At 40.4% G+C, this 70,063-nt stretch overlaps 2 protein-coding genes and 1 long non-coding RNA gene across 4 annotated transcripts; 2 read left to right on the top strand and 1 right to left on the bottom strand.

Annotated features, from left to right (window-relative positions):
- The first annotated feature begins 9,828 nt into the window (after positions 1-9,828).
- Positions 9,829-14,575, top strand: LOC108410363 (HLA class II histocompatibility antigen, DR alpha chain). Its single transcript, XM_017681387.2, has 5 exons — positions 9,829-9,995; positions 12,074-12,319; positions 12,747-13,028; positions 13,337-13,502; positions 14,191-14,575. The coding sequence occupies exons 1-4, from the start codon at positions 9,914-9,916 to the stop codon at positions 13,489-13,491; spliced, it is 765 nt and encodes a 254-aa protein (XP_017536876.2). The 5' UTR covers positions 9,829-9,913; the 3' UTR covers positions 13,492-13,502; positions 14,191-14,575.
- A 9,573-nt stretch (positions 14,576-24,148) lies between these two features.
- On the bottom strand, positions 24,149-34,986 carry LOC108410362 (DLA class II histocompatibility antigen, DR-1 beta chain-like). The gene is made up of 6 exons (XM_017681386.3): positions 34,806-34,986; positions 29,912-30,181; positions 26,171-26,452; positions 25,380-25,490; positions 24,886-24,909; positions 24,149-24,575 (listed from the first exon to the last, which is right to left on the bottom strand). Exons 1-6 carry the CDS (start codon positions 34,903-34,905, stop codon positions 24,562-24,564), a joined length of 801 nt encoding a protein of 266 aa, XP_017536875.3. The 5' UTR covers positions 34,906-34,986; the 3' UTR covers positions 24,149-24,561.
- On the top strand, positions 30,133-47,227 carry LOC140846913 (uncharacterized). Of its 2 annotated transcripts, XR_012126422.1 has the most exons (3): positions 30,133-30,271; positions 43,279-43,418; positions 46,012-47,227. It is a non-coding gene; the product is annotated as an uncharacterized lncRNA (long non-coding RNA). The 2 variants fall into 2 exon arrangements; XR_012126421.1 differs by lacking the exon at positions 30,133-30,271 and having other exon boundaries at positions 41,366-43,418.
- The last annotated feature ends 22,836 nt before the right edge of the window (positions 47,228-70,063 follow it).

Raw genomic sequence — 70,063 nt, 5'->3', positions numbered from 1 at the left:
GAATTGACTAGAGAGCCCAGGAATAAACCCACATGTATATGGTCAATTAATATATGATAAAGGAACCTAAATACATAATGGGGAAAAGAGGTTCTTCAATGAATAGTGTTGGGAAAACTGGACAACTACATGTAAGAGAATGAAAGTGGATTACTATCTAACTCCATACACAAAAGTAAACTTGACTGATTAAAGACCTAAAATGAAACCATAAAACTCTTAGAAGAAAACATAGGCATAAATGTCCTGAACATAAGCATGAGCAAATTTTTTCTGGACAAATCTTCTCAGGCAAAACAAAAGCAAAATAAACAAAGTGGGATTATATCAAGCTAAAAAACTTCTGTACAGCAAATAACACCATCAACAAAACAAAAAGGCAATGTACAGCATGGGAGAATATTTTTGTAAATGATTTATCCAATATAGTGTTAACATCCAAAATATATTAAAAAACTCATAAGACAACACCAAAAAAACCCAACAACCTGATTATAAACTGGGCAGAGGACCTAAACAGACATTTTTCTGAAGAAGAAATACAGATGGCCAAGAGGCACATGAAAAGGTGCTCCACATCACTAATCGTCAGGGAAATGCAAATCAAAACCACAATGAGATATCACCTTATACAAGTTAGAATGGCCACTATCCAAAAGAAAAGGAACAACAGGTGTTGGTGAGGATGTGGAGAAAAATGAACCCTCCTGTACTGTTGGTGGGAATGTAAATTGCTGCAGCCACTGTGGAAAACAGAATAGATGTTCCTGAAAAACTAAAAATAGAAATATCATACAATTCAGTAACTCCTCTTCTAGGAATTCACCCAAAGAAAACAAAATCTCTGATTCAAAAAGATATATGGACCCTTATGTTTATTGCTACATTATTTACAATAGCCAAGATATGGAAGCAACCAACATGTCTGTCAATAGCTGAATGGATGAAGAAGGTATGGTACATAAACATAATGGAATATTATTTAGCCATGGAAATGAAAGCAATCCTGCTGTTTGTGACAACATGGATGGAACAAGATGGTATTAGACTAAGTGAAATAAGCCAGGTAGAGAAAGACAAATACCATATGATTTCACTTATATGTGGAATATAAAAACAAAACAAAACAAAATGAACAAAACAGCAGTAGACTCATAGACACTGAGATGTGACTGGTGGTTACTATGGGGGAGGGCTTGGCGTGGGTGGGTGAAATAGGTGAAGTGGATAAAGAGGGAGAAAATCTCAATCATAATATAAATTAGTCACAGAGATGAAAGTACAGATAGAGAATATAGTCAATAGTCCTGCAACATCTTTCTATGTTGATAGATATTAATTACACTAGTTGGTGTGAGCATTTAATAATGTGTATAACTGTTGAATCACTATGTTTTATACATGAAACCAATATAATACTGAACATCAACCATACTTTGATTAAAAAATTAATTTAAAAACGGCAATTTCAGACAGCATAGTCGCAGAGAAACAAGTGCTGTGAATGCTCAGGTTGCTCAGAGTACAGAGAGAGGTCATAGGATTTCTTCATTCCAAAGGTACACTGACAGCAGCAGGAGTGACTTTATACAAAAAAACTTGTAAGAGGGTATAAAGACTAGAAATACTGCCTTAATGACACTCAGACATTGATTTTAAGAACTGACATGTTTTATTAATTTTTTTGTTTTACTAGTATTTTTTCAATTAAGGTATCATTATACAATCTTATGAAGGTTTCACATGAGCAACATTGTGGTTACTAAGTTCACCCATATTATCAAGTCCCCTCATCCCATTGCAGTCACTGTCTATCAGCGTAGTAAGATGATATAGAGTCACTACTTGTCTTCTCTGTGCTGTACTGCCTTCCTCGTGCCCCACCTACACTTTGTGTGCTAATCACAATGCCCCTCAATCCCCTTCTCCCTCCATCTCCACCCGCCTTCCCCCTTTCCCTTTGGTAACTGCTAGTCCATTCTTGGGTTCTGTGAGTCTGCTGCTGTTCTCTTCCTTCAGTTTTGATTTGTTGTTATATTCCACATATGAGTGAAATCATTTAGTACTTGGCTTTCTCCACTTGGCTGTTTCACTGAACATAATACCCTCTAGCTCCATCCATGTTGTTGCAAATGGTAGGGTTTGTTTTCTTCTTATGGCTGAATAATATTCCATTATGTATATGTACCACATCTTCTTTATCCATTCATCTAACTGATGGACACTTAGGTTGCTTCCATTTCTTGGCTATTGTAAGTAGTGCTGTGATAAACATAGGGGTGCATATGTCTTTTTGAATCTGTGATCTTGTTTTCTTTGGGTAAATTCCTAGGAGTGGAATTTCTGGGTTAAATGATATTTTTATTTTTAGTTTTTGAGGAATCTCCATATTGCTATGATGACATAGAAACTGACATGGACTCTTTGATGAGGCAGTTAATAGATTTTGGAATAGCCCTAAAATAAGTGAGGTATTTCCATTCTAGAATATGGGAGTAACATCAACATTTCTGAGGCCTCTTCTATATCTGCTTAAAAACAAAACAAAACCTATAAGCTGTTTAAAATCAGTCTTTTCCTTCCCCATTTAGTGAAGTTTTCTAATTGCTCTCTCCCCACTGTGTATATCTGCCCCTCATCTTGTCTCATGTTCCTCCCGGTTTAATGGCAAGTTAAGGACTTTTCTCCCTACATGTGTCTAAGAGGTTTGCTTGTCTGTCTACAGTATCCACTGTCAGGCCATTTTAATTCTCTGGTGACAGGCTATGGATGCGAAAAGTAGGAGCCTGTGGAGATCCCCAGTGTGACCTGACTAGGTCCGTCAGCTGTCCAGGGGGTGGTCTGTGCCCACACTCAGTGCCATCCCTGGGTGCCTCGGGAGAGTTCATGAGTCATCACTGCTGGATCTGAGGTCTGCCTGGAAAGGGAGCTGTAAACTCTTCTTTTCTGAAGAAACAGTAAAGTTTCCATGACAACAAATCTGCATTTGTATGGTTGAATTCTACTTACAGTTTTTTTTTAAACTCATTCTGTGTGAATTGTAATCTCCACAATATTTTCCATGTAATATTTAGTCACAGGTAATGAATGGCAGAGACGGATGCTGTAGGAAGAGCAGGTCATGGACTGGGATTCCTTTGCTCTTTTATTAAAGAGATCACTGTTCTCTAGGGAGTATATTCACTTTTTAGAGGAAGTTTTTCCTAATTTAAGCCTTGTGCTTCCCACTTCTTCTTATACTGAAATGATGTCTGATTCCATCTTCTCAGCATTATATTCATTGATTGTTTTCTGCCCATCCCCTCCATGCCCCTTGCCTTCTGGAATGCTCACCTGGACAGACCCTTAGTGAAAAAAATGAAGCAGGGATAGAAAGAATGTATAGAATGAAAGAAGGAAGAGGAGGAGATAAAGGAGGAAGAATAGAGAGAATGGGGGAAAAGTAAGAGTGAAGAGGAGGAAGACAGGGGGTGGGGAATAAAATAAAATAATTTTACATTTAATGATTTCCAAAAAGTTCTTGTAATAGTGCTTATTTTCTAACACAGTATAAAATTACTGCCAGTTGATCTGTGAGCTGGACCTGGGCAGTCAGAGGCTCCTCCCCCTCCCCTGTCCTTGGAATGTGGGTTCTGCCTGCCTTCCCTTCTCCCAGAGCTGCCCCAAGGACATAACTTTGAGATGGTGATGTGGTATTTAGACCATCTGGACAGTACACATGACTGAACCCAGTTAAGTCTTTTATAACATTGTCCACTGAATGTGGGGATCTACTCATCTTGCCACTGCCCAAGACAAGCCTTGTAAGTAAATTCCCTTACTTATTAAACCTACTATCTACCAGTTCAGAGTGGCCTGCTTCTTTCTTTGGTCTCTCCCTGCCCTCTGCGTATGCGCCAGTTTCAGATCACACCTGGAGAGCTCCAGAGGAGCTTGCCAACCAACGCTGAGGGCGGGTGACACCCGTCACCATGACATCTGGCGGGACAAGGTGGGCCACCCCTTCCAGCAGGTGGAATATGTCAGTGACCCAAGTGTAGTTAATATCTGTCTTAAGAAGGCCTTGGTAGCTGTGCCAAGCTTGTGGAGTAGCTTTTGTGACACAAAATACAATGGGAAACTGGGTGTGTAGGGTCACAGGCTCAGGATCCTTTTTTAAACACCACTTCATTTTTCAAATTATTTTAAAGAAGTGCATCCCATATTTTGTGTGCTTATCAAAAAAACATGGGTGATACTAGTATTAAAAGACTTTAAATATTTTTAAACTGTAAACCATTTAAGCACCCTAATTAGATCAAACACACCTGGGAATTTTTGAGTATGCTCATGAGAAACTAGTTAAATCATCCTGAATTAAGATTCTCGACCTTTCACAAACCCATCAAAATCATTAGGAAGAAGTAAATACTATTGACCACAAGAGGGAAACCTAGTCTCACTTTTATGAAGTGTTAGAAAAAACTGGGAAAGATGTTTCCTGAGAACCTTTGGAAGATTCACCTATAAGCACAGTGTACACGACAAAATGACTACGACCCCTTCTCCCATCCCTCTCAAAACTTCCTTTGCAGATGGAGTTTTTAGCATTTTGAACGGACTTCTTCTTGACCTCCACATATTAGGGACATGATTTAAAATACCATCATTCCCACTTTCTAAGTAGGACCTTGACCTAAAGACAAGATTTCTTTAAAACCCAGGTTTCTCAGAACATAGTGTAAATGCAGTTTTTATCTGGTGAATATAATGGTATGATTATAATAGTGTAATATGATACCTAAAATTAGTAGTATTTTTAATTGGTGGAGGGGAGGGTACTAAAAAAGAGACTTTCAATAAAAACAATACAAATCCTCTGGCCTATTTCTCACCTTTCTTTTTACTTTAAAAGTTTTAAAGTTCAAAAGTTACCTCAAAAATCCAAAAAAGGTTAGGTTATTCTTTATCATTACTTTGGTTTTTCTAAAACATTTTTTCCAGCATTGATCACTCTTGTATTATTCTAAGGGTTAAAATGATCTGCTCCTGAGATGCCATTTACCCACTCACATCCTCCCCTATTCTATTGTGTTACTTGGCAAATTTCCCCTTTGCACTTTCTGCTAGACTTATGCTGTGCTCCAGGCAGTCAAAAGCCTCCTTCTCATCATGACTTCTACTTTTTGTATGAAAATTTATTTCATTCTTTCACAACATTCAGACTTGAAGCTTTAACTGCTTAAGTACATTTTTGATCATTTTCTACCACTTTCCTCATCCTAATCCAGTCTGCCAGCAGCCCTAGTGATTCATTCTTCACATTTCTTAACTTCTCATCTTTATATTTCTTGTCCTCTTAATTTCTCTACATCCAGTTGCATGTTTAGAACCCAGGTCCTTGGCTAAGATTGATGAGCAAGTACCTTAAATAAGCCATCTTCAAGTTTTAGTTTCTTACCTCAGTTATACCCCTTAGAACAAGTAAGTACAGAAGAGGCTGTTACACAGACTTTCTAACAAGAAATGAGCAGAAATCACACTCAGTGGATAAACATTTCCAAATAGTGCTCATTCACCCAGGGAAATGGTGGCGGGAATGGCTGCACTGTTGTCTTAAATAGTTCTTGTAACTCTAGCTCCTTGAATCTCTGACTCAGGAAAGCCCTTATAGAAAGTCTGCTATTTTCATCTGAAAGGATAATCATCAATGTTAAGCCATTTTATGTGGCACATGTCCAGGAATAGATGTCTTTCAATAACTTAAAAGTACACTAACACTGTAACATGAATAATTCGATGGAGCAAAGAACTGTGATGCCTTGAATTCTGATTTTACTCCTGGAACAAGGAGCAGGAAACTTAAAAGACATTGAAAGAAACTCAGACTTATTCCTTAAACTAGCAACTCCTCTGTGTAGTGCTTAATCCAAGAGCAATCATGTTATATGCCTACTCCTCTCTATTACTCGGGAAGAAAACTGAACTAAGAACACCAGTTTACACTGGTAGTCTATGTTCATTTCTTTCCGTGCATTTTAACTATGTCTGTGTAACTAATGACAGTGACTGTGACTGTGACTTTGATTTCTTCATATAGCACTATTTGTTTAATGTATATTTTCTTTCCTCAGTTTCACCTAACAAGCCATAAATACAGGTATCTATGGACTTGCGAGACTATTCCTTACCTCTTTTGCGGAATTTGAAAATGAGAAAAACATGTTTCTGTTATTCTCTTCCCACTGACCAAATGGTGGTCAGAGAGCATTAAGAGGGAGCACGTTCACAATACCCCTGGATAGACCCGCTCATTATTATGAATTCTATCCTCCTCTCCCAAAGCATATGGGAAAGGGACTAACTTACCTGCTTGGCACTTAATGAAATTATTTTCTATAGTTTTTTCCAAGAGTTTGTCTCATCTGCCATGAAGTTGGCTGCTGACAACAATGGAATTTGTTCCTGACCTCACCCAGGAAACCTAGGGGGCAGGGTAGATGCACAAGCTGCCGCGGAGCCTGGAAAGGGTGGACTTGTTGGGAATGGGCTGCACTCCCAGAGTTTGGGCATAGGGGCATTTCAGAGTTTCCTACACACCAGACATAGTTTATGAGGGAATCTGAAGAGTTTACTGAAGCTAACAAAAGAGAAGATCTTTGCTTTGAACATCATCCAGGCCCAGAGAGCACACATATTTTCTTTCCACTGGACATTTCCTGCCTTTTCTCCTTCACCCTCTCTGAGCCCAGCCAGCTAGAATGGGAGGAGGAAGGAGAACCACTCATTCCTGTCTGCAAACATTTCCAGTAAAGGACAGAAAAAGATTTATTTTGAATCAAACTGGGACGTTTGATTATTATGTATTAATAATCTAATTGTTGATTTAAGATATGTTTGTTCAATTAAAGGAATTACAGGATGGTCTGTTAATAAAAGTTGAGGAAATAATTCATGTGGTATGCTACAATTTCCACACAAAGATGGAGGAATGGCTCCTCTATGAGAATCTGGGTGTGTGCATATATTTTTTCCCCATTTTTTTAAAAGCTATTCAAGTAAAGAAGGGTGATTTCACAACGCTGTGACCTGTGTGAAAAAGAGCTCAGGCCTTTAAAACATCAAATTTCAGGTACAGGAAGAGAAAAAGAATCAAATTCTCAATCTGTCATCATCCCAGGTTAGAGATGAGTCCAAATACCATGGACTCTTTATTCACACAGGACGTGTTAGGAAGGTCCATTAACCCACCAGCCTAGCACAGTTCTTGATGTCACTGTTGGCAGTTTTCACTCTGATAGAGATTTATTTCAGCAAACTTGCTTCTGCCCTTTCTCAGGATGGAGAAGAGAAAAGTTACAAGCAAGGAAAATTTTTTATATGGGGGTTTGGGAAGGAAATGCCTAGATCAGTATCCCCTCAGCATCCCTGGTAGGAAGTCCTCAGGAGGAGAAACTCCGTGAGGACTCTGAGAGCTCGAGGGGAAAGGGGCGGGGGGTGGGGGGGAAGCAGGAAGGGGCTGGAGGTTCTCAGATCTCAAAGCACACAAACATGAAGTAATGAGGTCCCAGACTTGACCTGGGTCCAATGTGAGTTGTCTCATTTTGCAGCCCTGACCTATTACTCCAAATTAATATTTTCCTGGTTCTAGGTTTGATAATGTGCAGACAACCAGACTAAATTATGATGGAGATAGACAATATAGATATAGATATATAAAGACATAAATATATTTGCAATTAGTAATTTAAAAAAATTTTCCATTGCCTTCTATTTTCTGTATCATAGGGATAAAAGAAAGAGTATTACATTTCCCAGGCTCCCTTTGCCCCAGGTTTCTAATGTGGCCTACACAGTGAGAGTCGGATGATAAGGTTTGGGAGGCGGCGGGTAGGTCAGCTCCATCTCGCGCAGTGGATGCTGGGCTTCCATGGGCAGGACTCTTGGCAGCAGCCTTGTGATCCTGAGACGGTCCTTGCCTTGGGGCTCCAGACCAGCTGTGATGCCAGCAGTGGCTCCTCCAGGTTCCTGACTTTAAAGTTAAGGGTCTGCACTGACTGTGCTCCTCCAGACTCCCTGATACTTTTAAGGTAACTCTCTTACACCTTACAGGGATATGTAACGGAGAAGAGTTGTAATGAACAATTCTGTTCAGTGTCTACAGAGATTTCTAATTCCTGACTGAACCCTGACCATCACACTAGTGGGCTCATCACCATTTAAGGTCACCAGGAAGACCTCCTTCAGGTGCCCTCAGAAAGTCCCTCAAATACACAAGAAGCTAAAGTTCAGGAAGAGAACAGGGCCCATGAGTTGGGTGCAGTTAGGAACTTCTCTCCTATCACAGAGGAGGGGAACTGAAAGTCTTCTCTAAAGTCTCCCAAATGTGGTGATCTCATGGACAAAACCAATCAGTGTGTCAGAACTAAACAATATCATAGGTTGCTGAGCAACACCTCGGGTTGAAGGTGCCATTATGACATGTAAAATAATTTTCTGTAAAGTGTGTCTGAATTACCATAGGTGTATTGATCATCTTGTAAGAATGAGGCATTATGGTAGCCAGCAAAGGGCAGACATAGAAAAATTACAGCTGTTTTTGCCTCTGAAAGAGGAAATAAGCCTAAGTCATAGAATCAGACTCTCAGCAGAGACTGATAATTAGAATTCTCATCCAGCCCATTCTCTTGCCTCCAGGAAATGTATTCCTTAACAATTTGGGGGCAGAACCATGCCGTGGATCTCCAGAAAGTGATCTAGAAGTCAGGCTCAGAGGATGTTCAAAGCCCTTAAGGTATTTGCCATTAAACATTTGTGACAACAGCTTCAGGGTAAGATTAAGACCCAAGCACAGCAGTGTGGACAATCCACCCTGGTGTACACGTAAGGCCTGCACCATCTGACAGGCTGCCTCACTACCAGGTTCTCTTCATTGGATGTGTTGTCATTCCTGCCCTTTCTATGTGTGGCTTAATTTTCCTTCCATTTACACCATATTCAGAAACATGAGGGTCAGAGTGTCTTAACTTTCAGTACTTCCAAGAGCGAACATCAAAATAAATTCTTTGAATCAGAACTTCAGCAATCTAATGCGATGAGGAGGACTTTCAAATTCATGCCCCGAGGGAAGTAATGGGAAAGGCCTCCTGCAGGTTAATATGTCTAGAGTTCTCAGTAAAATAAGCTCTGCCCCATTTACTCCACCCTGTTTATTGACCTGAGCCCTCAAATGAGGTGCATTCCCAACAGGCTGCTCCAGTCTCTGTTCATAATCAAGATAGTGGGCATTAGGAGAAAGTTCCCCTGTTACAGGCCACTGTTTCCAGTAACCGCATCCATGTTCCAAGGTGTAGCTTTCCATTTCTACAGCTTTGCGTTGTTTCTCCCCCAGTGTCCTCTGAATACTGGACAGTGCCAGGAATCCCAGGCTTCTGCCCTGGAACGTCCTGTGGGAGGCAGTCTCCACAGTCTGACCGCTCACCTTCTCTTCAGGAGCTTTGCTGTCCCTTAAATGAGCTCCCCGGCTGCAGCAGGACAGAGGTGCTGTCTGTCATTGGCTCTCACTTTGGGATGTTTCCTTCAATTCTATTCTCCCTCATGTGCTTCAGGTTTATTCCTTAATAGAATTTGGAAGAGTCTGTGAGTGAATGCCTAACATTCTCAAAAGTGGGATTTTAGTTCTTGTTTTTGTTTCGTTGTGTGTTTGTTTAAGAACTTCATTATGTAGTGAATGAAATACTTTTCCCGGACTCTATACAAGAGTCCTTTCCTTAGCAACAGATGTGTCATCTCAATATATTTTTCTGACTGGCTGTAGCTCAACTGATTTGCCTTGTAATGTCAGACTCTATCACACATCAAATTCTCTTTTGTTCTTCTCTGTTCTGCCCCACTCTTAAGCTGTACTGCCCTCCATCAAGTACCCAAGAAGAAAATGGCTTTAAGTGGAGTGCCCGTGATAGGATTTTTCATCACAGCCATCCTGACAAGCCTTCCGGAATCACGGGCTGTCAAAGGTAAGTGCTGAGAGAATCAAAACTAGGCGCGAGAGGCAGGGAGAGCACTGGAGAAATGAAGGGTGGGCACTCACAAGACAGCCTTTGGAGTGAAAAAAATGTGTGACAGGCATCCTGTGGATCTAAATCTGAAAGTATAATGAATTGTAGATTGGAGCAGTTCTGCCCTTACCACAAACTGAAGTCAGTCACATTTACTTTAGAGGAGTATAACCGAGTTCTGTACTGGTCAATACTATTGACTTTGAGTAAGTCAAACTTGAGGGGAAATATTTTCTGACAGAGATTAACCAGTTATCTGTCTGGGCTTTAATATGTTTTTCTGGGAAACTAGTAAAATTACAAATTGGAAACCTCATAATTTTGTGGGGATTAAATGAGAAAAAATATGCAAATTCTTGACACCTGTTCCTAGCTGAATACATGGAAGTTGTTTTTTGTAAATCAGCATATTTTGAGGACAGACATTATATAGAAGATCAGTAGAAAAGAAAGTCACCAAAACACTCCAACAATCTACCTGAGGGCGAGGGAATGGCTGGTATCCTGATAATGAATTGCCTTTAATTTACTGCCCTGCCTCTTGGAACAATGATAGTCCCCCCTACAGTGGGTTTTACAATGACCTTTGATCACTGTTACTTAGTAATATTCCCAAAAGAGTAGAAAATGAGGAAGGAAGTAGACTCTCTACCATGTCCACAGAAAATATTATGCTGTTGTGAAGATATATTGTGGAAAAAATATTCTTCATCCAGAGTGACACCCACAGGGGGTGGCAGGTAGACTGGAAATAAGTAATAAGCCAGTTCCAAGACCCACGATGGCCATTGTAGGTTTCTATTGCCCTGGAAGAGGGGCTGTGGGACGATAAAGACCTTGGGATGGAAAGGGCCAGAGAGAATATTTTCATGTGTCTGTGTGTGTATGTGTATGTGTGCATAGCTGCAAATGCTATACAGACCACCAGGTTTATTAATATATAGTCGGACTTTAAAATCCCCCTCTCATCTACACACAACACAGAGGCTGCATATTCTCCAACCGTAGCTTATTTCAAGTTGGTTATTCCCTTGGGATATGTTATTCTCAGCATCAAAGATGACAGAATACGTCCTCTAATGACAATCTCAATTTAAGGAGCATTAAGATACAACGGTGTATTTTTGTGGTCGATACAGATACAATTCTTCTCACAGATGTGTCCACAGTAACAGGTGTAGGTCCAGGGTATAGGGTGCTCTGCAACACTACAAGATCTTCATCTTAATTTCCTGGATACCTCAGCTCCCAGTCATATTTTCCTTGGTCTGGTTTTTAAATATAATTTTCTGATCCTAAAGTACTTGTTATAGACTATATAATATACTAAAAATCACTCAACACATCTCATTTAATCTTAAAAACAAACCCATGGTATAAGAAAAACCATAGCAGAATTACAATTGGAAAACAACACATACATAGGTAGATTAACCTACTTGAGATCACTAGGTAAGTAAGTACCTAAATGTACTTTGGTAATCTTTTCATAATATATACATGTATCAAATCCTTATGTTGTACATGTAGAACTAATCCAGTCTTATATGTCAGTTATATCTCAATTGGAAAAAAAAGAGAATTCAAGATTTAATTTGATTCCAGAACTCAGAAACCAGCCACCTCTCTTCTTGGAGTGACGAGGCTCTGAGATGCCCAGGGATTCTGGCTGCAGTGTCTTTGATGGCTGGGTAAAGAGACTGCGAGAACATTTCTTCTGTAGTAGCTGCTGCTGGGTTTCTAAAGAGGGAATCACTTCTCAGCTAGTGACGTGGAGTTGAACAACAGCTTCACAAAACTTCATTTGCTTCAATCTGTCCTCTAATGATGCCCCTTTATTTTTTCCCTCCAAGCTCTGTTCAAGACGAATGTCCTACACCCAGGCCTCTTCTCGCCTCTTCCCTCTGCCCCCCACCACTCCGTCCCACTCGCCGGTCCCTTCCCACCACTCCTGTCCCCACATGTGTCCCCCACCCTAGCTCCCTCCTCCTCTCCCTCCCCTGGTTCCCACCCTAACTCCTTTCCTGCCTTTTCAGAGGATCATGTGATCACCCAGGCTGAGTTCTACATGACCCCTGACCCATCAGGCGAGTTTATGTTTGACTTTGATGGCGATGAAATTTTCCACGTGGATATGGAAAAGAAGGAGACTGTCTGGCGTCTTAAAGAATTTGGACAATTTGCCAGCTTTGAGGCTCAGGGTGCACTGGCCAATAGAGCTGTCGCCAAAGCCAACCTGGAAGTCATGATTAAGCGCTCCAACCACACCCCAAACACCAATGGTACCTCTCTCTCTGTTACACTACTAACGTGGGAATCGTTGCTTTAAGCAGATGTTTCAGCTCTTTGGGTTATAGTATTGTAATGGACTTTCCCTCCCAGGGGCTTATCCTTGCATGAGCAAGGCTCCAATTGGTGTGGGTCCAAGTACTTCATGAGTTTGTTCTTTCCTTGATGTCTCATGTCTTGTCTCTGCCATCCACAGTCACTCACAAAGTCATTGCCCTAAATCTGTGCTTGGGGAGCCAGGAATGTGGTTCTTGCGTCTTACACCTCAGTACTGGTTCCAGGTCACAGGCGAGGGTATCAGAGATGGGTATCTGAGATGGGGCATAGATTCTTGGGGCACGATTTCAAATGCTTTTTCGGCTTTGGTGGGAGGGGCTGCTAGCCTGAGCAGGGAAGCTGATTTCTGTTGCATGTCCCCAGTACCTCCAGAGGTGACTGTGCTCCCAAACAGCCCTGTGGAGCTGGGAGAGCCCAACGTCCTTATCTGCTTTGTGGACAAGTTCTCCCCACCAGTGATCAATGTCACGTGGCTTCAAAATGGAAATCCTGTCACCACCGGAGTGTCTGAGACAGTCTTCCTGCCCAGGAAGGACTACCTTTTCCGCAAGTTCCACTATCTCCCCTTCCTGCCCTCAACTGAGGATGTCTATGACTGCAAGGTGGAGCACTGGGGTTTGGACGAGCCTCTTCTCAAGCACTGGGGTATGGACCACCCTTTGATCTCTTTTCTTTCATACTTTCCTCCTGTGATGCACATGTCTGGTCCTTAGGGACCTGAAGCCCTCTAACTGTTTTGTTTCATAATAAATGCTATAGTTCCTATTTCTTGTTGTCTCCCGTAAATCAGCTTCTCCCACTTTGTGATCTGTCATTCCCTTAATACATCATTCTGTTTTCCTCTTATTTAATTGACTAATGGCTCTTCTTTTGACTGAGTACCCTACATGTGGTCCAAATTGCTGCTCCCTACCACATTCATTACTTCTGTGCTCTGTTTAATTTTTCCCCAGAGTTTGAGGCACCAACCCCCTTCCCAGAGACTACAGAGAATGTGGTGTGTGCCCTTGGCCTGGTTGTGGGTCTGGTGGGCATCATCACTGGTACCATCTTCATCATCAAGGGTGTGCGCAAGGGCAATACTGCTGAACGGCCAGGGCCTCTGTAAGGCACCTGGAGGTAGGTTCTTGCTTAGATGAAGATATATGCAGTTTTCCAAGGGTACGAAAGAGAGTGGGAAAAGGACATAGATGCCTTTATGAAAAAAGGATAGGAAAAGTAATGGCTCCTGGTTTATTCTTGCTGGGACACAATCAGACATTAGCATCATACAGCATGCCAAATTCAAGATCCTTCATCCCTTCCCATACATGTGCATCTAAACCACACCTTCAGTCCTGGAAGTTACCTCCAACCCAAGACCATTGTTTTACATTAGAATACTGGGTCCAGTGATCTAGAAGTCAGCTTCAAGACTTGGGCACTTCCTAGCTTATATTTTCAAAGGCAGGCATCGGTTCAGAAGGATCTCCAGAGCTTGTCTCTTTTGGGGTTAGGGCAGATTCATTGCCTGAAATGGAAATCTCTTGGAGGCCAATGCCTGGTTTTGCTTGTCCAATCTGAAAAGTGGCATCAGAACTTTGGAGAGAAGGTAAAACGTGGTCTGCTCATTCATACTCACTCGGAGAGTGAGTTATAGCTGTGCATGTTGGAAAGGTTGTATTTCCTACACAGAAGTCAGATGATTAGAAGACTTTTCCAGGGTCAAAGGATTGAGGGAGAGGAGGAAGGAATCTGAAGGAAAAGCTCAAAATATTCATCTTAAAACTCTTTGGTAACTGTGTGTGCTGTGTGTGTCCTACTACAGGTAATGGACTCTCTTGGCAAGAAGATCAGTGAAGAAATTTCTGCTTTAACAGCTTTATAAAACTGGCAATACTCCGATTGTTTACCTCAGTGAAGAGAACCATTCTCAGCATTTTCCAGGCATTTTGCTATGCTTTGAGTAGTGATGCCTTCCCCATCTTTCACATCTAGTTATTCCTTGTATATTTCCCCTTGTTGTATCTGTCTCTCTTCCATTTCCCACAATCATTTTATTATCACCAAGTAATGGCTCTGGAATAGACCCAATAGGATTCTTCCTCCCCTATGGAGCCTCTATGGAGGCTTCTATATAATTTACTGCTTGTGGTTTCTTCAAACTGTGATTGCAGTTTTTCTGAATACAATAAACTGTTTCATGGATGTTACATGGAGTTTTAGTGTTTAAGCAAGTTCTTTATGGGGGCTGGAGCATATATGTGTTCCCTCCATCCTGAAATGTCTGAAAGTTGAATGTATCTTAAATGCTCTATAATTCATCAGAAATACCCAGGTTCATTAAGGTCTGGCCTCATTCAGAGCATTGACATGCAATGCAGTTGCTCTGGTCCAGTCCGTATCTGGAAAACTCTAGAGTATGGTTTGTTTATTTGGAGATCTCTACTGAGCAGTGGGTTCAAAATGGGTTCTTAAGCCTCCAAGTCAATGAGATCTCTGGGTCTTCAGTAGAGTGCATCCTGAAACCTAGGGTTTGTCCCCTGATAGTGGGTAACACGATAATGGGTGGTAGATGGGGATAAAGTGAGGGTCATAATAGAGGATGATCCATATACATTACAGGAATTACATTTTAGCATCACCTATTATAGACTTAATGAGGAATGAGACTGGACACTGAGAATTAGCATTACTCATTTGATTAGACATATCTTCAAATCTTTGTTTTGTTAACATGAGAATAGTCTTATTCATGGGACCATTTTAGACTTGGAGATATGTCTCTGGTGGAAAAACTGAGTTAAGTGTGGAAGGAGGGGAAATATATCAATAAAATGGGAGAAAAGAATGTTAGAGACACATTGAACTATTGCCTTTTTGTCAGTGAAACAATGACTTGCTACTTGTTTCTAAAATGATTACCAGAGGGATCATGGGAAGATGGCGGCGTGAGTAGTTCAGAGGAAATCTCCTCCCCAAAACATATATATTTATGAAAATACAACAAATACAACTATTCCTAAAAGAGACACCAGTAGATGCAGTACAACAGCCAGGATACATCTACATCTGTGAGAACTCAACATCACATGAAGGGGGTAAGATTCAAGCCGCGGCCAGGCAGGACCCGAACGCTCCCCCACCCCAGAACCCAGCAGGAAGAAAGGAGTAGAATGGGGAGGGAGTGAAAGCCCAGGACTGCTAAACAACGAGCTCTAGAAATCCACACCTGGAACGCAGACAGAAGGTGCACGGGGTGCTGGATATTAGAGAAACAGAAAAGCAAAACCTGTGGGCATGTCCCCGCAACCGGCACCCCTGAGACAAAAGAAAAGCGAGTGCTTTCTGAAAGTCTTAAAGATACAGGGACCTCACAGCCTGGACAAAGTCGTCCCAGCACACTTGGCCCGCAGCTGGGAATCCCAGGGAACCTTAGGCGCCCTAAACCTTGGGGAGGCAGTGCAGCTCTGAAGCCCCTCACGGCACTAAGCAGCCTGCCAGTCGTTCCTCCAACTGGTGCGGAACCCGACACACCGGCACAGTAGTGGGAGAGTGGCAGTGCATGCTGGGGGCGGCGGCACCGGAAGGGACCAGGAGCAGATCACATGCACCAATGGCACCAGAGTGGACCAGGAGAGGCTTGTGCGAGCCCGCAGCAGTGACGACCGAACAGCCCAGGTGCGGTTCATGTGCACTGGCAGCAGTGGAGCCAGAGGAGCCTGGTAGAGTCCCGCATGGGAGAGGCCTGTGTGCACCTGCAGTGGAGCCAGAGGGAGCAGGCGCGCTCCCAGAAGCCGACCGGAATCCCAGCCCAATGCACAGCCGCCCTGGCCAGACCCAAAGGCCGCTGCTGGCACACAGCTGCCTGGCAGGAGTGCCGCTATCACAGAAGAGTGCACCTGGCATGCCTGCCACTCCTCGAAGGGCTCCATGCTGCTCAGATGGAGACCCTGCCCACAGCAGCTTAGGGGACTAACCGGGGGCTGCTCCAGGAGTGCAGGTAACTGACACAGGCAGTGGAGAAGGGCAGGGCATCCAGCAAGCAGAAAAGGACTCTCTTCCCTCAGCTGACACACCTGCAACCTGCCTACAGCCACCGCTATCACCATGAAAAGGCAAAAAATTTTAGTCCAGTCCAAGATAGTTCAGAAAGCACCTGAGAGAGGATCTGCAGAGACAGACCTAACCAGTCTCCCTGAAAAAGAATTCAAAATAAAAATCATAAACATGCTGACAGAGCTGCAGAGAAATATGCAAGAGCTAAGGGATGATGTCTGGAGGGAGATTACAGATGTCCAGAGGGAGATTACAGAAGTGAAACAAACTCTGGAAGGATTTATAAGCAGAATGGATAAGATGCAAGAGGCCATTGATGGAATAGGAACCAGAGAACAGGAATGCATAGAAGCTGACGCAGAGAGAGATAAAAGGATCTCCAGGAATGAAACAATATTAAGAGAACTGTGTGACCAATTCAAAAGGAACAATATCCACATCATAGGGGTACCAGAGGAAGAAGAGAGAGAAAAAGGGATAGAAAGTGTCTTTGAAGAAATAATTGCTGAGAACTTCCCCAAACTGGGGGAGGAAATAGTTGCTCAGACTATGGAGGCACACAGAACTTCCGAGAGACAGGACCCAAAGAGAACAACACCAAGACACATAATAATTAAAATGGCAAAGATCAAGGACAAGAACAGAGTATTAAAGGCAGCCAGAGAGAGAAAAAAGGTCACCTACAAAGGAAAACCCATCAGGCTATCATCAGACTTCTTAACAGAAACCTTACAGGCCAGAAGAGAATGGCATTATATATTCAATGCAATGAAACAGAAGGGCCTTGAACAAGGATACAGTATCCAGCAGGATTATTATTTAAATATGAAGGAGGGATTAAACAATTCCCACACAAGCAAAAGTTGAGGGAATTTGCCTCCCACAAACCACCTCTATAGGGTATCTTAGAGGGACTGCTCTAGATGGGAGCACTCCTAAAAAAAGCACAGAACAAAACACCCAACATATGAAGAATGGAGGAGGAGGAATAAGAAGGGAGAGAAATAATCATCAGACTGCATTTATAATAGCTCAATAAGAAGGTTAAGTTAGACAGTAAAGTAGTAAACAAGCTAACCTTGAACCTTTGGTAACCACGAATCTAAAGCCTGCAATGGCAATAAATACATATCTTTCAATAATCACCCTAAATGTAGATGGACTGAATGCACCAATCAAAAGACACAGAGTAATAGAATGGATAAAAAACCAAGACCCATCTATATGCTGCTTACAGGAGACTCACCTCAAACCCAAAGACATGCACAGATTAAAAGTCAAGAGATGGAAAAGATATTTCATGCAAACAACAGAGAGGAAAAAGCAGGTGTTGCAATACTAGTATCAGACAAAATAGACTTCAAAATAAAGAAAGTAACAAGAGATAAAGAAGGACATTACATAATGATAAAGGGCTCAGTCCAACAAGAGGATATAACCATTATAATTATATATGCACCCAATACAGGAGCACCAATATATGTGAAACAAATACCAACAGAAATAAAGGAGGAAATAGAATGCAATTCATTCATTTTAGGAGACTTTAACACACCACTCACTCCGAAGGACAGATCCACCAGACAGAAAATAAGTAAGGACACAGAGGCACTGAACAACACACTAGAACAGATGGACCTAATAGACATCTATAGAACTCTACATTAAAAAATAACAGTATACACATTCTTCTCAAGTGCACATGGAACATTCTCCAGAATAGACCACATACTAGGCCACAAAAAAAGCCTCAGTAAATTCCAAAAGATTGAAGTCGTACCAACCAACTTTTCAGACCAAAAAAGTATAAAACTAGAAATAAATTGTACAAAGAAAGCAAAAAGGCTCACAAACACATGGAGGCTTAACAACATGCTCCTAAATAACCAAGGGATCAATGACCAAATTAAAATGGAGATCCAGCAATATATGGAAATAAATGACAACAACACAAAGCCCCAACTTCTGTGGGACACAGTGAAAGCAGCCTTAAGAGGAAAGTATATAGCAATCCAGGCATATTTAAAGAAGGAAGAACAATCCCAAATGAATAGTTTAATGTCAGAATTATCAAAATTGGAAAAAGAAGAACAAAAGAGGCCTAAGGTCAGCAGATGGAGGAACATAATAAAGATCAGAGAAGAAATAAATAAAATTGAGAAGAATAAAACAATAGAAAAAATCAATGAAACCAAGAGCTGGTTCTTGGAGAAAATAAACAAAATAGATAAGCCTCTAGCCAGACTTATTAAGAAAAAAATAGAGTCAACACACATCAACAGAATCAGAAACGAGAAAGGAAAAATCACGACGGACCCCACAGAAATGCAAAGAATTATTAGAGAATAGTATGAAAACCTATATGGTAACAAGCTGGAAAACCTAGGAAAAATGGACAACTTCCTAGAAAAATACAACCTTCCAAGACTGACCCAGAAAGAAACAGAAAATCTAAACAGACCAATTACCAGCAACAAAATTGAAGCAGTAATAAAAAAACTACCTAAGAACAAAACCCCCGGGCCAGACGGATTTACCGTGGAGTTTTATCAGACATACAGAGAAGACATAATACCCATTCTCCTTAAAGTTTTCCAAAAAATAGGAGAGTAGGGAATACTCCCAAACCCATTCTATGAAGCCAACATCACCCTAATACCAAAACCAGGCAAAGACTCCACCAAAAAAGAAAACTACAGGCCAATATCCCTGATGAATGTAGATGCAAAAATACTCAACAAAATATTAGCAAACCGAATTCAAAACTACATCAAGAGGATCATACACCATGACCAAGTGGGATTCATCCCTGGGATGCAAGGATGGTACAACATTCAAAAATCCATCAACATCATCCACCACATCAACAAAAAGGACAAAAACCACATGATCATCTCCATAGATGCTGAAAAAGCATTTGACAAAATTCAACATCCATTCATGATAAAAACTCTCAACAAAATGGGCATACAGGGCAAGTACCTCAACATAATAAAGGCCATATATGATAAACCCACAGCTAACATCATACTGAACAGCAAGATGCTGAAAGCTTTTCCTCTGAGATTGGGAACAAGACAGGGATGCCCACTCTCCCCACTGTTGTTCAACATAGTACTGGAGGTCCTAGCCATGGCAATCAGACAAAACAAAGAAATACAAGGAATCCAGATTGGTAAAGAAGTCAAACTGTCACTATTTGCAGATGACATGATATTGTACATAAAAAACCCTAAAGACTCCAGTCCAGAACTACTAGAACTAATATCAGAATTTAGCAAAGTTGCAGGATACAAAATTAACACACTAACAATGAACTAATAGAAAGAGAAATCAGGAAAACATAAGAATCAAAAGAATAAAATACCTAGGAATAAACCTAACCATGGAAGTGAAAGACCTATACCCTGAAAACTACAAGGCACTCTTAAGAGAAATTAAAGAGGACAATAATAAATGGAAACTCATCCTATGCTCCTGGCTAGGAAGAATTAATATCGTCAAAATGGCCATCCTGCCCAAAGCAATATACAGATTCAATGCAATCCCTCTCAAATTACCAACAGCATTCTTCAATGAACTGAAACAAATAGTTCAAAAATTCATATGGAACCACCAAAGACCCTGAATAGTGAAAGCAATCCTGAGAAGGAAGAATAAAGTGTGGGGGATCTTGCTCCCCAACTTCAAGCTCTACTACAAAGCCACAGTAATCAAGACAATTTGGTACTGGCACAAGAACAGAACCACAGACCAGTGGAACAGAATAGAGACTCCAGACATTAACCCAAACATATACAGCCAATTAATATACGATGAAGGAGCCATGGACATACAATGGGGGAATGACAGTCTCTTCAACAGATGGTGCTGGTAAAACTGGACAGTCACATGCAAGAGAATGAACCTGGATCACTGTCTAACCCCATACACAAAAGTAAATTTGAAATGGATCAAAGACCTGAATGTAAGTCATGAAACCATAAAACTCTTAGAAAAGAAAAAGGTGAAAATCTCATGGACATAAACATTAGCGACTTCTTCATGAACATATCTCCGCAGGCAAGGGAAACAAAAGCAAAAATGAACAAGTGGGATTATATCAAGCTGAAAAGCTTCTGTACAGCAAAGGACACCATCAATAAAACAAAAGGGTATCCTACAGTATGGGAGAATATATTCATAAATGACAAATCTGATAAAGGATTGACATCCAAAATATATAAAGAGCTCACACACCTCAACAAACAAAAAGCAAAGAATCCAATTAAAAAATGGACAGAGGAGCTGAATAGACAGTTCTCTAAAGAAGAAATTCAGATGGCCAACAGGCACATGAAAGGATGCTCCACATCTCTTGTCATCAGAGAAATGCAAATTAAAACCACAATGAGATATCACCTCACACCAGTAAGGATTGCCATCATCGAAAAGACAAACAACAACAAATGTTGGCGAGGTTGTGGAGAAAGGGGAACCCTCCTACACTGCTGGTGGGAATGTAAATTAGTTCAACCATTGTGGAAAGCAGTATGGAGGTTCCTCAAAAAGCTCATAATAGAAATACCATTTGACCCAGGAATTCCACTTCTAGGAATTTACCCTAAGAATGCAGCCCTCCAGTTTGAAAAAGACAGATGCACCCCTATGTTTATCACTACACTATTTACAATAACCAAGATATGGAAGCAACCTAAATGTCCATCAGTAGGTGAATGGATAAAGAAGATGTGGTACATATACACAATGGAATATTACTCAGCCATAAGAAAAAAACAAATACTACCATTTGCAACAACATGGATGGAGCTAGATGGTATTATGCTCAGTGAAATAAGCCAGGCAGAGAAAGACAAGTACCAAAGGATTTCACTCATATGTAGAGTATAAGAAAAAGGAAAACTGAAGGAACAAAATGGCAGCAGAAGCACAGAACCCAATAATGGACTAACAGTTACCAAAAGTAAAAGGACTGGGGAGGATGGGTGGGAAGGGAGGTATAAGGGCGGGGAAAAAGAAAGGGGGCATTATGATTAGCATGTATAGTGTGTGTGTGGCACGGGGAGGGCTGTTCAACACAGAGAAGACAGGTAGTGATTTTACAGCATCTTACTATGCAGATGGACAGTGACTGTGAAGGGGTATGTGGGGGGGACTTGGTGAAGGGCGTGCCTAGTAAACATAATGTTCTTCATGTGATTGTAATGATACCAAAATAAAAAATAAGAAAAAGTAAAAAAAAAAGTTCATTCTTGCCAATTTATTTTATTGAAAAAAAAAAATGAACTTCATCGCCCCTAATCAGCAGGAAGCACTTTTTGAAAATTAACTTTCACCCCTTCCCAAATCCTCTACCACTTACAAAACAGAAAAGGGAGGAATGTAAGAAAACTGTAATTTATCCTCCATTTGCCCCATGGTCCCAAGCACATAAGCCAGTGAGAATTATGCCTGGGCCTGCCTGGGGCTTGCCTCGGCTTACCCCGCCTTATCTCTAAACATCCCGACCCTCTCCCAAGGCAACAGGCCAAGCGGATCCACCATAATAAAAGGCAAAACGCTCTGCACCACGCTGCTGCCGTCTCTTTCTCTTTGTCTCTGTCTCTCTGTTCCCCTGCTCTCCCTGCTCTCTCTCCCTCTCTCTCTCTCTCTCTCTCTCCCCACCCCCCTCTGGGGCAGCCACTTTCTCCTTCAGATAATAAAATCTCTTGCATGGGCCAGTGTCTCCTGAGCCGTCCTGGGTAAGGAGTGTTGCGGCGAGATACCCTTTCACATACTGATTTACAATGATAGTTCCATGGGGTTTATGAAAGAGTCAAAAAAGTTTGAGTTACTTGTCTAGATTGTTTCCCATTGTAACTCTGGGGGGGGCAGATATTTTCCCAGCACAGACAAAGTACCTGTGAAACTGAAATCAGTCAAAGGGAGAAATAAAGTGGTAGAAACCCGTTAATTGCCTACAAGCAGTCGTCCACTTCTGCTCACTGGTTGTCTCTCACAACCCAGCTGCAAAAAGGGACTCCACCCAACCTCTCTGGTCCAGATATACCCTCACTCACCCTTTTAACCACCTATTGATATGGAGATGAATTACTTCTCTCCACCCCTTGGAAACCCCTGTTGATATGGAGATGAACTAAGGCCAGGGGAGAGATTCTGGAAATATTGCAATTTTATCCACACCCATCATACACTTTTTGTCATTTGTTTCAGTCATTATACTTTGGTTTTGACTTTTATGTACTGTCTTATTAAATTTTTATTTAGATTTTTTCCTTAAGTATTTGAATATTTCTGAAGGTGAAACTATTAAATAAGAGATACTCAGTTCCAGCTTCAGTGTTTGTCCCTTTCAGTCTATTCTCTCTTACTGTCCCTTAGGAAATCATTTTTTAAAATCTTTTAATTGTTTCTACTTACAAATATAAGTAACTAGATTGGTAGATGATAGATAAATAGATAATGAATGGGTATAGCTATATATTCCTATTCTCTTTCTCTATCTTATTAAACAAAATGTTGTATAGTGTACAAACTCCCCTATACTTTACTCCACATGCATTTTGGACATAATTCCATAGCAGTGTGAGAAACACACTCACTGGTCCAAACTCAGTAAGTGGACATGGAGACAAAGAGTACAGTGGAGGGAGGCTTTAATGAGGGCCTTGTAAGATCAGGTGTCTGGTGGGCAGGCACACCTGAGGCTGTTGGCACCAAGTAATTTATTCCCTAGTACACGAGTCCCTCCCCTGGTTCCTCACTGGCTGAGTACTACAGGGTTCACATTCTTTCTCAGGTGTCGCCTAAGCCAATTATATCCACATTGGGCCTTCTCTTACATTTGTCTTAATTTCATTGGTAGGTTTAAAAAAACTCAAACAGGTATAGCCAGGCCCTTACCAATTCCCCACCCCCACCCCCACCCTTAGCCTGAGCAGCTTCCTGGCATATTTTCCACCATGTGGCCCTTTGTTAATACCTTACTGTTAAAATGTTTAAACCTCCTGGTGGGAATAAATCACATTTAGGTTTTATGCTTTTTCTAACAGCAGGTATTCTTTTTATTTTTCTGCCAGCTTCAGAGTATTTCACTGTTTGGATGTTCATCAGTGTTTTCATATATCTCCCTTTGTTTCCCAGCACTGTCTCTGATTTCTGCTAAGGTAAGATCCATACAGTTTTCTCCTGTAAGAGTAAGTTTGTCACATAGCCAGAGGTCCTCACAAATGCATTTTTTTCCATTAAAATTATTTTTTATCTGATTGGTCTGAGACCTTTCAATGGAGAAAGGAGTATCCCAGGCCAAGAGTCAGTTTGCCACTGATTTTTATCAGAGAAACAAAAAAATAACTGAAGTGTTGAAGCCCATAATTGGTCCAATAAAAGGGGAGTTTAAGTACCCAAGGTTAGGTACTTTGTTTTAAAAGATTAGAGAAAACCAGACAAAAGAACCCAATTATAAAAATTTTGAGGGTACATATCCTCATAGGTTACTTGCATTTCTTACGTTTGCTGTCCCCTTTCTGAATCCCACAGTGCAAAGGGACTTGTATGTTTGGCTCTGAGAACACAGAGATGTCGGAGACCATATGGCAGAGGTTCATTACAGATGGGCTTTCTCCTCACTCAGGAAAACATACCTAATTACAGAATGCAGAAAACCCAGGGGATAAAAAAACAGGGAAGGAAATGAGGAAACCTTCCAGATCCACATGAGACCGAAATTCAGGAGTATCAATACCATTATTTTATTGTGATGGAATCCACTCTTTCTTTCTTTCTTTTTTTTTCTATTTCTTTTCCTTGAAGTTGTATGAAGCAGATGATTTTTCACTTCATGTTTATTTGAGAAAAACTCTATAAGGAAATAGGGAGAGGGATAGTTCCAGTGCAAGGGAGGCCATTCTTTCCACCGGGAAAGAATGAAGATAATCGCGATCATATTGGGGATTTCCAGGTCAAGGGCAGGGGCTGAGGAAGCCATCAGGGAGGAACACTTTCTGCAGGGTCACTGAACAGGAGCAAACCAGATCCTGAGAGAGCACTCTCTTTGTGAAATAAGAACCGAGCAGGAAACTTTCCACGCTGTGAAGAAGCTGGAACAGAAGGTTGTTCTTCGAGGGTCACCTTCACCACTTCAGCTCAGCAGTCCTGCACAGCACAGAGGAGACTGCTGTTTCCAGGCCCGACTCTACAAGCAGCTTCCTTTTCCCTCTCACAGGGTCCTGCCCCACATTAAAGCATTCAAATAAGACAAGAAAAAACTCCCAAGTCTCCTTGAGCCCATGCTCCTTTAGAGCACAGGTCTTTTATTGACTGGAGATAAAAAGCTTTAGTGTAACAGGGCTGAGCAGGAGTTAGATCCACAGTCTTTGCCATTAATTCTGTCTCCTGTGGTCACCTCTACCATCTGATCTAGGGAAACTGATTATATTTCTGAAAGGGGATTGAAGAGTATTACCTGTCGGCTGAAGTCCAGAGTGTCCTGGGAAAGAGAAGGGAAGAGATATAATTAAAAGATATCATTAAAAGAAATAGAGGCAAGTGGGTCCACAACACAATGTCCCCAGACCCAGACCACCTTCACTGATTTCTCTAAGAGCACAACACATATCACATGAAGCCAGGGCAGGGGGGACAACAAAAACTGAGAGCATGTGGCCCAAGAATTTCATTAGCTTTAGTAGCTCTTCCTTCATTTGCTCCAGGACCTCAACCCAAGATATCCAGGTATGTTAACCTTTGTTTATCTTTACAGGCCATAACCTCTTATGCTTCAGTATAGTAACCATGTATTGTTGCTGCTGGGTTTTTAGCAAAATGAGGTCAATTGTGCAAAGAAAGCCTTCATACAGGACCACTGATGTACAAAGAAATGACATATTTCTTTGAGCAAAGCCATATTTCTTCCCCTAGAAAACTGTGTGGGGTCTCAGCTACCAACAGGCTCCTCACCTTTCTGATTCCTGAGGTGGATGAACAGCCCTGCCCCAAGGAAGAGTAGACCCAGAACGAAGCCCCCAATTCCACTCAGCATCTTGCTCTTTGCAGACTCAGACTGTGCCCCTGAGGGGAGAAGCTAGTGTTAGTGATTTTACCCCAAATCCAGCTTCTCTAATTGAGATCCTGAGATCAGAGCTTTGAGGATGGAGGGAGAAGACTGACTGGAAGATCTAGAAAAACCAGCCATTTCTTGAAAAGAGAATTAAAAATCACACCGAGTAACTATAAGGTTCAGGTATCGAACCCTTAATATATCCCCGCCCTGACATAAGGCCACTGCTTCAGCATCTGATGGGCGAGGAGCCTGGGATTCCATGAGGTCAAGCAGCTTGTCTAGGACGATGGAGCTAATAAAAGGCAGTGGAGACTGGACTCCCTCATGTCAGGAAGGGCCCTGCATCGTAGAGGATGCGCCCCTTCTCAGATCATAAGGCACAATGCAGAGCAATGGTGCAGAAGCACAAGCCTGGCCCAAGGCTGGGAATGGGGCCCAGAGCAAAGGGGCCCTTGCCTGTGATCTTACAGAAAAACTCAAAACTATGACAACCTCTTTTCTCTTCCCCGGAGGTATAGGTCTTTATCAAATTATCACAGGGCTTTCCCCAGTGACCTGTAATTCTGAGAGGAGATCATGGAATAAAATAAAAGTACGGTGTGGGGAGAGGAGAAACCTGACACTCAGGGAAAAACAAAGACCCCCATTTGGCAGGTGGGGAATTTATGAAATCAAGACAGCTTCTCACTCCACTCCACTGTGAGAGGGCTCGGCCGGCTTGGGTGCTCCACTCGGCAGGTGTAGACCTCTCCACTCCGAGGAACTGTTTCCAGCATCACCAGTGTCTGGAAGGTCCAGTCTCCATTATGCATGAGGCCTGTGGAGACCACCCCAGCCTCCTCTTCCTGCCCATTCCGGAGCCACCTGACTTCAATGTTGCCTGGATAGAAACCATTCACAGAGCAGACCAGGAGGTTGTGGTGCAGCAGGGGCTGGGTCTTGGCAGGATACACAGTCACCATGGGCTCAACTAGAAGAGAAAAGGGAGAGGAAATAAGCGCGGAAGACAGAGGAGGGCTCCCGGGGTGCCGCCTTTCCGCCACCAGTCTCCCGTCCCCGACTGCAGTCTCCGGCAGGCCTCGCTCAAACCTGTCCATGTGGCCCAGCAGGAGTCAGTGTCATGAGCCTGGAATTTAATCCTTACAGCGTGGGCCCATTAGATTTAAGAGATGCTGAGGTAAATGATGGGATTTTTCTCAGAGGGAAACGGTTATTCATTGTTGAATTCAAGTGTTTACAAATCTTTGCCAGACACAGGGTGTATTAATTAAAAGCTTAATTCCTGTAGCCAGTCTGCCTGGGTCCAGATCCAGGTTCTGCCTCTTACTGATTGATCCTGACAGAATTTTTACATTCCTTTGTGTCTCAGCTTTCTCAGCTATTAAAAGGGATAATAATGCTAACTTATTCTTAGGGACACTTGAAGGGATGCTAAAGTATATAAAGCAGTAATCGGATTTTAGCCTTCAATATATGTTAGCTGCTTATTATCCTTGTTTGGAAAGAAAATATGACTCAAAGCAGTGTGGCTAAAATGGGGAACAGCTTGGGGTGGATGAGGAGGTACAGTATGATCCTGGGAAGGCTACACTCACACCTGAGAATGCCACAGAGTGGTTCCACCCTGGGAAGCAGGAATAGACAAGGGTGATTTTCTATGAATTGAATCTCAAGAAAAGCCTGAGTCCTGAAGGAGAGAGTAAGGAGCAAGGCAAGTCAGTCAATTTTTTTGAATTCCTAAAATTAAACTCAGCTGATCAATTTCTATCCTTCCAAAGCAGGCATATCTATGACAGGAATTGTTATCATTTATAATTTTGTCTCTTTTTAAGTTGACATATGAGACAGTACAGGGTCTGAGACTCATTAATATGTGTACCCAGTGCTTGAGATAATCCTGACACAATCAGGTTCAATAAATGCAATTAAAATAAAAAAAACCTAGGGGAAAGAAACACTTTTACAATACCACAAGTTGATCGACTTAATGTTGATGGTAAATTGTTACTAAAAATTTTGCAGCATATTTCATTAAATAAAATGTCTATATCTTAACATGGAAAATAGTGAACTGAATCAAAATATAAGCCATAATCTGGAGAAAATGCTGAATCAAATGTCAGAAAAGTGTTACCTTAGTGAACCCACAAATTTACTGAGAAAAACAGCAGGACCCTGTGATAATAAACAATAGATGGTTCTTAAAGCAGTAACAATAATTAACCAATGAATATGTGAAAAATGTTCAAGAACATTCACTATCAAAGAAATACAAATTTAAAATAAAATATAAATTTTCAACTGAGTATTTTGAAATATTGGAAGAAAGAGCTAACAGAAGGGAATGTGAGGTAAATTGTTACAACTATAATTGTATGTAACCAACAAGATTATAATTCAGGAACCTGGCTTCACAATCATTCAACTATATAAAAATATATACATTTGGGAGAAAAAAAACAAGAAATTTAGGCCTAAAAGGAGTCTCAGAAAGATCAGAGATGCCTCGGAGTTCCTCCCTCACCCCTCAATAATTAGTCAGATCCTTTTTTTCAATGAAATGCTTGTGTGCACAGACACAGGCACCCTTATTTCAGGAGTTTCAGGCTCAGAACAGGAAGTGCCCAGAACAATGACCATCCTCCTCACTTTCTCCCAAACTTTTGCATTCCTCATCTCCTATCCCTAAATGTTCACTCCCACCAGAGACCCTGTACATCCCCTCCCCACATCTCTGACCATCAGGCCCTGTCAGTATCTCCTCCATTTCCAGTCCCCTCTCCTCCCCCCACCTTGCACACAGCCACCACCAAGGACGCCTGCCACCCTCCCTCCTGCGCCCCTCCCTCACCTGCTCTCCTTCATGTCTTCTCAGAGCCAGGCCCATCGCCCACCACTCCCACATTCTCTTTGTCCCCTGACCTCACATTCCACCCCTCACACTCTCCCCACAATGACACAGACAAAATCACTCACCCTCCCCAAAATGACGCATGGTCAATACCACCCAAAGTAATCCGTGGATTCAAAGCAGTCCTTATCAAAAAACCAGTGGCAATTTTCACAGAACTGGAGCAAATAATCCAAAAATTTCTGTGGCACCAAAAAGACCCTGAATAGCCAAAGCAATCTTGAGAAGGAAGAAGAAAGCTGGGAGTATCACATTCTCTGATTTCAACTCTACCACACAGCCACACTAACCAAAACAGGATGGCGCTGGCACAGAAATAGACACACAGACTGGACAGCCCAGGAAGAAACCCACACTTACATGGTCAATTAATGTATGATATAAGAAGCAAAGGAAGCTATTAAGAAAACTAAAAAGCAACCTGTTGAATGGGATAAAATATTTGCACATGACATATCTGACAAGCGGCTAAAATAAGAAAAACAAAGAACTCATACAACTCAACAACAAAAAAAACAAATAGTCTATTTAAAAATGGACAGAGAACGTGAGTAGATATTTTTTCAAAGAAGACACGAGGATGGCCAATAGACACATGAAAAGTCATTCAACATCACTAATCATCAGGGAAATACAAATCAAAACCACAATGAAATGTCACTTCACACTAGTCAGAGTGGCTGTGATAAAAAAGATAGTAAATAACAAGAGTTGGCGAGGATGCAGAGAAAAGGAAACCTTCCTACACTGTTGATGGGGATGTAAATTGGTACAGCCACTTTGGAAGGTTTTTCAAAATGCCAAACAGAAATACCACACAGCCCAGTAATTTCACTTCCAGGAATTTAGATAAAGAAATTCCCTAATTCAAAAAGATGTATACACCCTTATGTTTACTGTGGTATTATTTACAACAGACAGGATATGGAAGCAACCTTCATGTCTATTGCTAGATGAATACCATATATACAATGGAATATTATTCATCCATAAAAAGGGATGAAATCTTGCCATTGTGACAACATGGGTGGACCTGGAGAGTTTTACGCTAACCAGACAGAAAGACAAATATGATATCATTTCACTTATATGTGGAATCTAAAGAAAAAAACAAAAATAGACTCATAAGCAGAAGAAACAGATTGGCAGTTGCCATAGGGAAGAAGGTTGGGGGATGGGCAAAACAGGGGAAGGGTATAATGCTTTAATTATAAAATAAATTAGGGGGATGAAACAGCATAGGGAATAAAGTCAATAATATTATAATATCTTTGTATGATGACGTGGTAACTACACTTATCGTGGTGAGCATTTCATAATATATATAATTGTTGAGTCAGTATGCTGTACACTGGAACCAATATAATATTGTATGTTAAGTACATGTCAAAAAAAATCACACACTCTCCTCAGCAACACGCTCTCACAATGACCTCCTCACCTACAGTCACTCACAATCCTACACACCCAGGACGGCCCCCTCTCCGTCACACGCACACGCGGCACACGGGCGCTCACCTCGCCGCTGCACCGTGAAGCTCTCCACGACCCCGTAGTTGTGTCTGCACACCGTGTCCACTTCGGCCCGCCTCTGCTCCATGACGTCCTCCTGCCCGTTCCAGTACTCGGCGCTCGGCCGCCCCAGCTCGGTCACCGCCCGGTACTGCCCCACGTCGCTGTCGAAGCGCACGAACTCCTCGCCGTTATAGATGTGTCTGACCACAAGCTGCACCCGCTCCGTCCCGTTGGTGAAACGACACTCGGGCTTAAACTGCAACAAGAAATGTGCTGCGGGGACAGAGAGATCCGGTCACCCTGCGGGCTGCCGGGAAGAGACTGACGGCCACGCCACCAGTGCCGGGCGCCAGGCAAAGTGGGGTAAGGGGACCCCCTCACAGGCTCCACCCGACTCCCAGCTCCCTCCACCCCGAGGGCATCTTCCATCCGCGGGCGGAGGGAGGCCGCCGGGGCGACGAGACCCCTCTGGTCCGGAGCCTTTCCAGTCACCTGGGCCTCCAGGCTCGGCGGCAGAGCTCCAGGCCTGAGTCGGGCGGGATCTGCACCCCGGCCGCCTCCTTCTGGAACCTCCCCCACAACCCCCGAAGACACTCCCCTCTCTCCTCTCCACCCCCAGCTCTTGTCAGATCCCCCACACGCGTCCCACCTCCTCATCCTGTAAACGCTTGCTTAGGGCTGACCTTGTGCCCGGCCCCTGCTGCCCTGGGGATCCACGAAGGGAAGGCGGACATGTCCCCTCCGATGGAGGGGCCTAAAATTAGTGAAGATGATGGACGAGAGCCAACCAGTAAGAATTTATGTGGGAGTGAGGAACTTTAAAAGAAAAGTGTGGAATCCCAGAACAGAGAGTAACAGGATGATCCTCATGGCATTAGGGCAAAATAAAAGTGGTTTCTATGAGTGATATTTAAGGTGTGACATGAAAGATTAAGTGGATGTGAGCTAGAGTGGTCTGAGGGGAAAAGGTGGCACATTTCAAGTAAAAATACAACGTGCAAAAGCTTGAAGAAATTGATGAACTTCCTCAAGAAACCAAAGAAAACAATTCACAGAAGTCTGACTCTGAGAGGAAGGAGGGGAAAAGATTAGATGGAGAATCACATGGTGCTTAGAAGCCTGTGTATGATGCTAGGATTTTGAATTTGTACTAAATGTAGTAGGAAACTACTGAAAAGTTTTAAGGAGATTAAAACCATTATCCTAATATAGTTCCACAATCTCTTATCAGAATTTCCAAATCCAGAAATCTCAGAAAACCAGATCTTTTTAAAAATTTTGATGCCAAACCCATTTGGCAAATCTGATCTGATGAGGTAAAGGATCAGACAGGTCAGAGCTGTCGCTGATCAATCAGACACGTTGTGCTTCTGTATACATACATATATAGGTAATATATATGTATATATATTCATACATATGGTATATTTTATACAACTTACACATATATCATTCTAATGTTTTTAGTCTTTGTTGAACTGAGAAATTTCAAAAAGAGGTAAAAAAATATAATTGTGGTTAAAAATGAGTGAAATAAATGGGAGTATCTGACACTACCAATAGAATTTAAAAGTACTATAAAAGTTTGAAACTTGTATTGAAAATATCTGTGGCAGTCACAATTTATGACTTGTAAAATCAAGTTGTTGAAAGTTAGCGGAAGTGGCAACGACCACCAACTCATGAAATATTGGAAAGCATTGCATAAGGCAAAAAAATAAAAAATGAAGATCTTGAGCTTACATTGATTGAGTGGATTCAACAAGAAAGTGTTGAATTTATGCAATGGTCTAGCCTATTATGTTTTTTGTAATTAAATAAGGTAAAATCCACAAAGAACTGAACTGGAAGGTGTGAATAAACTGTGAGTCTTGAATATTTAGAAACAGTGCAGTGCAAACTAGTGTTTTCAACCTCAGCACTGTTGACATTTTGGATGAGATAATTCTTCATTGTGGGAAAGACTATTCTGTACATTGTAAGATATCTTCTAGCATCCCTGGCCTTAACACACTTGTGAGAAGAAGCTGCCAGTTGTGACACCAAATATAGCTCCAGACATTGCCAAATGTCCCCTGGTGGAGGGGTGGGGTCGCAAAACTGTCCCTGGGTGAGCACCACCAGTATACCTACCTGAAAAATCTGTGGCAAAAAAGCAGCTGAGAATATATTAAAAATTCTGCCTAATAAAAACACTGGTTCTGAAAAAATTAATTTTGCTGGAAAAATAGCTCTGCATTGGCAACAGTTTCCTAAACAACATTCACAGCCTAATTAGAAAGCATCAAAAGCTATTGTGAATTCTAACCACAAGATGACTGCTCTAGGGTGTGCTACAGCTGCAGGCTGACCCAAAACAAAATGGGCAGGAACTGGAATAAGCCAAAATCCAAGTGGTTTGAAAGATGTAAGGACATTAATTGTGCATTATATTAAAGAAAAGAAAACATGGATAACAAGATACATATTTTCTAACTAGTTCAATAACCACTTTGTATCAGCGGCTTAAGTTCCTTGCAGCTGATCTGGACTGTGAGTAACTCTAAATTAGTGTTATTGCCACTATAAAATTGCTCCACATATTGCAGTCTGAACTTCTTGTAAAAAGAAAAGGTTTTTGGCTTTTAATTCACCCTGGTATGACATATGTGTTGAAATCTTATGACTAAGGAATTTTTGGCACCCTGAAGAGCAAACAATTTTTAAATTCTATTCTTGCTGCAGTTTACAGAGACCTATGAATGCATGGCTTTGTGAAACTAGTCAGTTGCTAGCGCTTATTATAAAACTAATAATTAATAAATCAAATGTTTAGCATAGACTTTGGGCTATGTTCATGTTTGCAAATGAATGAGCAGATGAAGATCTGACATCATTACTATCATGTCATTAGTAAGAAGAAAATTGCATCAAACTTCAATATATGCAAAAGCTTATCAGATAAAACTTTAAATAAGTTAGAGGATAGAGACATCAAAGAAATACTGAACACTGACAACTGAACAATTGACATCATTGGGCATACACATTCCCTGAGTGATGGAAACATGGCAGTGGTGACATTAGGGGCACATGAGAGAGCTCCCCAACCCATTCTGTCAGCCACTCGCACCTTCTTTCTGTACCTTAAACTCAGCAAGCATCCTCCCACACTTCGCCCTTCCTTGGTTGTCTTTCCGTAGAAACTTGTCCCTTAGTCTTCACTTGACTAGCTTCTCCTGATGAGAAGAATGTCTCAACTCAGTGTCATTTCCCAGGGAGGGCTCCCTGGTCTCCTGGAGTGAAGTCAGGTGAATCCAAATCTCACCTCTCCCAACCTTGATGTATATTTTTGCAGAGCACTTACTGCTTTGAGATTTCTTTGTTAAATGTTTATCGGGCTTTCTCCTCTGTTATTAGGTAAATTCCTAATGACTTTGATTGCAGGGCACTTTGCTACCTTATTCAAACAGAATTCCCTGGACCTAGAACAGAGCCCAGTATATAATAGTTACTCAGAAAAAAATAGTTTTGGTCTAAGTGAATAAACCCAGGGTTCTAAGAATTGATCGGTGTGAAGATCCTGGAAAGCAAAAAGGGGTGTAAGCTCAAACGCTATTTTATTCTGACAATGCATTCTATCCCTTTCACTTTCTGTTACAAGTTCAGACAAATTTCCCTTCTCTTACAAGTTAGGCAAAACATTAACAGGTAAGGAAAAGGTGATTTTAAGAGAGAGGGAAAATATCATTTTTATCACATTAGATGGACCTGCTATAGTGCAGAGGGTCTGTGCAAACTCTGGGGATTCTCAGTAATGGTGATGACACAGCTGTGGAAAGAAAGGGAGGAGCTGGAAGTAGAGGTAACCAAACTTGGCTGACTAAGGAAGACAGAGGCCATGATGAATGAGCCTATGAAATGTGGGGCTAAGATTCCAGAAGGCCCGTGGTTTCCCTTGGCTTACTTACCGGCTTTCAGCCCTATGGGATATAAACAACCTCCATGCTCTCTGCTCAGGGAACATACAGTGTGAACCATATGATATTTCACTATTTTTGACTTACAAAAATACGATTTCATAAGCTTGCTCAGTACTAGTTAACTCTCTTTTTGTGAGAAAGAGATGTGTAGAAACTGACAAATATACAATCTAACAAAATAGATTCACAATGACACTTAACTATGCTAGGTTTTCAGAAGATGCTTTAAGTTCTTTAAGGCATCAAAGAACATCCCTTCGAAGCTCCTTATCTACAGGATCATTCCAGAACAAAGGACGTCTGCTTCAGCTCCAAGGTGCTTTCCACAGGAAAATAAAGAGAAAACTAACCCCAACTTCTGTCAGAGACCCTCCAGTGATATGGAAATACAGGCCTTATAACAAATGGGGTTCATGCAGAAGGAAAGGAGAGAGTGGGGGAGACTTCTTGATAAATCCCCACATATTAGGGAGAGGCCCCAACATCACAGATCCTGTTGAGGCCATCATATAGGACCTTCTAGGAGAGATCTTTCCAATTCCTTTTGATTTCCCATGAAATTTTCAGAGAAATTTCATTTTTCTGATAAAACTCAACAAAGGAAACCACTAGATAGGAATGATTTTAGCATCATTATTTATAAAATCTTCTCAAGACCCTGAGGGAATGGAATGCAAGGCTGGAGAGGTTTTACTGCAGGAGAGTTGAGAAAAAAGGCCTATAAATGTGGTGACCTCTTAGGCAGCTCTCCTAGAGAGGACCAGCAGGCGGGCTCCTTTGGTTTGGGATAGAACTGTGGATTCCTACGGTAAATATGGGTGGTCACTGAAGACAATGTCAGTTTTCTAAGGAACAGTGCCTGGACACGGACACAAAGCTAATTCCTGTTGCTACCCCCACATGATAAATGCTCACAACCCAAGGTGTGTACTTACGTCTGGTGTCCTTGGCCCATGCCAGGGGAGGGCTTGGCACCATCAGTATCACAGCCAGAGCTGCCATCCAGGAGCCTCTGGGGAACCACAGACGCACCATGCTGGAGAACAGGAGAGGACAGGGGCAGGGAGCAGGCAAGTCTCACTCAGTGGGGACTAGGACCCTCCTCCATCCACAGCCTAATAACACCAACCGAAGAACTCATTCTTTGTTTCTGGATTGGGTAATCTCAGTGCTGAGAGCCAATCAGCATCCAACATGAGAAGCATCATCAGTTGCTGGTCAGAGATTCAATATGAAAGGGCTTTTGTGAAATTTAGAATTTCCTGCATTTAAAATGATTGCTTTAATTTAGTACTTTAAAGATTTGATCCAGTTTTATGTGAAATATTTTATTGTGCTCCTATTGTGAGCCAGCTCTGTGATGATCAGTGGTGTGCACACAAGTTTGAGTCTCTGAGGAGCATTATCTCTCTCCTTGGAAGGCAGAGTTGTACAAATGTGTGTGAGTGTGTTTAGGAGTTGAGGGGGTGGAGGGAAGGTGATCTCAAGGCAAGAGACTTAATCTGGTTCTTTGTGCCCCCAAATTTAGTGTTGTGGGTTTGGGGAAATTAACCTCCCACAGTGGAAATGAAGTTACTGCCATCGTTTAGGTATTTCAATACAGGAAATGCTGTGATTTTCTGGACAGATCAAGGAGCAACATCCCTTGGTAACTGATGAGATGACAGAATTTTAGCTGTCGATTGGAAGGTATAGTCTGTACCTCCTTATAGGTAAGGGTGGCTGATCAGCTAAAGGGAATTGAAAGCTAGTCAATAACTTAACCTCAGTGAAAAGATTTTTCAGGCTTGTCTCCCAAGTTTAGTGGCACCTCCAGAATAAACAGAAAAGGGGCTTACAGGACATTGTATGTACAGAATGGAGAGTGTTTAAGGTACCTTTGTATAGCACTCAGCTTAACAATGTGATAAGGCCAGCTGTCCAAATCAAAGTATGCAGAGGGCTGAAAGACTGAGTAATGACTCAGAGTCAGCCTTTGGCACAACTCTCCTTTAGAATAATAAATATTTTATGTGAAAAAGTTTCCAATCCCTCACTCTTGATCCGTCATTTTATTAGGGAAATGTCCCTTTATTATTCACTTTCTCTTGCTTTATTCCCACAGAAAGATATAAGAAAACTTTGCTAATGAAACATAGAGAATTCAGGAAATAAAACACTATGGAGAACTATGAGTTACATCCCTTGATGTAACTGACATAATTTTAAACACATAATTCTACTTTTGTAAAGTTATTACCCATTACATTAATATAAATGTAATATCTCAGATTTAGAATATACTTTAAAGGACAACCATCTATATAATTTCTGCCTTGATTCACCCTCCAGCACAATCTGATGAGCAACTCTACTTTATGTGCCTTATTAATTCTAGTGACAGGGTACTCACCATGCTGTAGTAAGAATGACTAAAATTTATTGGACAATTTTTAGTTTGTACCCAGAATTATACAAGGGCTTTTTAAAAATTGTATTTTTATTTGCTTCTCACATTATCTCAATGATTTCAGTACTCCTTTCATTCCTGCAAATGGAGAGAATAAAATGAGAGATGGAATTTAAACAACTTTTGCAAAATACAGGCTTGTAAATGAGTGCTCCAGATTGAGCAAAGGGTTATGCACATCCAAATCCTACAAGCTCAGCGACTGCATCAGACCACCTCACATTCAATTTCTGAAGACAATAGTGCCCTTATATTGAAACTATTTTATCCCTTTAATTTATAGATATGCATAGAGAGGTATGACAACTCCTTTTAATGAATGACAGAATTTTATATAAATCCAGGCAACTACTGTGTAACAATTCTAGTTCCTCCAAAAGATTCCCTTCATTAGCATTGTTAATCTCTGTTGGAAATGATAAAATTTACTTTTATCTTATACAATGATACCCACAACTGCCATATAATCTTATTCTTATTAAAGATAACAGTGACCATCAAATTCCTAAATCAAATCTGTTCTCAATCATTTCAGATTTCTCAGCATAATGTAGAGCAAGTTTGAACATTTCAGGATAAAATGAAAAGAGTATCTTACTTACTTTGGAAAAATGTATTTCTCTTAATGTGGAAAGTTTAAACTGTATTGGAGAAGTTGAGTAGAAGCCACTATTGTCCCTGGATTTGAAAAGAATCTATGTCCCTAGACCCTAATGATAATTCCATTGTATTGCAAGTTGTGCAGCTGGAACCAGAATATCACATTTTATTTGACAAACAAAAATCATATACTCAGAATTAATTAGCTGTCCCTTGCTAAGGAAAGCCAAACTAAGGTTCACCTTAGATTAAAGGATAAAGGAATGGTGAAGTAAAATAATTCTATATCGAGAATTTACTGAAATATAGTTAAAGAAAACATTATCGAAACTAGTTCATATAAATTTGATATACAATTTATAAATTACACAAACTTACTTTTTAAAAGAATTATTCAATGACTAAGTGTTAATTTTTGTATGCTTTATCTATCTATGAGTAACAAAAATTTGCTGCTTCAGATATTATGTATCTCACAGTTCAATATTATTTCAATATAATGATAGCTCAGATAAACAATGTAACAAGAGGCAGGTCCTGGAAGGCAGCATAGAAAGAGCCTGAGCCCACTCCTTCCCATGTACACACAGAATCTACACCTATACACAAAGCAATTCTTCCCAAGGAAAAATTGAGGCCTGAGTGGACACCTTCTGAACAAAAAGAGATAAAAAGACCACATAAAAAAATATCAGCAGAAACAGTGATACAGTGATGGAGGAAGCCCTCCCCACTACAACTTCACACAGGGAGGGATATTAATGAGCCTTAGCCTCACCTGCCCTGGGGCATCGAAAGAAAGCTGCAAAGTTGGAGGGTTTAAACCTGACCACCAAACAGCAGGGGAACTGCTGGAACTCTCCGCCAGAGAAGAGCTTGTGAGTGCCATTGTTTGTGGTCCCCCTGGACACTGCTCACGTGGACAGAAGCAGGGTAAGCACCACTGTTTACACTCACCCTGGACACACTAGTGTGAATGGGAGCACAGTAAACACCATGTTTTACTCTCTGCCCCAGGCATTGCTAACATGAATGGAAAAAGGATAAGAATCATTGTTTTTCTTCCCCTCACCCCCACCCCCAGACTCTCCTAGCACAGATTGGAGCAGGATGAGTGGCACTGTTTACATGGCCACATCCCCAGCACATTGCTAGTGCTGACAGGAGCAGGGTGAGCACCGTTGTTTACATTCCCCACGCACATTAACATTGCTGACAAGAGCAGGGGCAGGGTGGACACAACAGCTCCAGATGTGATGGAGGTAGCCTCTGGGCCCTTGCCAAGTCGACAGATCTGTTAGAGACCAGCAGTCCCACCAAGGTGTTACCAGCTTGCCACTCACACAGATTCACCCTGTTCATGCCCCTTCCATCCCCAGCTGCCCCATTTGCATGTCCCCAGCCAGATGCCAATCCAGGAGACCCCTGGACTTTGCCCATTCACTCCCAGTTGCCCCATTAGCATGACTCCAGCTGTCACCCACCCAGAAGACCCCTGGACAGTGCCCCTCCACCCCTAGTTACTCCACCAGAGAGGGCCTAGCTCACTGCCCACTGGAGAGCTCCCCAGACTGTGCACATTTGAAACTGGCCACCCTACCTGTGTGGCCCTGGCTGGCAAGCACACTGAAGACCCCCAGCCCACACCCTGGGAGCCCTAGTACCAGGACACAGCTATCTCATGCTCACTCAACCTCCAGCCAGCCAAAACCACCAGGAACACACTGTCTAACAAAAAGACCTTCCTACACAAAGTCAATTATTGAAGACTGAGAGAGGTAGCCCATTCTATTAATTCATGGAATCAACCACAGAAATTCAAACAAAATGAAGAGATATGTTCCAAACAACAGAATAAGACAAAACTTCAGGGAAAAAAAGGCTAACTGGAATAGCATTAACCAATCTACCTGATAAGGAGTTCAAAGCAATGGTTATGAAGATACTCACCAGACTTCAGAAAAGAATGGATGAGCTCAAGGACGATTTCAGCAAAGAGATAGAAAAATATAAAAAGAACCAGTCAGAGGTGAAGAATAAAGTAAATGAAATAAAATATACACTAGAGAGAATCAATACCAGACTAGAGGATGCAGAACAGATCAGCAATGGAAGACAGAGTAATGGAAAGCACTCAAGCTGAGAAGCAGAAAGAAAAAAGAATAAAAAGAAATAGGGAAATAAGGTTAAAAGAGTTCTGGGACAACATCAAATGTTCTAATATTTGCAGTATTAGAAGTCCCAGAAGAAGAGGGACAGAAAGGAGTGGAAAACTTATTTAAATAAATAATAGCTGAAAACTTCCCTAACTTAGGGAAAGAAACAGACATCCAGCTCCAGAAACCACAGAACACCTCAAGTAAGATGAACCCAAGGAGGTCCGCAGCAAGACACATCATGATAAAAATGTCAAAGATTGAAGACAAAGAGATAATATTAAAAACAGTGAAAGTGAAGTGTCAAGTTGCCTACCAGGGAAACCCCATAAGACTATCAGCTGATTTTTTTCAGCAGAATCTCTACAGGCCAGAAGAGAGTGCCATGATATATTGGAAGTGCTGAAAGAGGGAGATATACAATCAAAAATACTCTACCCAACATGGTTATCATTCAGAATTGAGAAACAAAGGGCTTCTCAGATAAACACAGATAAAGGAGTTCACCAGACCTAAAGAAGTTCACTAAAGATGTCACAAGAAATGTTCAAGGAACTTCTTTAAGAAAAAGAAAAACCCTGAGTAAAAGCAAAAAAATTATGAAAATACTTCACTGGGAGAAACAAACAGTGAAGAGAGCAGACCAGTCACTTAAAAGCTAGTAGGAAGGTTAAAAGACAAAAGTAGCAAAATCAACTACTTCTAAAAGTTTGTTAAGGGAATCACTAAGTAAAAGGCATTAAAAAAATACATCATATACATAAAACATGGAGGAAGGGAGTTAAAAATGTAGTGCTGTTAGAATGCATTCAAACATAAATGACTAATAACAGACTGTTACAGATGCAAGACATCTTGCATCTATATAAATTTCATGGTAACCAAAAACCAAAAACCTATAATAGATACACAAAGAAAATGAAGAGAAAGGAATCCAGCTATAGCATAAAAAGTCATCATAAATAGGGGAAGAGAGCAATAGAAGAAAGAATCAGGGAAAAATGACAAAACCCAGAAAATATTTAGCAAAGTGGTAATAAGTACATACCAATAAATAGTTATTTTAAATGTAAGTGGGCTAAATTTTCCAATCAAAAGGCTTAGAGTGACTGAATGGATAAAAAAATAAGACACATCTATATGCTGCCTACAAAAGACTCACTTCACACCCAAAAACACACACAGACAAAACTAAAGAGATGGAAAAAGATATCCCAAGCAGAAATGAAGAAAGGCTAGAGTAGTGATATTGGACAAAATAGAGTTTAAAACAAAGTCTGTAACAAGAGACAAAGAAGGACATTACAAGATCAACAAAATGAAAAGACAACCTACTGAATGGGAGAATATATCTACAGATGATATATCTGATAAGGGGATAATTACAAAATACATAAATAATTCATATAACACAGTAGAAAAATAAAATCCAGTTAACAGATGGACAGACTATTTAGATAGACCCAAAGAAGATACACAGATGGCCAAAAGACACATGAAAATGTGCTCAACATAACTAATCAGCTGGGAAAAGCAAATCAAAACCACAATTAAATATCACCTCATGCCAATTAGAAAAGCAATTATCAAAATGACAAGAAATAGCAAGTGCTAGTGAGGACAGGGAGAAAAGGGAACCTTTGTATACTGTTGTTAATATAATCTGGTGCAACCACTATGAAAACAGTATGGAGGTTCCTCAAAAAATTAAAAATAGAACTACCATATGATCCAGAAATTCCAATTCTGGGTATTTATCTGGAGAAAATGAAAACACTAACTCCAAAAGATATATGCATCTCCATATTCATTGCAGCACTATTTACAATAGCCAAGATATCAAGCAACCTATGTGTTCACTGATGGATGAATGGATAAAAAAGTTATATATATATATATGTATATATTCTTTTTATAATATTAGAAGAAAATCTTGCCATTTGCAACATGGATGGATGGATGGACCTTGAGGGCATTATGCTAAGTCAAACAGATCAGACAAAGACAAATTGTGTATGATTTCACTTATATGTAGGATCTAAAAAACAAAAAAAATTAGTAAAAAAGGATACTACGTAATGGTAAGTGAGTAAGTCCAACAACACGTCATGAAAATTGTTAATATCTATGCAACCAATGTAGAAGCACCTAAATATATAAAGCAAATATTAGGACATGAAAGGAGAAATCAATGGTAATGCAATAATAGTAGGGGATGTTTAACAATCCACTTGTTAGAGCATTCAGACAGAAAATTAATAAGGAAACAGTGGCTTTGAATGACACATTAAACCAAATGAACCTAATAGACATATATACATAGAATGTTACATCAAAACCAGCAGAATACTCATTTTTTTCAAGTGCATAGGGAACTCATCCAGGGTAGATCATATGTTAGTTCAAAAAACAAGTCTATTAATAAATTAAGAAAGATTGAAAATCATACCAAGCATCTTTTCGGACCACAACAGTATGAAACTGGAAATGAATTACAGGAAAAAAATTGGAAAAAACACAAACACATACAGCTTAGGCAACATGCTACTAAACAACCAAGGAGTCAATGAAGAAATTAAAGAGGAAATCAAGAAGTACTTGGAGAAGAATGAAAATAGAAACACAACAATGCAAATCTTTGTGAGACAGCAAAAGCAATTCCAAGAGGGAAGTTTATATCATTAAAGGCCTACCTCAAGAAACAAGAAAAATCTTAAATAAACAATCTAATCCTACAACTAAAGGAACTAGAAAAAAAGAAAAACACAGCCCAAAGTTAGTAGAAGGAAGGAAATAATAAATATCAGGATGTAAATGCATGAAATAGAGACCAAAGAACAATACAAGGGATTAATGAACCTAAGAGCTTTCTTTGAAAGAACAAACAAAATTGATAAAATTTGAGCTAGACTCATCAAGAAAAAAAGAGATGACCCAAATAAACTCAGAAATAAAAAAGTTAACAACTGACACCACATAAATACAAAAAAATTGTACACCATAAATTGGACAACCTAGAAAAATGGATAAATTTCTATAAATATAAAATTTCCCGACTGAGCCAAGAATAAATAGGAAATCTGAACTGATTAATAAAACTATAGCAGTAATCAAAAACTACCAATAAATAAAAGTCCAGAACCATATGGCTTCATAGGAGAGTTCTACTAAACATTTAAAAGACAGTTAATGTACAATTCTTTTTAAAACTATTCGAAAAAGTTGAAGAGGAAGGAAAGCTTCCAAATTCACTCTATGAGGCCAGCATCACTTTGATACCAAAATCAGACAGTCACTACAAAAAAGGAAAATTGCAGGTCAATATCCCTGACAAACATAGATGCAAATTCCCTCAACAAAATATTAGCAAACCAAATTAAAAAATACATTAAAGGAATCATTCATCATGACCTAGTGGAATTTATTCCAGGGATGGTTCAACATTCATGCATCAATCAATGTAGTATACCATATGAACAAAAGGTAGGACAGAAATATATGATATTGTATATAAACTGTATTTCAACTGAAAAAATTATTTTTGAAAAACTAAATTGGGAAAGGTAAGAGGTATTCTCAAACTCTTCACAAGTTTTCTCACCAAGAACTGTTGCAAACTGTGACTGATAAATTTTGCCCAACAATGAAATTAGTAAACTTGGGATACTCCGGGGCTGATTTTATAAGGCACCAACTGATATGATAGTCCTTTCTGTATTGAAACTGATATGATAGTCTTTTCTGTATTGGACCAAAAGATTTGAATTTTATACCCAGGTAGAAACTTGAAAGTCTTCCAGAATTGGTCTGATATATCCTCCATACAGTGTGGGGGCCCGGCCTATGGCAGAGGCTGAGCCCCACTCTAGCTGGACAACACCCTAAAGATGGCGCCTGCTTCCTAGACACCACCCTTCCTGGCCCTACAGCTCAGCACATAAGGAAGTCTCCATGATTGGCTTGTCCCCATTTCTGTGCTCGTGCTCATAGCATGCTTTTCACATGTTTCCAATAAGACTGAACCTGGCGCGTGATCAGTCAGCTGATTGGTTGGGATATGCTATATAAGCTGCTGCCCTGGAGGAAGTGGGTGTGGTTGTTGTTTTTTGCTTTTGCCTTTCGCTGGATGGATGCTGGGACACCCATAATAAAGATTCCTAACAAACCAGGCCTTCAGTGATTGTTCTCCTGCCGGCGCCCTAGGTGGCGGGACGCGATAGCTGGTGCCAAAACCCGGGACAAAAACCTGGCTTCCGAGGACGGAGTGGAACTTCTCACCCTGCGGCGATCCGAGTGGACACCCTTTGGAAGAGTTACATGAGTGACTGACATTTTGGAGAGTGGTGAGTATGGTCAGGGACAAAGTGAAAGCAACATCAGGTTGTGCGAATGCAAGCAATTGTGGTGTGTGTGTTTAGCCTTTGTGTCCTTGTCTTGTTCTGTCTTAGTCTGTATATGTTTCTGTGTTTCCTCACGAAGAATAAGAGCGCTGTGGAAAGTTCGCAGGTAAAGTGACGTAGACTAAAGTTCGCGGGAAGCGACGAAAACCAGTTAGCGAGGACTCTCAGGCTGTAAGGAGACTCATTTCAGGGGTACAAGCACGGGTGCACGTAACCTCAACTTAGAATAGAGTCAACCTCCTTTCCTTCGCACTATGGGTTCAGAGGTGTCTAGGATGCGGGCGGAGGAACCACTCCAGGCACTCCTAAGGGCTAATGGAACTCCATTAAAGGCTAAGACCGCGAGGGCTTTCTTACATACTGTTGAGAAGCATGCGCAGTGGTTTTTGGATGAGGGAGAAGGATCACTGCCCCCTTGTGGGAAAGACTAGGGAACGATCTGCGCAAAGCAGATCAAGCAGAACCGCTCCCGGTAGGGACGATTCCTATATGGAGTCTAGTCAGGGGGTGCCTTAAGGAGGATAAGCCAAGCTGCAGAGAGGCTATAAGAGAGGGGGAGGAAGTTCTGGAAGATGTCCAGGAGGAAAGATCCTCCGCTAGGACCTCAGAGAGGGGGTCCGAGCAAGGAAGATCTACAGATGAGGAAGGGGAGCTATCGGGAGAGGAATTAGAAAAGCATATAAGGAGACTTAGAATTGCCCAGAGGAAGGAACGCCCTATCCCCCCGCAGTTATCCCTCCCTAACACAGCTGAGGCAACAGAAAGAGGAAGAGGAATCGGAGGACACCCCCCTCTCAACAACCCTGAAACCGTCCTTGAAAATGGTGCCGTCAGCCCCCCCTCTTCTTGCGGCTTCATTTGCAGAACCGCCCCTGTATCACGTACAGCCCTGTCTTCGTACGTGTGATTGCAATCAAGGACTAGAAAGGGGGGTGGAGGGAGTGGCTGAGAGAACAAGGAAGTGCCGCTTTCCCTGTATTTGAAGACCCTAATACACAACAGAGGTATCATCAAGCCCTAGATTTCAAGGTCATTAAAAGTCTGAAGGAAGCATCCACAACGTATGGCCCCCAGGCAGCTTTCACTGTTTCTTTAGTGGAGTCAGTAGCTTCTCTTAATCTGACGCCGGATGATTGGGCCAATGTAGCAAGAGCAGCCCTCTCTGGAGGTCAGTACCTGACATTTAAGACAGCCTGGCAAGAATTTTCACAGGACACGGCTCGGCGTAATGTCGCAGCAGATAATCATCAATGGAACTTGGACATGTTGATGGGCACGGGTCCATATTTGGGTCAACAGAATCAGGTAGGATTCCCCCCAGCAGTATATATGCAAATAGCTGCGGCAGCAGTGAGGGCCTGGAAGACACTGCAAGGCACAGGTGACCTACAGGGTCAGCTGTCAAAGGTGTTACAAGGATCTAATGAGCCATATGCAGACTTTCTAGCCAGACTGATGCAAACAGCTGGTCGCATATTTGGTGATGTTGATACTGCTATGCCCCTTGTGAAGCAGCTGGCCTATGAGCAGGCCAACAAATGGTGTAGGGAGGCCATAAGACCCTGGAAGAGCCCAAGCGCCCCTATGTAGTGCTGCTTCACTGTCTTGGATGGACCAAGAAGGGCACGAGGGGATAATTCAACCCTTCATGCTAAACATACCCGTGTCCCTCTGGGGAAGAGATGAACTAACCCAAATGAATCTCAAATTGACCACGGAAACTTTCTACAGCGAACAGTCTAACTGCATTCTGAAAAGACAGGGCTACCCCAGGACAGGTGGACTTGGGAAGAACTTGTCGGGTCGAGAAAAGTCCATTCCTTTGTCTAACATTATGCCCAGTCGATTTGGAGGGCCCGGGCTGGGTTTTTCCTCGGGGCCACTGAAGGAGAACAGCAAATAAAGATTCAGTGGCAATCTGAGAATCCTGTGTGGGTTCCTCAGTGGCCCCTTACTAAAGAGAAGAAGGAAGCAGCTCACACTTTAGTACAGGAGCAGCTTGCTGCCAAGCATATTCAGGCCTCTACCTCCCCCTGGAACACACCTATTTTTGTGATAAGAAAGAAAACAGGGAAGTGGAGGCTTTTACATGACCTTAGAGCTGTAAATAAGCAGATGGTGCTTATGGGCTCAATACAACTGGGTTTGCCACTGCCCATTGCCCTGCCTAAGGCATCTATCATTATATGGATGACATCCTTTTGTGTCATGAGAGCAGCAGGGAGCTAGAGACAACCCTCAGGGTCAGGGTATGGTGGAACGCACCCACCTCACCCTCAAGAATGCCTTATATAAACAAAAAGGGGGAATAGGAGAAGACTTTAGATCCCCCAGAGACAAATTAAATATCATATTATTCATTTTAAACTTTTTAACACTGGACAAAAATGGCCGTAGTGCAGCAGAGCAGCATGGCCAACAATCCAATCCAAAACACATGCCTAAAGTTTTGTGGAAGGATGTGTTAGAAGGAACATGGAAAGGCCCGGACCCAGTGATAATCTGGACCCAAGGCTCGGTTTGTGTTTTTCCACAGGACCAGCAGAACCCCGTTTGGGTGCCTGAACGTCTGATACGCAGAGTGGAAAACCCCGGAGCGGAGGTACAAGATGATCACACTGCTTCTGCTCCTGCCGTGGATCCTACAGCAGGCGACGGCGGAGCCAAGCTGCAGCTGCAGCCACCGCTGTGCTGACTATCACCATTCCTATGGCAGAGACGCTGAATGGTCTGTCCCAGGCCACTGCCTCGACAATGACAACGCAGAACGTCATCAACGGCCATTTTAAGAATGGGATGGCCTTGGTCAACCAACGCATGAACCTTCTTCAAGAACAATTGAACCTCTTGGGGGAGGTTTTGTCTGTGGGCTGCCTCCATTCTTATATGGGGGTGTATTACTGGTATTCCTTTTCATAATTATTCTAAAGCTGCCAACTTGTCCAGACAGTTAGGCAAGATGTTAACCACAAATTGGTCCAGTGAGCTTGACGAGCTCACCACTCAGCTACGGTTAGAAATTTTGAATGTTAGCTCCAAGAAGGTAGAGATGCTCTCTGTAGCCACCAAAGCCTGTCATAGTAGGTGTAGGTGTCATAGGAATATTGCTAACTGTGGGCCTCCTCCTGCTTGGGAGGAAAGTCTGTTCCATACAAAAACAGCAACGGGGAGAACAGAAGGTCCTGTTGCAGGCCAAGGCAGCGCTAGAGGAAGGCATCTCCCCTAGAGTATGGCTTAATATGCTGGATCAGTAGTCAAGGACGGGTAAGATCGGGAGCTGCGCATATCAACCTAAGACAGGGCGCAGACCTAAGCTGTCTGTTGCCTGAGGACGGGTAAGAATGCCGCAGACTCCGGACGACCTAAGACAGGCATGATCCCGACAGCCCTTTGGTTATAAAACAATAAAGGGGGAGATGTGGGGGCCCGGCCTATGGCCGAGGCTGAGCCCCACTCTAGCTGGACAACGCCCTAAAGATGGCACCTGCTTCCTAGACACCACCCTTCCTGGCCCTACAGCTCAGCACATAAGGAAGTCTCCATGATTGGCTTGTCCCCATTTCTGTGCTTGTGCTCATAGCATGCTTTTCACATGTTTCCAATAAGACTGAACCTGGCACGTGATCAGTCAGCTGATTGGTTGGGATATGCTGTATAAGCTGCTGCCCTGGAGGAAGTGGGTGTGGTTGTTTTTTGCTTTTGCCTTTCGCTGGATGGATGCTCGGATGCCCATAATAAAGATTCCTAACGAACCAGGCCTTCGGTGATTGTTCTCCTGCCATCGCCCTAGGTGGTGGGACGCGATAATACAGTTCACTGAGAATGTTAAAATGTTTGTCAAATATCTTGGTAACTCTGTAGCCTTTAGAGAGAGATACATTGAGTTCCACTGGAAAGCAGATTGCTCTCAAGTCCATAGATGTCTTCTAGTATACTCTACATGTGTCAACAGAGAATAAACATCAGCTTGCAATATATCCTGATCAGAAAGATTAAAAATATCATCTGTAGATATATCATTACACCTTGTCTTAATATTATCTCCAAACCCACAGAAACATGGTATCTAATATTGACAGTAGGGTAGTAATGAAAGGTTCTATAGATTAAGAAGCTTTATACAAAGGCCAACCTTTTGTATAAGTATCTCAGGAATCATCTCTGGGTCCCATATTCTATTAGAAAGTCTGATTATGGGAAATGGCTTTTATTTTTAATTTATTGAGTTAATATTGATATAACACATTATATTACTTTTATTTGTATATGTTTAATATTTGTATGTTTCTCAAAATGATAAGTCTAGTTAACATTGTCATCACACCTAGTTGCAAAAGATTTTCTTTCTTTTGATCAAAGCTTTTAAGATTTACTCTCTTCAACTTTCAAATATGCAATACAGTATTATTAATTATAGTCACTATGCTATACATTACATCCATATGACTTATTTATTTTATAACTGGAAATTTGTACCTTGGGACCCCCTTCACCCATTTTACCAACCTCCTCCCACTCCTGACCCCTCCCACCTCTGGCAACCACAAATTTATTCTCTGTATCTAAGATGTTATTTTTTTAATGATATTATTAATATACAATGACATGAGCAACATTGTAGTTATTAGATTCCCTCCATTATCAAGTCCCCATCACCTACCCTATTGCAGTCACTGTCCATCAGCATAGTAAGATGCTATAGAGTCACTACTTGTCTTCTCAGTGTTATACTGCCTTTCCCTTGCCCCCCCTATATTATGTGTGCTAATCATAATGCCCCTTAATCCCCTTATCCCTCCCTTCCCACCCATCCCCCAAGTCCCCTTCCCTTTGGTAAATATTAGTCCATTCTTGGGTTTGGTGAATCTGCTGCTGTTTTGTTCCTTCAGTTTTTGCTTTGTTATTATAGTCCACAGATGAGTGAAGTCATTTGGTACTTGTCTTTCTCCATCTGGCTTATTTCACTGAGCATAATACCCTCTAGCTCCATCCATGTTGTTGCAAATGGTAGGATCTGTTTTCTTTTTATGGCTGAATAATATTCCATTGTGTATATGTACCACATCTTCTTTATCCATTCATCTACTGATGGACACTTAGGTTACTTCCATTTCTTAGCTATTGTAAATGGTGCTGTGATAAACATATGGCTGCATAGTCTTTTTCAAATCAGTCTCCTGCATTCTTAGGGTAAATTCCTAGGAGTGGAATTCCTGGGTCAAATGGTATTTCTATTTTCAGTTTTTTTTTTTTTTTTTTTTTTGATTTGAAATTTTATTTTTTATTAAATAAAATATATTTATTGCTTAAAATGTGACATAATTGTTGACCTCTAGGGATAAGCGATTTTGGCAAATTATATGACAAGTCAAACAATTACTGACCCCCTACAACTAGGAATAAAATGAGGATGTCTGCTTTTACACCCAACTATTAACACTATACTAGAGGTTCTAACCAAAGTAAAACTGCCTTTATTTTATAACTCAAAATAATTTATTGAGAAAAATCAGTAATTGATTTACTCCACATAATTGTCTGTGTAGGAGATCCTAATGCACCTACTACTAAGAAAAGAGAAAGCATGCTACTACTAAGTGAATTTATCAAGATCAACACACAAAAAACAACTGCATTTGTATATATATACATATGTGATACAGGGATAAATCTAATGAAAGATGTACTTGAATACTGAAAACTACTAAACATTACTAAGAGAAACGAAAAAAGATTTAAGTAAATAGATATATTGTATGTCTGTATCAGGAGACTCAATATTAAGATGTTAACTCTCCCCAAATTGATCTATACATTTAATGCAATCCAGACCAAAATTCAAGGAGACTTTTTGCCAAACTTGACAAGCCACTTATGTAATTCACATGGAAATGCAAATGGCCTAGAATAGCCAAAGCAACTTTTTTTTTTTTTATGTATTATTGCCTTTACTTTCTTTTTTTTTTCTTTTTCTTTTTTTTTTTTTTTTTTGAGAGGGCATCTCTCATATTTATTGATCAAATGGTTGTTAACAAAAATAAAATTCAGTATAGGGGGGTCAATGCTCAATGTACAATCATTAATCCATCTCAAGCCTAATTCTCGTCAGTCTCCAATCTTCTGAAGCATAACGAACAAGTTCTTACATGGTGAACGAATTCTTACAGAGTGAATAAATTCTTACATGGTGAACAGTACAAGGGCATTCATCACAGAAACTTTCGGTTTTGATCATGCAATATGACCTATAAACCATCAGGTCAAATATGAATATTCATTTGATTTTTGTACTTGATTTATATGTTGATCCCACATTTCTCCTATTATTATTATTATTTTTATTTTTAATAAGATGCTGAAGTGGTAGGTAGATGCAAGATAAAGGTAGAAAACATAGTTTAGTGCTGTAAGAAGGCAAATGTAGATGATCAGATGATCAGGTGTGTGCCTATGGACTAAGTATTAATCCAGGCTAGACAAGGGCAGCAAGACATCCACGGATGCAGAAGATTTCTCTCAAAGCAGGGGGGGTGAGGTTCTGAGCCTCACCTCTGTTGATCCCCAAATTCTCACCTGATGGCCCCCCTGCGACTGTGCCTGTCTTAGGTTGTTCCTCCCTTGAGGAATCTTACCCGTCTCTGGCTAACCAGTCATCTTCCAGGGCCATACAGGGAAATGTAAAGTTGGTAAGTGAGAGAGAAGCCATATTGTTTGCAAAGGTTAGCTTTTTACTTCTTTGCAGATTTATGCCCTGTGGCTTCTATGCCCAGCACTTGTCTCGAGGTATCTTTACCACCTGGAGGAATTATGATACTCGGTAAATTCGATATGAGGCACGAATTCTATTTAAGGTTTGTAATTAGGAAGGAAGAAGAAAAGCTATAGATGTAGCATATGAAGGAAACTTGGGAGGATTGATTATTTCTTTGACATATCTTCTTGTATAGTACCTTAAGTATGTATAGGTTTTAAACTACTAACTAATTTGCACACACATATTAACATAATAGGAATACGGTGACATAAACAAAGCAAATCTATAATTACCAGCCATCTCCAGTGAAGCCAAGAAAACCATTTAGGCACCCTAGGCATTTGTGAAAATTTATCTATGATATGATGGATATTTTCCAACTGTACTTGAACCATCAGACAAATTAAAGCAGCCCATTTCTGGGATCTGTTCACATCCCATATGTTCTTTTAACCATAGATAGTCTATAGTCATGAGATTTTGGGGTGCTACAACTTGCACTCCTCCCAACTCCTGGTTGAGTTCCAACAGTACAGATCCGGTCAAATTCGTTGTCTCACTGTATACACATGCCAGCCTAGACATCTCCCTCCTCATTCCTATGGCAAGTCCAGGAGACGGTGGGCTGGATGCAGCCACAACCGCAGCATCGTCCGGATCCCTGTGGAGGCTTTTTGATGATCATCCCCTGGCACGAGTCCTCCAGAGAGTGCTGATGCCGGAAGCTCCTCCTCATATCATATCTTAGTTCATTTTCTGGGTATCCAAGCTAGGCCTTGATCTTCTGCGTAGAAACAAACAGACCCTTTGCCCACACTTTGACATGCCCTCTATACCACTGTGCAGAACTCATTGGAGGTCAGCACACAGTAACTGCTTTTTTTTTTTTTTTTTTTTTAATTAAGAGAAAGGAATATTATCAGAAAAGAGTACCTCCATAGCTGATCATCTGACACCCTTTAAGTGATCAACATTAGGATATTTAAAGCATGCGTTGATCTTTGATTTACCAATAGTTTTATCCTGTTAAGGAGTAATCCCCCTTTTCTTTCTTTCTTTCTTTTTTTTTTTTTTTAATTTTTAATCTACACTTACCTGAAGAATACTATGTTTACTATGCTCTCCCCTATATCAGGTCCCCCCTAACAACCACATTACGGTTACTGTCCATCAGCTTAGCAAAATGTGGTAGAGTCACTACTTGTCCTCTCTGTGTTGTGCAGCCCACCCTCCCCTTTCTCCCTCCCCCCCATGCATGCTAATCTTAATACCCCCCTTCTTCTTCCCCCCCCTTATCCCTCCCTGCCCACCCATCCTCCCCAGTTCCTTTCCCTTTGGTACCTGTTAGTCCATTTTTGGGTTCTGTAATTCTGCTGCTGTTTTGTTCCTTCAGTTTTTCCTTTGTTCCTATACTCCCCAGATGAGTGAAATCATTTGGTATTTCTCTTTCTCTGCCTGGCTTATTTCACTGAGCATAATACTCTCCAGCTCCATCCATGTTGCTGCAAATGGTTGGATTTTTCCACTTCTTATGGCTGAGTAGTATTCCATTGTGTATATGTACCACATCTTCTTTATCCATTCATCTACAGATGGACATTTAGGTTGCTTCCAATTCTTGGCTATTGTAAATAGTGCTGCGATAAACATAGGAGTGCATCTGTCTTTCTCAAACTTGATTGCTGCGTTCTTAGGGTAAATTCCTAGGAGTGGAATTCCTGGGTCAAATGGTAGGTCTGTTTTGAGCATTTTGATGCACCTCCATACTGCTTTCCACAATGGTTGAACTAATTTACATTCCCACCAGCAGTGTAGGAGGGTTCCCTTTTCTCCACAGCCTCGCCAACATTTGTTGTTGTTTGTCTTTTGGATGGCAGCTATCCTTACTGGTGTGAGGTGATACCTCATTGTAGTTTTAATTTGCATTTCTCTGATAATTAGCGATGTGGAGCATCTTTTCATGTGTCTCTTGGCCATCTGTATTTCTTTTTTGGAGAACTGTCTGTTCAGTTCCTCTGCCCATTTTTTAATTGGGTTATTTGTTTTTTGTTTGTTGAGGCGTGTGAGCTCTTTATATATTCTGGACGTCAAGCCTTTATCAGATCTGTCATTTTCAAATATATTCTCCCATACTGTAGGGTTCCTTTTTGTTCTATTGATGGTGTCTTTCGCTGTACAGAAGCTTTTCAGCTTAATGTAGTCCCACTTGCTCATTTTTGCTGTTGTTTTCCTTGCCCGGGGAGATATGTTCAAGAAGAGATCACTCATGTTTACGTCTAAGAGGTTTTTGCCTATGTTTTTTTCCAAGAGTTTAATGGTTTCATGACTTACATTCAGGTCTTTGATCCATTTTGAGTTTACCTTTGTATATGGGGTTAGACAATGGTCCAGTTTCATTCTCCTACATGTAGCTGTCCAGTTTTGCCAGCACCATCTGTTGAAGAGACTGTCATTTTGCCATTGTATGTCCATGGCTCCTTTATCAAATATTAATTGACCATATATGTTTGGGTTAATTTCTGGGGTCTCTAATCTGTTCCACTGGTCTGTGGCTCTGTTCTTGTGCCAGTACCAAATTGTCTTGATTACTATGGCTTTGTAGTAGAGCTTGAAGTTGGGGAGTGAGATCCCCCCTACTTTATTCTTCTTTTTAAGGATTGCTTTGGCTATTCGGGGTCTTTGGTGTTTCCATATGAATTTTTGAATTATTTGTTCCAATTCATTGAAGAATGTTGCTGGTAATTTGAGAGGGATTGCATCAAATTTGTATATTGCTTTCGGCAGGATGGCCATTTTGACGATATTAATTCTTCCTAGCCATGAGCATGGGATGAGTTTCCATTTATTAGTGTCCCCTTTAATTTCTCTTAAGAGTGACTTGTAGTTTTCAGAGTATAAGTCTTTCACTTCCTTGGTTAGGTTTATTCCTAGGTATTTTATTCTTTTTGATGCAACGGTGAATGGAATTGTTTTCCTGATTTCTCTTTCTATTGATTCGTTGTTAGTGTATAGGAAAGCTACAGATTTCTGTGTGTTAATTTTGTATCCTGCAACTTTGCTGTATTCCGATATCAGTTCTAGTAGTTTTGGAGTGGAGTCTTTAGGGTTTTTTATGTACAGTATCATATCATCTGCAAATAGTGACAGTTTAACTTCTTCTTTATCAATCTGGATTCCTTGTATTTCTTTGTTTTGTCTGATTGCCGTGGCTAGGACCTCCAGTACTATGTTAAATAACAGTGGGGAGAGTGGGCATCCCTGTCTGGTTCCCGATCTCAGTGGAAATGCTTTCAGCTTCTCGCTGTTCAGTATAATGCTGGCTGTGGGTTTATCATATATGGCCTTTATTATGTTGAGGTACTTGCCCTCTATTCCCATTTTGCTGAGAGTTTTTATCATGAATGGATGTTGAATTTTGTCAAATGCTTTTTCAGCATCTATGGAGATGATCATGTGGTTTTTGTCTTTCTTTTTGTTGATGTGGTGGATGATGTTGATGGATTTTCGAATGTTGTACCATCCTTGCATCCCTGGGATGAACCCCACTTGGTCATGGTGTATGATCCTTTTGATATACTGTTGAATTCTGTTTGCTAATATTTTATTGAGTATTTTTGCATCTACATTCATCAGGGATATTGGTCTGTAATTTTCTTTTTTGGTGGGGTCTTTTCCTGGTTTTGGTATTAGGGTGATGTTGGCTTCATAGAATGAGTTTGGGAGTATTCCCTCTTCTTCTATTTTGTGGAACACTTTAAGGAGAATGGGTATTATGTCTTCTCTGTGTGTCTGATAAAATTCCGAGGTAAATCCGTCCGGCCCCGGGGTTTTGTTCTTGGGTAGTTTTTTGATTACTGTTTCAATTTCTTTGCTTGTAATTGGTTTGTTTAACTTTTGTGTTTCTTCCTTGGTCAGTCTTGGGAGGTTGTATTTTTCTAGGAATTTGTCCATTTCTTCTAGGTTTTCCAGCTTGTTGGCATATAGGTTTTCATAGTAGTCTTTAATAATTCTTTGTATTTCTGTGGAGTCTGTCGTGATTTTTCCATTCTCATTTCTGATTATGTTGATTTGTGTTGACTCTCTTTTTCTCTTAATAAGTTGGGCTAGAGGTCTATTTTCAGTTTTTTAAGGAACCTCCTTACTGCTTTCCACAATGGTTGAACTAATTTACATTCCCACCAGCAGTGTTAGTAGGGTTCCCCTTTCTCCACATCCTCACCAGCATCTCTTGTTGCTTGTCTTTTGGATGTTGGCCATCCTAACTGGTGTGAGGTGATATCTCATTGTGGTTTTAATTTGCATTTCTCTGATGATTAATGATGTGGAGTATCTTTTCATGTGCCTATTGGCCATCTGAATTTCTTCTTTGGAGAACTGTCTGTTCATATCCTCTGCCCATTTTTTAAATCAGATTATTTACTTTTTGGTTATTGAGGCATGTGAGCTCTTGATATATTTTAGATGTCAACCCCTTATCATATATGTCATTTATGAATATATTCTCCCAAACTGTAGGATGCCTTTTTGTTCTAATGGTGTCCTTTGCTGTACAGAAGCTTTTTAGTTTGATATAGTCCCACTTGTTCATTTTTGCTTTTGTTTCCCTTGCCTGGGGAGATATGTTCATGAAGAAGTTGCTCATGTTTATATTCAAAAGAGTTTTGCCTATGTTTTTTTCTAAGAGTTCAGTGGTATCATGACTTACATTTACATCTTTGATTCATTTCGACTTTACTTTTGTGTATGGGGTTAGACAGTAATCCAGTTTCATACTCTTACATGTAGCTGTCCAGTTTTGCCAACACAAGCTGTAGAAGAACCTGTCATTTCCCCATTGTATATATCCATGGTTCCTTTATCATATATTAATTGACCATATATGCTTGAGTTGGTATCTGGACTCACTATTCTGTTCCATTGGTCTATGGGTCTGTCCTTGTGCCAGTACCAAATTGTCTTAATTACTGTGGTTTTGTAGTAGAGCTTGAAGTGGGAAACAAGATTCCATCTGCTTTATTCTTCCTTCTCAGGGTTGCTTTGGCTATTTGGGGTCTTTTGTGGTTCCATATGAATTTTAGAACTATTTGTTCCAGTTTGCTGAAGAATGCTGTTGGTATTTTGATAGGGATTGCATTGAATTTGTAGATTGCTTTAGGCAGGATGGCCATTTTGACAATATTAATTCTTCCTACTCAAGAGCATGGGATGAATTTCTAAATATTAGTGTCCTCTTTAATTTCTCTTAAGAGTGTCTTGTAGTTTTCAGGGTATAGGTCTTTCATCTCCTTGGTGAGGTTTATTCCTAGATATTTTATTATTTTTGTTGCAATTGTTAATGGACTTGTTTTTCTGATTTATCTTTCTGCTAGATCATTGTTAGTATATAGGAATGCAACAGAATTCTGTGTATTAATCTTGTATCCTGCAACTTTGCTGAATTCAGTTATTAGTTCTAGTAGTTTTGGAGTGGATTCTTTAGGGATTTTTTGGTACAATATTATGTCATCTGCAAACAGGACAGTTTGACTTCTCCCTTACCAATATGGATGCCTTTTATTTCTTTGTGTTGTCTGATTGCCGTGGGTAGGACCTCCATGAATGGGTGCTGAATTTTGTCAAATGCTTTTTCAGCATCTATGGAGAAGATCATGTGATTTTTGTCCTTTTTATTGACATAGAGGATGATGTTGGTGGATTTTCAAATGTATCATCCTTGCATTCTTGGGATGAATCCCACTTGATCATGATGTATGATCCTCTTGATGTATTTTTGAATTCGGTTTGCTAATATTTTTTTGAGTATTTTTGCATCTATGTTCATCAGGGATATTGGTCTGTAGTTTTCTTTTTTCATGGTGTCTTTGCCTGGTTTTGGTATTAGGGTGATGTTGGCTTCATAGAATGAGTTTGGAAGTATTGCCTCCTCTTCTATTTTTTGGAAAACTTTAAGGAGAATGGGTATTATGTCTTCTCTAAATGTCTTCTAAAATTCAGCAAAGCCATCTGTTCTGGGAGTTTTGTTCTTAGGTAGTTTTTTGATTACTGATTAAATTTCATTGCTGGTAATTGGTCTGTTTAGATTTTCTGTTTCTTCCTTGGTCAGTCTTGGAAGGTTTATTTTTCTAGAAAGTTGCCCATTTGCTCTAGGTTATCCAGTTTGTTAGCATATAATTTTTCATAGTATTCTCTAATAATTCTTTGTATTTCTGTGGTGTCCCTAATGATTTTTCCTTTCTCATTTCTGATTCTGCTTATGTGTGTAAACTCTCCTTTTTTGTTGATAAGTCTGGCTATGGGTTAATCTATTTTGCTTATTTTCTCAAAGAACCAGCTCTTGGTCTCATTAATTTTTTCTACTGTTTTATTCTTCTCAATTTTATTTATTTCTTATCTGATCTTTATTATCTTCCTCCTTCTACTGACTTTGGGCCTCATTATTCTTTTTCTAGTTTCAATAATTGTGAATTTAGACTATTCATTTTGGATTGCTCTTCCTTCTTTAAATAGGCCTTGATTGCTATATACTTTCCTCTTAGAACTGCCTTCACTGCATCCCACAGAAGTTGGGGCATTGGGTTGTTGTTTTCATTTGTCTCCATATATTGCTTGATCTCTGTTTTAATTTGGTCATTGGTCCACTGGTTATTTAGGAGCATGTTGTTCAGCCTCCATATGTTTGTGAGCTTTTTTGTTTTCTTTGTACAATTTATTTCTAGTTTTAAACCTTTGTGATCTGAGAAGTTGGTTGGTACAATTTCAATCTTTTTGAATTAACTGAGGCTCTTTTTGTGGCTTAGTATGTGATCTATTCTGGAAAATGTTCCATGTGCACTTGAGAAGAATGTATATCCTGCTGCCTTTGGGTGTAGAGTTCTGTAGATTTCTGTTAGGTCCATGTGTTCTAATTTGTTGTTCAGTGCCTCTATGTCCTTACTTATTTTCTGTCTGGTTGATCTGTCCTTTGGAGTGAGTGGTGTCTTGAAGTCTCCTAAAATGAATGCATTGTATTCTGTTTCCTCCTTTAATTCTGTTAGTATTTGTTTCACATATGTCAGTGCTCCTGTGTTGGGTGCATAGATACTTGTAATGGTTATATTTTCCTGTTGGATTGACCCTTTTATCATTATGCAATGTCCTTCTTTGTCTCTTGTTACTTTCTTTATTTTGAAATCTATTTTGTCTGATACAAGTATTGCAACACCTGCTTTTTTCTCCCTATTGTTTTCATGAAATATCTTTTCCCATCCCTTCACTTTTAGTCTGTGTGTGACTTTGGGTTTGAGGTGAGTCTCTTGTAGGCAGCATATAGATGTGTCTTGCTTTTTTATCCATTCTATTACTCTATGTCTTTTGATTGGTGTATTCAGTCCATTTACATGTAGGGTGATTATTGATACATATGTACTTATTGCCATTGCAAGCTTTGGATTCGTGGTTACCAAAGGTTCAAGGGCAGCTTCTTTAGTATCTAGCAGTCTACCTTAACTCACTCATTATGCTATTGTAAACACAGTCTGATGATTCTTTTTTCTCTCCCTTCTTTTTCTTCCTCCTCCACTCTTTATATATTAGGTGTCATATTCTGTACTGTTTGTGTATCCCTTGACTGACGTTGTGGGTAGGTGATTTAATTTTGCATTAGTTAGTGTTTAGTTGGTCTGCTTCCTTTGCTGTGGTTTTATTTACTTTGGTGACAGCTATTTAGTCTTGGGTACACTTCCATCTAGAGAAGTGTCTTTAAAATACACTGTAGGGATGGTTTGTGGAACATAAATTCCCTCAATTTTTGCCTATCTGGGAATTGTTTAATCCCTTCTTCAAATTTAAATGCTAATCTTGCCAGATGCAGATTTCTTGGTTTGAGGATATTCTGTTTCATTGCACTGAATATATCATGCCACTCCCTCTGGCCTGTAAGGTTTCTGCTGAGAAGTCTGATGATAGCCTGATGGGTTTTCCTTTGTAGGTGATCATTTTTCTCTTTCTGGCTGCTTTTAATACTTTGTCTTTGTCTTTGATCTTTGCCATTTTAATTATTATATGTCTTGGTGTTGTCCTCCTTTGGTCCCTTGTGTTGGGAGAGCTGTGGACTTCCATGACCTGAGAGATTATTTCCTTCCCCAGATTGGGGAGGTTTTCAGCAATTATTTCCTCAAAAACATTGTCTATCTGTTTTTCTCTCTTATTCTTCTTCTGGTAGTCCTCTAATGTGAATATTGTTCCATTTGGGTTGGTCACAGAGTTGTCTTATCATTCTTTCATTCCTAGAGATCCTTTTTTCTCTCTCTGCCTCAGCTTCTCTGTATTCCTGTTCTCTGATTTCTATTCCATTAACTGTCTCCTCCACCTTATCTAATCTGCTATTAAATCTCTCCATTGTTTGTTTCATTTCAGTTATCTCCCTCCTGAATTTGTCCCTTAGCTCTTGAATATTTTATGGTAGCTCCATCAGCATGTTCATGACTTTTATTTTGAATTCTTTTTCAGGAAGATTGGTGATTTCAGTCTCACTGAGCCCTCTTTCTGGTGTTTGAGGGATTTTAGATTGAACAAGTTTCTTCTGCCTTTTCATAGTCCTGGAGCAATGGGAGTGGCCACCAGTGAGTGGCATGGGTGTCAGCTGGGAGTACAAAGTCCCTTCCTGCTTGCAGGTCACCATGCCTATCTCCACTGTCTGTGCCAGTTAGTGCACAGGGAGTGGCCTCTGGGTCAATCCCCTAAGCTCCCGTGGGTGGTGTGGCTCTTGGGATGGCCTAGGGCACTGGTAAGAGTCACAGTGGAGTGGCGTAGGCTCTGCCATGAGAACAAAGCCCTTTTCATGCCTCCCATTCTCAGTGCCTGTTTCCACTGTCTGTGCCTGTCAACTTTGCACAGGGAGCAGCCTATGGGTCTGGGCCAGTTAGCCACATGCAGGGAGAAGCCTCTGTGTTAAGTTGTGTAGTTGCTGTAGGCGGGGCTGCCCTCTGGCTGGTCCATAGCAATGGTGGAGACAGCCGGTTTGCATGTAGGTACTGGTGCAAGGGAAGGAGCTGCAGGCTACTTATTGTGGTGAGGGGCCTTGGGGTTGTATTGCCAACCAGGGAGACTGGGCGCCTGAGGCTCCAGAAAGTTCCCAGCATGCTGTGCTGAGTATGTCAGGACGATTTTGTCCACCTGTTCCTTCCCCTAAACTCTTGCCCCTTTAAGACTTTTAAAGCACCTGCTTTTCTTTAGTCCCAGGGCAGCTAGTTGTGGGAACCTGTTCACAGTCTTAGTCTCAGACTATGCTTTTCAGCCCCTCTAATATCCAGAGCACCATGAAATGTGGGTCTGTGCTCCCAGGGTAGATTTCTAGGACTAGGTATTTAGCAGTCCTGTGCTTCCACTCCCTCCCTGCTCTGATTCTTTTCCTCCTGCTGGTGAGCTGGGGTGGGGAGAGTGCTCAGGTCCTGGCCAGGTCACCTCTTTTGACTTTACCCTTTTCCATGGGATGTTGACTTCTCCCAGATGTAGACTGGCTGGTGTATTGTTACTCTTTTAGGTCACTCTTTTAGGAATAGTTGTATTTGCTGTATTTTTAAAATATATGTGGTTTTGGGAGGAGATTTCCACCACAGTAGTCATGCTGCCATCTTTTTCCTCCTTAAGAGCTTGGTTTTTTATTTTTGTTTTTTTAGGTATTTGCTTGTCTGTTTGTTCTTATATTCCACATACAAATGAGATAATACAGTATTTGTGTTCTTCTGTATGATTTATTTCACATAACATAATGCCCTCAAGGTCTGTCCATGTTGTTACAGATGGCAAGATATCCATTGTGTATATACAACATTTTCTTTATCAACTCATCCATTGATAGACACTTGGATTGTTTCCATATCTTGACTGTTGTAAATAATGCTGCAGTGAACATGGGGATGCAGACATCTTTTTCAGTTAATATTTCATTTTCTTCAAACAAATACTGAGAAGTAGAATTGCTGGATCATATGGTAGTTCCATTTTTATTTTGGGGGAGGAATCCCCACACTGCTTTTCATAGTAACTTCACTAGTTTGCATTCCCACCAACAGTGCCAAAGGTTCCCTCTTCTCCCTATGCTTGCTAACATTTGTTATTTCTTGTCTTTTTGGAATAGGCATTCTAATAGGTATGAGGTAATAGCACATTTTACTTTTAATTTTCATTTCCCTGATGATTAGTGATGTTGAGCATATTTTCATTTACCAGTCGGCCATTTGTGTGTATTCTTTGGGAAAATACCTATTCAGATTTTGTGCCCATTTTTAAATTGGTTTTTGTTTTCCCTATTGAGTTATATGCATTCTTTATATATTTTGGGTATTAACACTTATCAGATATATGATTTGAAAACATTTTCAATGATTTGGTAGGTTGCTTTTTCACCTAGATGATGATTTCCTCTGTTGTGCAGAAGTTTTTTAGTTTGATGTGGTCCCAATTGTTTACTTTTCCTTTTGTTGCCTTTGCTTTTGGTGTCAGACTCCACCTCACCAAAAAAGAACCCCACAAAGACCAGTGTCAAACCCCACAAAAACACCTAAGTTTTTTTTTCTAGGAGTTTTATGGTTTTAGGTCTTACATTTAAGTCTAAAATCTATTTTTGTATATAGTGTAAAATAGTGGTCCCTGTTCATCTTTTTGCATATTGCTGTCCAGTTTCCCCAACATCATTTTTGAAGAGACTGTCCTTTCCCCATTGTATATTCTTGGATCATCTTTTGTAAATTTATTGACCATATATGCCTGAGTTTATTTCTGGTCTCCTTATTCTGTTCCATTGATCTGAGTGTTTCATTTTTATGCCAATATCATACTGTTTTGATTACTCAGTTTTGTAATATAGTCTGAAATCAGGGAGTATGATGCTTCTAGCACTTTTTTCTCAAAATTGCTTTGGCTGTATGGTTTCTTTATCATTGTTTCTTTTGATTTTGTGATCACTGCCACTGGAATTTTGGTAAAGATTACATTGAATCTGTAGATTGCTTTAGGTAGTACGGACACTTTAACAATATTATTTCTTTCAATCCATGAGCACAAAATATCTTTCCATTTATTTGTCACTTCTTCAGATTCTTTCAGTAATGTCTTCTAGTTTTCCGTATACAGGCCTTTTATTTAATATATGTAATATCCTTGGTTAAATATATTCCTTTTTGATTCCATTGTAAATGGAATTATACAAAGTTTTCTTTCTGAGTTTGTTATTAGTGTACAAAAATACAGCAGATTTTTGTATATTAATCTGCTATTCTACAATTTTACTAAATTCATCTATTAGTTCTAACAGTTTTGGTGGAATCTTTAGGGGTTTCCTTATGTAGTATCATTTCATCTGCAAATAGTGACACTTTTACTTCTTCCTTTCCAATTTGGATGACTCTTTTTTCTTTTTCTTGCCTGATTGCTCTGGCTAGGACTTCCAATACTAAGTTGAATAAAGTGGCAAAAGCAGGCATACTTTTTTTATTTCGAGGTTTAGAGAAAAAGTTTTCATCTTTTCACAATTGGGTACAATGTTAGCTGTGGGCTTGTCATTTATAGCCTTTATTATGGTGAGGTACATTCCCTCTATATCAATTTGTTGAGAATTTTTATGATAAATGGATATTGAATTTTGTCAAATGATTTTTATCTAAGAAGATGCTCATATAATATTGTTTTTTATTTTGTTAATGTGGTATATTACATTGATTGATTTGCAGATGTTGAACCATCCTGGCATCCTTGGAATACATTCCACTTGATCATGGTGTATGACTATATTAATGCATGGTTGAATTCACTTTGCTATTATTTTGTTGATGATTTTTGCCCCTGTGTTCATCGGGGATATTGGTCTGTAATTTTCTTTTCTTGTGGTGTCCTTGTCTGTTTTTTTATAAGGATAGTGTTAGCTTTGTAAAATGAGCTTGGAAGTGTTCCCTACTCTTCTAACTTTTGGAAGTGTCTGGGAAGGATTGGTCTTAATTCTTCTTTGAATGTTTGGTAGAAATCACTAGTGAAATTGCCTGGTTATGGAATTTTATTTTTTGGGAGTTTTTTTTTATTACTGATTCAATATCCTTACTAGTAATTAGTCTGTTCAGATTTTCTATTTCTTCATAATTCAGCCCTGGAAGATTGTATATTTCTAGTAATTTATCCATTTCTTTGAGGTTGTGTGATTTCTTGGCATATAATTGTCATTAATAACCTCTTCTGAGCCTTTGTATTTCTGTGGTATCATTTGTAATGTCTTCTATTTCATTTGCCATTTCAGTTGAGCCCTCTCTCTTTTTTTCTAGGTGAGTCTAGCTAAAGGTTTGTCAGGTTTTATATTTTCAGAGAACCAGATCTTTGTTTCATTGATCTTTTCTATCATTTTAGTCTCATATCATTTATTTCCACTCTGATCTTTGTTATTTTCTTCCTTATACTAAGTTTGGGCTTCACTTTTTTTTTTATGGATAATGGTAGGTTATTTGTTTGAGTTTTTCTTGTTTCTTGACTTTTTCAGAGGTTTTATCTTGTTCTTCCTTTGGAATGTATTCCTCCTGTTTGCTCATCTTGCTTTATTCTCTGTGATAGATTCTGTGTATTAGATGAAACAGTCATCTGTCCCAGTGTTGAAGGAGTGGCCTCATGCAGGAGATAAAACCTCATTTAACCTTGTTCTCACTCTGGGTTGTCTTTTTAGCTTTTGTGATTTTTCCAAGGAGCCTATTCTATTTTTAACACCTCCTGGTAGCTGAGGGTGTGTCAAGACCTGTCAGTGTCCCAAAAGGGAGGATCTCAGGCAGCACTTAGATTCAGGCTGATTGGAAGCCAAACCCTTAAACAACAGCTCTTAATGTATGCAAATATATAGTCTTGTGATACCACAAGTGTAAGCCCCACTGGCCACAAAAGCCAAGGAATTAGGAAGTTTCCTCTGGGTTTTAGTAACAAAATGTGGGACTCCCTTCTGGGAAGTACCAATGAGCTGCAGCAAGGAACAGGGTGAATGCTAGGAAGGTACTGTCTGACCTACATCCCCTGAGGTGCCTGGATATGCCCTAGATGTCTGCTAAATCTGAAGCCTGCCCCTCAGGCCAATGCTTCTGGACAAACAGATGAGTCTATTTCTCAGAATAACTGGTGACGTGTTTCAATCTGCTGTCTGTGCAGTGTCCTGGTGGTGATGTTGGGCAGCCCCATCTGGGGAGGACTCTGCCAGCAAGGTGGCACCTCAACCCAGGAGAAGGTTTTTTACTTTAGTCAAGAAAAAATTCACAAGCAGGTCAAGCAGGTACAAGAAAGAATTCAAGAGCAAGTCCAGCAGTTGCAAACAAACAGGAGTTAACTCAGGTGAACGTATACACTCAAGGAGGGAGTGTGGGCACGCTGAAGATGGGAGCAGCACTGGGGTCCCTTCTTGAATTCTTAAATTTCAGCTTACTGTTGGATGGGGGTTCAATGGAATATTCTTCAGGGGAGGCAGTGCTTTCTTGGACTGGGAAGACTTAGGGGCTACACCCTCATTTAGTGCAGGTACGGTCAGCCTCAGACCTGTCATGGCACCAAGGAATGTGACTTTTAGTATGCTATTGAGCACATAATAAACTTTGTGGTAATTGTAGATTATCTTTGTTCCCCATCCCAAATCTAGCTAATTTGAACTGGTTAGAAACCAGATTCTGGTTTGCCATCCATTATTTTTCTAGAATCTAGCTGGTTTGTTTTCACTTAGACTGTTTTGCCAGCTGGCCATAAAAGCTGGCCTCAAGCTTCTCTTGGCTTGCCTGGGGCCTGTTTCTCTTGCTGAACTACACTGCCTTTGTCAGCGGTAGCCTGCCAAGATTTATCAACAATTGTCTCTCCGATTGTTACTATACCATGGGACCCAGAAACATGAGCTCCTGCCTCCAGAGCAAGGAGATCAAGGAGTGTCCCCTGGGCAGTAGCTGCAAAACCCAGGACACCAGACATAAAAGCTGAGGCACAGACTTGCATGAGAGCTCTCCTCTGAGAGGTACGCCACTCTGGAACACAGCAGAGGGAGAGAATGGAGATAGTGCCTGTTCTCTGAAGTGTCTGGTAAGATTTACAATCAGCCCTTAGATGTGTGTTTAATTATACACATTCCCTTAGGCCGCATCTATGGTGATAAGCAAAGGGGTTTCTTTCTCAGAAAAATTGAGCTTCTAAGTCTGTTATCTCTTACTGTGCCCTGAAAGTTGTTTAAGAGGTCTTTTTCCATTGGTTACTGTCCAGTGAACAGTCCAGTGAGCATAAGCCCCATTGGGTACCAGAGCCAGGTGATGTAGAGGTGTCTCCTGGCAGCAGTCACAAAAAAACTGGGGTTCCAGACAAGGTATGGGCTCCTTTCTGGGAGAAACCAGAGTGCTGGAGCAAAGCAGAGGGAGAGGGCAAAGACTGTGACTGTCAGCCTCCATTCCCTGAAAGCATCACATTAGGCCCTATAAGTGTGCCAAGCCAGAAGCCTGGCCCCACAACAAAGCTCCTGGGCAAGCAAACAGGCCCCTTTCACAGAAACACTGGGGTATGTTTCAGTCTTCTGTGCAGTGCCCTGGGGATGACAGTTTGCCAAGAACTGTCTCACCAATCATTATAGTCCCTTGGGGCCCAGGAACACCCACTGTGCCCATCAGAACTTCTCTCACTCCTCCCACTTAAATGCAGTTTGTTCTCAAACAGAGAAGTGGGAGTTGAAGAGTAGCAGCAACATCACATCTATGCCTGAGGATGAGTAAATAAATACATAAATACATAACAGCAGCATTTTTTAAAGATGAAGGGCCTCAAAAACTGGGGATATTTTTGTGGATATTGGGGCATATCAAAGAAGATAAGTGTAGAAAAGGGAGATGGATAGTAAATAAGTGCAAAAGGTGGCAAGAAGGAATAGGACCTGGGGAAAAAGCTAAGCATTGTTTTTGTGACAAAGAACATGGTTCACGGAAGGTAGGACAAGAGAGTCATAGAAGGACAAATAAGATATGGAGAAGAACCAGGATGGTGCCAGGCCGGGGCTACTGACATCTGGACAACAAGTGAAGTACAGCTGACCTTTCAACAGCACAGGTTTGGACTGAGTGGGTTCACTTACATGTGAATATTTTTCAATAGATATATTGGAAAATTTTTTGGAGATTTGTGACAAATTGAAAAAACAGTTTTCTCAAGCTTATTTCATTGTGGAATAAAGTATATATAACACATACACCATACAAAGTATGTGCTAATTGGCTGTTTGTACTGTAGATGAGGATTCTGGTCAATAGTAGGCTATTAATAGCTAAGTTTGGGGGAAGTCAAAATTCATACACAAGTTTTCAACTGCATAGCAACTGGCAGCCCAACCCCCATGTTGTTCAAGGGTCATCTGCAATACCTCAGCAGCAGCATCAAGTAGGGATACTGAATAATGTGAAAATGATGAAAAAATATTTGGGCAAGTTTACTGATCCCCACAGCATATTCCAGGAAAGCTCTTTACCAGGACCCAAAATATACACATGGCTAATATTAATCTCCTTTCGCTATATGGATTCCAGCATGGGGTACGAGGAATGAGGAAATGAGAGATGAATTTCAAGAGAGCCTGGAGTGGATCATTCTATGAAATATCAGGATCCATTTTTGATGAGACTGTTTGTGAATATATAGTGGGAGAAAATACTGACAAAATACATCCAAAAGACCTAAACAGCTAGCATCCAGAAAATCTTTTGAGGTTGATTATTGAATTATGAAACGAGGAGCACTGGGTATCATCTGGGATGTGATTGTGGCACTGGCTAACCCTCGGTCAGTGCATCTTCCCATTTACTAGGAAGAAATAGTCACCTATTTCTACACAGGAGAAACTGCTGGTAGCACAGGATGGCATCATTAAACAAGAATTTGGTGAAAAGAGAATTTTGTGAAAAGGATTGTCCCATTTTCATGTATTTCCAAATCTACTAGCCTTATGATCAGAAAAATATTACTGACATCTATCTCTCACATCTTTCTGCTGAAATGATGTCTACCATTCACCATTCAGTAGATTTTAGCTGAGAATGCACCACATGTACAGATACACACATATGCAAATTAGTTGGGGATATTTAATTCACAAAATTATATTGATTTCTTCTAATTCTGGAAATACAAAGATATATATGTGATTTAGATTCAATTTTTAAGGAAACAAGAGCCCACAGTAAAAATAGACATATAAAATTAATATAAAACAATGTGACAAGATCTACAATGGATAATATATTAAAAAATCAAAACATAAATAGGGGACATTAATTTTCAAGGTGAAAGAAAATGGTTAAAATGAAGTAAAAATTTATAATGTACAAAGAAAAAGGAAGCATTTGTATAGATGTGAGTTCTAGAGGAACTGCGACTTGGAACATGGAGGAAGGCAGTATGTTTCCAATTGGTTAGAGGAGCTGGAGACCAGGAACAGTAGTGAAGCACATGTGTGTGGGGAGTGGTGGTCAGGAGGCAGTAGACAGCAAGGAGTATGACAGGAATTGAAATTCCTCCTCAAATAATGCTGGGAGTGCAGAGCTGAAGTACACTAGGAAAGGCACTGAAAAATAGGTGAAGTTATATCTTTTAGAAAGATGGGAATGGGAACAGAAAAAAAGTATTAACTAGGCCAACATGCATTAAAAATTGGTGTTTGATAAATAGGGAAGGAATATGAGGGTTTTTAAAAATCTACTTCTTTCCTTTTAAAGATAACACCCAAAGGATCAGTCCTTGTTTTGATGTTGGTGTTGGTTTCTTGGTTGAGACACTTTGGAGAAAAGGGGGAGAGAGAGAGAGAGAGTGAATTCCTGAAAATCACCATCCTTCCTCAGAAAACTGTTGTGTTTTTTTTTCTATAACCAATGGGGACAGAGAATGAGGCAGCATCAGTTATCTCCTGCAGACGTATCTAACCAGAGGTCTTATTTAAAGTCTTAGGTAGAAGTCAGGGGAGAGGATAAGGTGACTAAATTAGATGTTGATAAGAAAGGCTGAGAATTTCTTTTAATGTAATGAGCTAGGACTTTAGTGAGGAAAGAGGGCTTGCAGAGTAAATCAAAATGTGGAGTGAGGTCTGGAGGAGCTGGGCATTTAGAGACATGATGCCTGGCTTTTTCATGCATATGTGGGAAATCACTGGCTGTGATTAAAAAAAAATAAAGTGCTATGATGCTGGTATGTTCCTGCTATTCTTGCTATAGAAGAGATGGGAACAGAGAAAGATATTTATTATCTCAACTGATTGCACAAAGAAAGGAAGGTCGGGAACAAATAATGAATTATCATTTATTTTCTTCCAGGACTGAATTATATTTTTCCACATATTTCATTTCATTTCATTCTCTTCATAGCCTTACAGTTGGGGCCTTGTGCCACACTATTTATTCAGTTAACTGCTGCATCCCAACCACACTGCAAAATACTGATCACTTAATAGTATTCAATAAATATTGACTACTAGGGTCTGGTCAGGAAATTAAATATTTTACATTTTTAACAACTTAAAAATAGAATATACATGTAGAAAATCAGAAAAAGCACAAATGTACAACTTATTTACTATAGCGCCCAGATCCATGGAACCACCCAACATCTGTGGAATTATCCATGGCCCAAAACATTGGGCCAAATGCATGAGTTCATATTTGCCTCTTCCCATCCATTCCTTTCCCTCCCCTCCATGATAGCTCACTATCCAAACTTCTGTAGTGTAGAGTCACTCCCTTGCCTTTGAGTATACATTCACAACCTGATATTGATCTCTCAACATGCTTAGTAGCATTATATAATCTGAGTCATACAGTATGTTCACTTTTGTGCCCTAATTGTTTTCAGCTGAGCAGTCAGTAAAGAAAGGTCTTGTCAGTAAATGCTGCTGGATCAGTTGGATATGTTTACTGAAAAAATTAATGAAATTTGACACATATAACACCACAAAATATGTACAAAATTAATTCCAGGTGAATTGTATTTCTACAGGTAAAAAGCAATGCAATAAAACCTTCAGAAGACAATATTAGACAATATAATTTTATATTTTTTATTGAAGTATAGTTGATATATAATATTATATTGATTTCAAGTATACAGCATACTGATTCAACAGTTATATACATTACTGAATCCTCAACCTAACTACTGTAGTTACTATCAACACAGAAAGATGTTACAGAATTATTGACTATATTTTCTATGTTGTACATTCATCCCCTAATTTTTATTATGATTGATATTTTGTGCCTCTTTAACCTCTTCACCTATTTCATACCCCCATCCTCACCCCTTCCCCGTGGTAACCACCATTCTCGCTGTCTCTGAGTCTATTGCTGCTTTGTTCATTTTGTTTGGTTTTTAGATCCCACATATAAATGAAATCATATGGTATTTGTCTTCCTCCATCTGGCTTATTTCACTTAGCATAAACAATACCCTCTAAGTCCATCCAGGTTGTCTCAAGTGGCAGGATTTCTTTCTTTTTATAGCTGAATAATATTCCATTCTGTATATGTACCACATCTTCTTTATTCACTCATCCATTGATGGACGTGTTGGTTAATTCCATATCTTGGCTATTGTAAATAATGTGACAATAAACATGGGGGTGGGTACATATCTTTTCAAATCAGAGATTTTATTTTCTTTGGGTGAATTCCTAAAAGTGGAGTTACTGGGTTATATGGTATTTCTATTTTTAGTTTTTAGAGGAACTCCATACTGTTCTCCATAGTAGCTACACTAGTTTATATTCCCACCAACAGTGCAAGAGATTTCCCTTTTCTCCACATTCTTGTCAACACTTGTTATTTTTTGTCTTTTGGTTACTGGCCATTCTGACTGGTGTGAGGTGACGTCTCACTGTGGTTTGATTTGCATTTCCCCGATGATTAACAATATGGAGCATATTTTCATGTGCTTGTTGGCCATCTGTATGTCTTCTTTGAAAAAACTGTCGATTCAGGTCTCTGCCTATTCTTTAATCAAGTTACTTGTGTACTTTTTGGTGTTGATTCATATGAGTTCTTTATATATTTTGGATTACTCCTTGTTGGATAATCACTTATGAATATATTTTCCCATAGTGTAGATTGCCTTTTTGTTTTGTTGATGGTGTCCTTTGCCTAACAGAAGTTTTTTAGTTTGATTTGGTCCCACTTGTTTATTTTCGCTTTTGCTTCCCTTGCCTGGGGAGACATATCCAGAAAAAAATAACTCATGTTTACACTCAAGAGATTTTTGCCAATATTTTCTTCTTAGGTTTTATGGCTATGTTTGTGTATGGTGTTAAACAGTAATCCAGTTTCATTCTCTTTCTTGTAGCTCTCCAGTTTTCCCAACACCATTTATTGAAGAAGCTGCCTTTTCCCTTTGTATATTCATGGCCATGTGTTATTTGACCATATATGTGTAGATTTATTTCTGAGCAGTCTATCCTGTTTCATTGATATATAGGTCTGTTTTTGTGCCAGTACCACACTGTTGTGATTACTGTAACTTTGTAGAATAGCTTGCAGTCAGGCAGTGTGATGACCCCAGCTTTGTTTCTCTTTCCCAAGATTGCTTCAGCTATATGGTGTCTTTTGTGTGCCATTTGAATTTTAGGATTATTTGTTCTAGTTCAGTGAAAAACAGTGGCATTTTGATGGGGATTGCATAGAATCTGTAAATTGCTTGGGCAGGATGGCCATTTTGACAATATTTATTCTTCCTACCCATGAGCATGGGATAGATTTACATTGATTTGTGTCTTCTCCAATTTCTTTCATCAGTATCTCAGTTTTCAGAGTACAGTTCTTTCACCTCTGTGGTTAGGTTTATT

The sequence above is a fragment of the Manis javanica genome, chromosome 16 (assembly GCF_040802235.1).
Source record: "Manis javanica isolate MJ-LG chromosome 16, MJ_LKY, whole genome shotgun sequence".
Lineage (NCBI taxonomy): Eukaryota > Metazoa > Chordata > Mammalia > Pholidota > Manidae > Manis > Manis javanica.
Note: the sequence above shows the minus strand (reverse complement) of the source record. Positions and strands in the feature narration are given on the sequence as shown.

What these genes read in the sequence shown, in the direction of transcription:
- LOC108410363 (XM_017681387.2), top strand. Translation starts at nt 9,914, where the DNA reads ATGGCTTTAAGTGGAGTGCCCGTGATAGGATTTTTCATCACAGCCATC. An exon ending in GGAATCACGGGCTGTCAAAG is followed by an intron (nt 9,996 to 12,073) that starts GTAAGTGCTGAG and finishes CTGCCTTTTCAG; the next exon opens with AGGATCATGTGATCACCCAG. An exon ending in GCCTCTTCTCAAGCACTGGG is followed by an intron (nt 13,029 to 13,336) that starts GTATGGACCACC and finishes ATTTTTCCCCAG; the next exon opens with AGTTTGAGGCACCAACCCCC.
- LOC108410362 (XM_017681386.3), bottom strand. Translation starts at nt 34,905, where the DNA reads ATGGTGCGTCTGTGGTTCCCCAGAGGCTCCTGGATGGCAGCTCTGGCT. An exon ending in CCCTCTCACAGTGGAGTGGA is followed by an intron (nt 25,491 to 26,170) that starts GTGAGAAGCTGT and finishes TTCTCCCCTCAG; the next exon opens with GGGCACAGTCTGAGTCTGCA. An exon ending in CCACCTCAGGAATCAGAAAG is followed by an intron (nt 24,910 to 25,379) that starts GTGAGGAGCCTG and finishes TCTCTTTCCCAG; the next exon opens with GACACTCTGGACTTCAGCCG.